Source organism: Wyeomyia smithii, chromosome 3 (assembly GCF_029784165.1).
Source record: "Wyeomyia smithii strain HCP4-BCI-WySm-NY-G18 chromosome 3, ASM2978416v1, whole genome shotgun sequence".
Lineage (NCBI taxonomy): Eukaryota > Metazoa > Arthropoda > Insecta > Diptera > Culicidae > Wyeomyia > Wyeomyia smithii.
Genome location: NC_073696.1, coordinates 135238469 through 135310557, shown reverse-complemented (window position 1 = coordinate 135310557; position 72089 = coordinate 135238469). Strand labels below are relative to the sequence as shown.

At 37.6% G+C, this 72089-nt stretch overlaps 1 protein-coding gene and 2 long non-coding RNA genes across 3 annotated transcripts; all 3 read right to left on the bottom strand.

Moving 5' to 3' along the window:
* Positions 1 to 22066: 22066 nt before the first annotated feature.
* On the bottom strand, positions 22067 to 23813 carry LOC129729584 (uncharacterized). The gene is made up of 3 exons (XR_008728701.1): positions 23767 to 23813; positions 23232 to 23606; positions 22067 to 23160 (listed from the first exon to the last, which is right to left on the bottom strand). It is a non-coding gene; the product is annotated as an uncharacterized LOC129729584 (long non-coding RNA).
* A 14627-nt stretch (positions 23814 to 38440) lies between these two features.
* LOC129728583 (uncharacterized protein K02A2.6-like) lies at positions 38441 to 42517 on the bottom strand. Its single transcript, XM_055687029.1, has 4 exons — positions 39865 to 42517; positions 39553 to 39811; positions 39201 to 39507; positions 38441 to 38947 (listed from the first exon to the last, which is right to left on the bottom strand). Exons 1-4 carry the CDS (start codon positions 42515 to 42517, stop codon positions 38441 to 38443), a joined length of 3726 nt encoding a protein of 1241 aa, XP_055543004.1.
* A 13732-nt stretch (positions 42518 to 56249) lies between these two features.
* Positions 56250 to 61375, bottom strand: LOC129729586 (uncharacterized). Its single transcript, XR_008728703.1, has 5 exons — positions 61071 to 61375; positions 60502 to 61015; positions 60116 to 60447; positions 59913 to 60058; positions 56250 to 57245 (listed from the first exon to the last, which is right to left on the bottom strand). It is a non-coding gene; the product is annotated as an uncharacterized LOC129729586 (long non-coding RNA).
* Positions 61376 to 72089: the final 10714 nt, after the last annotated feature.

Below are 72089 nucleotides of genomic sequence, written 5' to 3'. Positions count from 1 at the left end.
TTGCAAGACATGTTCGTGCAGTAAAAGACTTTTAATTTGGAAAATAATAATTTAAGGTCTTTTTTCTTCTTTCCAGGTTATTTTTTCAAGTTTCGAAATCACTTATTTTGAAATGTTAGTCCCCACTATCATTTTTTTTATCAGCTTGACCATTTTGAGCGCTGGATGCAAACAAGTTGAAGATGTTTGCAGATGACCAGAGAGATGCAACTTTGATGGACTAGCAAATCAAAATGCTGAAACAGTTGTGAATTCACTTCTGAAAAGTTTTGAATCTTTGTAACGCGTGATAAACGAAATACAGTTAAGTCGCAGTATTTTTCCTGAACGTAAAATAACATTATCTTTAATTTGAGAAAAAAACGCAAATCCATGTCACAAGTTTTGTTCCCTAAAGAATTTTTTACTTTTAGATTAAGTAGTTTTATGTTCACCCTTAACTTCCCATGACTTTTTCCGATAATTTGAACAACGGAAAAAAAATTTGTACGTGAAGTGCTGTTTTGTTTGTTGTTGCTCCCCTAATAAGTTGTTATGCGTTAAATAAAAACGGTGCTTATATCATATTTTAAGAAGACAGATAGACAAACATAATGAATGCACAAAATAGCTAACACGATTATTGACTGCTTAACCCGTAAAGACCCGGGACGGAGCTTATTTTTTGAAAATGCTCGTTCTCAGCACTGCAACGGCCGATTTGGGAAAACTTGGACTTTTATTCAAGGGGAATAGTTGCTCTAAGTTTTGGTGAAGGTGCCACCCCTCTGGACCCCTCCCCGTTTTTGTGAGACGCAAATATGTCTGTGTCTGTGAGCAAACACTGGTAATTTTCATAAGTATCAATTGCTCCATGTATCAAATCATGTCAGGTGGATGAAATATGGTATGTAAGAGTGAATTTTGAAGTTTTCAAATTATTTCAGTACAAAATCACAAAACTACGTATTTTCATAAAAAATCAAATAAGAAAATCGTTCTTCAAATTTTAAGCTCTACATTTTTGAAGTAAGGTCTCCTGAATCAATACGCGATGAAATATTCATTTTAGCATGCAAATATTTTGAGAAAAACGAGTTTAAATTCACCAAAGTACGTATTTTCATGGAAACCTGATTTTCTCAGTCTCCCACAGTTGGTTTCAACTTGGCTCTTCAATTTTCAAGCTCTATATTTCTAGAGTAACGCCTTCTGAACCCAAAGATGCTGAAAGATTTATTCTAGCATGCACAGATTTAGAGAAAAACGAGTTTGAATTCACAAAAGTACGAGTTCTTATGAATATTTTTACTTCTGATCTTCCTGATTTACCATCAGGATGTAAGAAATCTCTGTTTTGTGACGATACAAGCATTTCCGTAAAAGGAAAAAGCCTTCGTTTCATATGCAGTAGGCTGCAAAAAATCTAAATATATTTTCTTCATATTTGCAGAATAAACCATTTACTCATAAACCACGAGTTTCTTTTCTCAAACCCACTAATAATCATGTTGTTAAGATGAACGGTGTTATTTTAAATTGGTCTGATCAAGTTAAATACTTAGGGCTATTTTGAGATAAAAATCTTACCATCAAGGAGTACATTGAGAATATCCAAACAAAGTGCAATAAATATATAAAATGTTTGTATCCTCTTATCAACAGGCATTCTAGACTTTGTCTCAAGAATAAACTGTTAATTTACAAACAAATATTTAGACCGGCAATGTTATATGCAGTCCCCATCTGCACAAGTTGTTGTACTACCAGAAAGAAGATGCTTCAAAAGATTCAGAATAAACTTCTGAAAATGATATTATATTGAAGCGTCCTCGCTGGTTTAGCACGAATGAACTACTCAGTGGAAACATTAGAAAATATGTCAAACAATATTATCAATAAGTTCCGACAAAAACCGTTGCAATCCTCAGTTACAACGATTAGCTCACTTTATAGTCGATATGATAGAAGTAAGATCAGGTTAAGGTTTAATTTTAAATTCATTTATTGTTGCTTGACAAGTAGGTTTACAATTTTCCTACAATTACACTAAGGTCGCTTTTCACGCGGGTTGTTTTTACTCCAAAAATGCATTTGTTTTCTGAACATTGTTATTTTTCACCTCCCAATAAAACAGTTATTTAACATATTTTTTTGAATGCATAGTTTTCCATCACATATTAAAATGGCAACATCTCAGCCCCCCGATAAGATATCATAGATCTTTTTTCCGTTTGGCTTCAGCCTTTAATCCGATGTACGTATCCGCCATCTTCACAAAGGTCCGAGCCACAATGTCGATATCGTCGGCGAAACCAAACAGTTGAACCGACTTTTGGAAAATCGTGCCACTCGTGTTAATCCCCGCTCTTCTAATGACACCTTCCAGGGCAATGTTGAACAGTAGGCACGAGAGACCATCACCTTGCCTCAGCCCTCTTCGGGTTTCGAAGGGGCTCGAGAGTGCCCCCGAAACACGAACTACACACATCACTCGATCCATCGTCGCTTTGACCAACCGCGTCAGTTTGTCCGGAAAACCGTAGTCATGCATAATTTACCATAGCTTGTCCCGATCGATTGTGTCGTACGCCGATTTGAAATCGATGAACAAATGATGTGTAGGCACGTTATATTCGCGGCATTTCTGCATAACCTGCCGAACCGCGAATATCTGGTCCGTGGTGGCGCGGACACCCATAAATCCCGCCTGGTAATGCTCCACGAACTGCTTCGCAAATGGTGATAGTCGACGGCAAAGTATTTGGGAGAGTATCTTGTAGGCGGCGTTCAACAGAGTGATTGCCCGATAATTGCAGCACTCCAGTTTGTCGCCCTTTTTGTAGATGGGACACACAATACCCTCCATCCACTCCTCCGGTACTCGTTCCTCCTCCCAAACCTTGACAATGACCCAGTGCACGGCTCTAGCCAGTGTTTCTCCACCGTATTTCAATAGCTCGCTGGGAAGTTGGTCCACTCCAGCAGCTTTGTTGTTTTTCAGCCGACCAATCTCCTCCTCCACCTCCAGAAGATCGGGGGCTGGAATTCTGATGTCTTCTGCTCGTGCACCAAGATCAGTTGCCATACCGTCCTCGCGCTCTACTGCATCGCCGTTTAGATGCTCGTCGAAGTGCTGCCTCCACCTTTCGATCACCTCACACTCGTCAGTAAGGAGGTTGCCGTCCAAGCTCCTGCACATATCGGCTTGCGGCACGAAGCCTTTACGGGAGCTGTTCAGCTTCTCGTAGAACTTCCGAGTGTCGTTAGCTTGGTACAGCTCTTCCATCGCTACGCGATCTCGGTCCTCTTGCTGGCGCTTCTTCCTTCGGAGGACTGAGTTTTGGCTGTTCCGTGCTTGTCGGTATCGTTCCACGTTCGCTGTCGTGCGGTGTTGCAGCATTCTCGACCGTGCTGCATTCTTCTCCTCGACTAACCGTTTGCATTCGCCGTCAAACCAGTCATTTCTATGATTCGGGGCCCTTGTACCTAGTAGCGCTACAGCAGTGCTACCTATGGCGGATCGGATGCTCCTCCAGCCATCTTCAAGGGTAGCTGCGCCAAGCTGCTCTTCCGTGGGTAGCACTGCCTCCAGCTGCTGCGCGTATTCCTGTGCAGCCTCGGCGTCCCGCAGTTGCTCAATATTTGGTCGCGGCGTTCGACTTCGGCGGGTGTTATACACCGTCGATAGTTTTGAGCGCATGCACACAGCTACTAGGTAGTGGTCCGAATCTATATTCGCACTGCGGTAGGTGCGAACGTTGATGATGTCGGAGAAGAACCTGCCGTCGATTAGAACGTGGTCGATTTGGTTCTCTGTCTGTTGGTCGGGTGATCTCCAGGTGGATTTGTGGATATCTTTGCGGGGGAAGAAGGTACTTCGGACTACCATACCACGGGAGGCCGCAAAGTTTACGCACCGATGGCCGTTATCATTAGACACGGCATGCAGGCTATCTGGTCCGATTACCGGTCTGTACATTGCCTCCCGGCCTACCTTAGCATTCATGTCCCCAATAACGATTTTCACGTCCCGTCGCGGGCAGCTATCGTAGACCTGCTCCAGCTGCGCGTAGAACGCTTCCTTCTCGTCGTCGGGTCTTCCTTCTTGTGGGCAGTGCACGTTGATGATGCTGTAGTTGAAGAACCGGCCCTTTATCCTCAACTTGCACATCCTTGCGTTGATCGGCTGCCACCCCATTACGCGTTGGCGCATCTTACCCAGTACTATGAAGCCGGTTCCCAGCTCGCTGGTTGTGCCACAGCTCTGGTAGAAAGTAACCGCCCGGTGCCCGCTTCTCCATACCTTCTGTCCTGTCCAACAAAGTTCCTGCAGCGCTACGACTTCGAAGTTCCGTGGATGTAGCTCGTCATAGATTATCCTGTCGCATACTGGAAAGCAGAGCGATTTGCAGTTCCATGTCCCAAGTTTCCAATCGTAGTCCTTATTTCGTTGCCTAGGTCTATGCCGATTGTTCCGATCCGTATTATCTCTTACGTTGTTTGTAACATGTTGTTTTCCGGGGCGGCCTTCCCCAACCCCCTGTCTCGCCGGGGGACCATCGTGTCAGCTCTGTTTAGAGTCCCACGCTGCCACCAGGACGTTGATCAGCCGCTCCTAACATGGAGATCAGACGCTGTTTTGAGCCGCACCATCTTGGTGAACAGACGCTCAGGTTGGCGAAGCATTTCCTCTACCGCCGGAATATGGTTTACGCGCCAATGATCGCATCGCACCTTCTCACTTAGCTATTGTCGGGTGACAACATTGCCCAGGCAACACCAACCAGTTGTATCCATGTTCCAACCGGCAGTCTAGTGTAATCATATGACTCGCGGATGTGTGGGATAGGAAATGGTGAGGGCCGAAGCTATGTTTGACGCTCCTTCCAGGTTGTCAACTCACCATTTGTTGATAACTTAGTAGAAGGATTAAAAATTCAAAAAAATTTGCGAAAAAAGTTTGAACAAAAATTGTGATTTTCAGTGCCTTCTAGAAGAAAACTTAATGTTGCTCGTCATATGTAGGAGATAGAAACATGATGTCTTCAGCAAAGTTTCTTATTTTAAGATAACCTAAAACTTTGTCGAAAACACCTTGCGTCTATCTTATTCTGATTAAAAAGTAATTTTTTTATCTCACTCATAGGTGGATCAATCACCCATCTTTCTACATTAAAAGATGCATTTTTGAATATCCTGAAACTTCCCCGAATATACCTCATGACTATAATCAAAATTTGAATCACTATTCAATTAATCATACAAAAACGGCAAAAGTAAACACTGTGCAATGGAGTTATTGAGCCTTAGTGGCATTTTTGTGGATATGCATAGTTTTCCATCACATGTAAAAACGCCAATATCTCAGCCCTCCGATAAATTTTCGTCTTGAATTCTGCTTTGCAGTAAAAATTTCAGTACTTAATCAAAAATATTTTATATGTGTTTTGAAGGGTTTTATCTGAAAATTATGAGAAAAATTCATTTTTTTGTGATGTTCAATGGGCTCTGTGAGTCAAATAATTGAATGTGGTGCTGAATTAAACCCTGCAAAATATTCAAAAACAATCCCACAAAAATGAAAAAAAAAAAATTATGAAAAAATGAAGGAAGCGAACAGATTTGAAAAAAGTGAAAAAGTGTGGTTTTGTAGCTTGAAAAAGTCATTTTTTCATAAACCAAGTTCGGGCAACCTGAAAACAATTTTTTAGAAAATCGAAATTTTAGACAAAAATGCTATAAAATGCTATAACACTATCTTTCAATTTAAGGCTGAGCACCTTGACTCGAAATTTTAGACAAAAATGCTATAAAATGCTATAACATTATCTTTCAATTTAAGGCTGAGCACCTTGACTTTTTCAACATCGATTTTTTTTCGGGACAGCCTACTGCGGAAGCAGTTACTATCTTTTAATGAAATAAAATTTAAAAAAATATATGTAATAGTGTTGATATGTCACCGTTTTTGACAGAACACACAATATAAATTCTGAATAAAGATTAGTAAATAATTAATTCATCACAAAAGATCCCTGCTATATAAAAACAACAAAGAAGGTCCTGCATGTCTGCCGCTTCATATGTTAAAAAATTAGGGTGACCAACATTTTCGATGCAATCAAGTATCTAACTTTTTTATCTTTGTAGATAGAAGAAAAACTTGTTCTACAATGTTATAGCTCCAATAATTTTAAGTAACTTTGTAAAAAAAGTTTTTCTCTATCTTTGAAAACAACCTATTTATATTGAAAACACACATTTTCCGCTCTAACTTCTTTGTTTCAAATTTCACCTTGAAACTGTCTTTAAACGACTTTTAGAGCTTTTAAACGACTTTTAGAGCTTTTTAACAACTTTTTAAGAAACAATTTGCAATGCTGATATCGTAAATATCTCAATTCTACTCAATGTTATTAATGTTTTTCATAAAAAACGTGCGTTTTTTATTTGTTTGTCATTCTTTTTGGGGCAAACATAAAAAATATCTCTTGGTCTCATTTTGAAGGGCATATTTGACTCTATAAATGGAGGAATTTTTAAAAATTGGTTATTTTTTAAATTTGAGTAAATTCAATTTAAAAACATGACAAAAATTCCAATAATTTTATATATTACGCATATAGAACCACGCAGTTTTACGTTTCTGGTATTTTTTCTTATAACTAGAAATAATTACCTTTAATTTGATTCAAGAAGATTGAAAATCGATCAACTGCTTCATAAGTTATGATTTTTTTAAATTAAATACATCGAACACAGCCGTTTTTTATGGTCACCCTATTTCGAAGTTGGTCACGCAAAGTGCTTCAATTGTACTCAATATCGCAGGGATGAATCTATGTTGAAAATAATCAAACCCATATTTTTTCATTGGGTTGTTAGGCGGACTAGCCCGAAATAGGGTGACCACAAAAAACGGCTATAATCGATGTATTTTATTTAAAAAAAAATAACTTTTTAACCAGTTGATCTATTTTCGATATTTTTAAATCAAATTGAAGGTAATTACTTCTAGTTGTAAGAAAAAATACCAGAAAAATAAATCGGCGTGCTTTTATATGCGTAATATGAAATTTTTGTCATGTTTCTAAATTGAATTCACTCAAATTTAAAAAATAACATATTTTGAAAGAATCCTCCATTTATAGGGTCAAGTATGCCCATTCAAATGAGACCAAGGGATATTTTTTATGTTCGCCTCAAAAAGAATGACAAACAAATAAAAAACACATATTTTGATGAAAAACATTGATAACTTTGAGTAGAATTGAGATATTTACGATATCAGCATTGCAAATTGTTTGTCTTAAAAAGCTCTAAAAGTCGTTAAAGGCAGTTTTAAGGTAAAACTTGAAATAAAAAATGTAGAGCGCAAAATGTTTTTTTTTTTTTTCAATATAAATCGATTGTTTTCAAAGATAGAGAAATTTTTTTTTTACAAAGTTACTTAAAATTATTGGAGCTTTAACATTGTAGAACAAGTTTTCATCTATCTACAAAGATGAAAAAGTTACATACTTGATTGCATCGAAAATTTTGGTCACCCTAACTTTTGATAATTTTTCAATAAGCGCTTTATCATATGTAACAACTTTGTAAAATAAAGTTTTTCTCTAAAACATTACTATAGCTCTAGACCCAAAATTCCCCCTAAATTTGGTTTCTGGACCATTGTGCATTGGTCACTCTAAGGTTCTTCTTCCCGAAGTCTGAGATCAAATTTTGCACGAAGACTTTTTTTCGAGAAAACGAAACTTCTAAGCTCTAACTCAAAACTAAGTTTGATGGTTTTTATTGACGCTCTAATACAGATACATTTCAAGCTCAAGAGCAGGTTCACAGAGAGTAAAAGCAGAAGAAATCAAGAATGGACGGCGAAGAACTCCACCGAATTGGAGATAAAAAAGGGCGAAAATTGTGCAAGAGGTCTCTATGAAGGTACTTGCTAAAGCCGCAAACTAGGACAGGACGTGACAAGAGCAACCAAAAATCACCCAAAGTTCTTTTAAAGTGAAAGCCCTCTCTGATTGGTCGATTTTATTTAGCGCACTGTCAAGTTTTATTATTAGTCGGTATGGTTGGCCGTGCTGCAAAAACTTTCGATTTTTTTGGTTTATACTGTTTCTGCATACCAAGTGGATGAACTGTGTTTCGTTCAACAACTTTTCGAAACATTTTCATACACCGGATCTGTGAAAATTAGCATTCGAAATATTAATCATGTTTTTTAAACTACTTGCGATTGAAAGATTTAATTCAAGAAAAGCAAGAGGAATAAATTGAAATTATAACTAGTTCAAATAAATCCAAAATATATCTTCAAATCAATTCAAGATTCATTGAGTAACCATTATCAAGTAACTAATTATAATTGTAACCCAGAACTTGAAAAATCCTAGGTATTGAAATTTCCTTTATCAAATATTTTTGGCGACACTGGCAAGCGTCGTGCCGAAAACTTAAAATGTTTGATGAGGGCAATTTTGAACGAAAAGAAGAATAACTAGAAGCCACTTGTCACGTCCTGTCCTAGGTCGCAAACAGCTAAAAGCAAAGAAGTAAATATTTTCCATTGTGCAAGTCACCAGAGCCGGATTTAAGGGAGCGGGGGGGGGGGGGCTAGGGGCCCGGGCCCCAGGTCCCCACATTTTTGGGGCCCCCACGAATCCACGAATCGAGAAAAAGTTTCTATCAAAAATAAAATTCAATCAAAAGTTCGATTTACAGCAAGAAAATTTGAACAGACCATTTCAATCTGAAACTTTCCTTCAGAGTTATTTTTTCGCGAGTACCGATATCATAACTACCGTAAACTAGGGTGACTTTGATCAGCGGGGTGACTTTGATCACTCTACCCCTTTTTCAAATATGTGATAAAAAACTCTCGTAGAGCTTGAGGTTTGTCGTAATCTCCACTGATGGTATTCAGATATGTCTAAACTGCTACTATTCATTAATTTCCTGCTATTTAAAGAGTGTTTCCCATGCTATAATATGAATTGAAAATAAAGTTGATTTTGAGCGATTTTTATTGTATACAAACAATCGTTTCAGTCTCGCTTGTCGCTTCATCCAAGCAGCAGGTACAAAAGTCAGTCTTCATGAAAAAGTGCTTTGCGCCGCGCAGCCGTTCTGTTTTTCAGTTCTTCTACATTTACTACCGTCGCGAAAACAATAGTGGTGTTCTCTCTGCTTGATGGAAGAAATGTTGGGCGGGGGCCTAGCGTGGTTGGTAACATCTCCGCCAACCACGCACGACGCCTGGGTTCGAATCCCACCGCCGACATAGGTGTCGATGGTTGTGAGGTGGCGTTATCCACTCAACCAACCAAACTGGTCTAGATTCAATCCTAGCCGATACCGGGAGATTTTCTGAGGCGAAAAATCTCTGGGATCACGCCTTCCATCGCATGAGGAAGTAAAGCCGTTGGCGCCGGTCCGTTAATCAACGGGTCGTGTGTTAGGGTCCTGGGTGGAGTCGCCTCCCGGGTGTCGGTGATTGGCACAACAACAGTGGCGGAACTAGACCGACGGAAAATAAGCGAGAATAAAAAAAAATAAGATGGGAGAAATGGAAGGCAATACTATTGCAGCATAGCTGCGAAAGGCAAACTCTGAAGGTGGACCTTGTGTGGTGCGTGTTAACACTGCCGTGGTTGATTTGGCATCCTGTATTCCGCGTCCCTCGCTTCGTGAAGTTGAAAAAAATAATGAAAAGCGAGATGAAAATTAATGTCGATGAAGTCGATAGTATTCAAATGCATCATGTTCGTAATTGTGTGTTGATCACATTCAAGTTACTCGATATAGCTGAAAAATTTATAACCGAAAACAACATGAAACATCGTATTCGTAATGAGCAATCAAATTATTTGATTCCGGTGTATAGGGAAGACAATGCCATTGATGTACGCATCCATGACCTTCCAAGGGCGAGGTTAATAGAACGTATAATAGGCGAGTATGGAGAAGTTTTGTTTATTAGACACGACACATGGAAAAGTTTACAACGGCGTCCGTATCGTGCGTATGCGTTTATCAAAACCTATACCAAGCTTAGTCACTTTTGCCGGTCGAACCTACTCCGAACAAAGCTTGGTTGCCTACAAAAATCAACGTCTAACTTGCCAATGCACAGTGGGGAATCGCTGGCCATCCGCCAAAAAATTTTTTTTCGTTAGCTGTTTCATATTATTTTTCCTTTATTGCTTTATTGCTATTCAAGTGTCTAAATCCAAAATTTGGGCAATATCATGAAATCTGGATTTTTTATGACTTTTCGAAGCTTGGCGAACTGACGTTTTTTGTCTTTTTTTGAAAAAAAGTACATTACTTTGAAACGCTCTGTAGCTTCAATGATAGCTTGGATTTTTTTGACGTCAAAGGAAAAGTTGTTGTAAATATTGTGCAAAATAAACCCTTTACATTAGATATTGTAAAATTTTGTTATAGTAGGCCTGACACTAAAAAAAATTAAAAAACGTGATTTTTTGTAGAAAAGTAGCTAAAAAGTTTAGTTGCCGCAGTTTGCCACGGCTGTGACTACATTCAAAATTTAAGTAAAAACGTAAGCTTTCAATTGCATACTGTCCGCTGTAACGCAAAACTGCGCAAATTGTCACTTTTGTGAAAAAAGCGATAGCAGATTTTTTTAGTTTTTATTTTTGAAGTTTAAATTTTATCCCGGATTAATTTTAATCATAACTATGATACCCCATTAATGAAAATTTATGATATCGTACTCAAAACAAAGAACAGTCGTCGCCCTCCGCATCTTTTCGTATTCACAGGGTGGCCACTTAATCGGGAAAACGGGAAATGCGGAAAAAAAGTCGGGAATTGACTTACATCGGGAAAAATGCGGGAAAAAGTCGGGAATTTTTTTATTCAATCGGGATTTTTTTACCAAGATTTTTTCAAAGTATTGTGTATGATGCAATTACAAATGATGGAGAAGTTGGAAGTGCAGGACTGCAAGTTGGCCCCTTAAAAGTCACATTTTTCTTCAGCAGTCAATTTTTTAACCAAAAAGTCACTAAACTTACTTTTTTTTGACCCGCTGACCAGCTTATCAGTCCTGCTTTTCAAATGAAATAAATGTTGACACCAAATGTCTTAGAAAAGCATAAAACGTGTTATCTATAAAAATTGAATGGACTCTGTGGGACTTCTCAAGATGGTAAAGCGAATTGAAACCAGGGTCGAAAACCGGTCCGGAGTCTGGGAATGGAAGTTGCCAGTTTATCGAGAAAACGTTTTTAGTGAAACTGTTTCAATTTCTAAGAGCAATGCAAAATAAGATTCACTGTACAATCTTACTAACATTACTAGTTACTAGTAGTTATTTGAATAAACAAATTGAGGAATAAATAAGTGAAACACAGTTCTGATTCTCCAGTTTTCCAAATAGATTTTTATTTCAACTTGTCTTTTTGAAGAATATTTGGCGAACTCTAGCGAAACTACCTACCATTTCCGCTTAGAAACTGAATGCTGGTGTAAATTTGGGTTTGGGACGAACTTACTATGCGGAGCAGTTAATTGAAAAAAACATTACAAACTTGACACAAAATAGAGCAAACATTATTTTGGAATTTTTTGAATAACTAATTTTTGTACATATTTCAAATTCGTATTTTTTTCTGTAAATTATACAATTTGAATGTAAAAAACTATTTTCGATGTAAATACAATCAAAAATGTTCTTAGAAAACAGCATAATCGTTTGGGAGGTTTTTCAAGAAAACATTTTATTTATTTCATTTGTTGTTGCATACGACTTTTTACATGCTTTTTGTTTTGCGACTGATCTTAGGGTACGATGCTGGCCTAACTAGTCAGTCGTCGTAGGTTCGTGTCTCGGTTCGAGAGAGACTGTTAGTGTCTGCAGGATCGTAGCGCTAGCCCTGCAATCGCCCCGTGCACTAAACAGTAGGCTGCTCAATCTGTGACCAATAAACAAAAATACTTTAAATATTCTAAAAGCCAAAATAATTAGCTTGATTGGTGTGATGTTTCCGGCAAAGCTGTAGATGGTAGTTCTATTTAAAAAATTGATTGAATATCTCAAAAAGCTTATTTTCTGAATTCTAAGTTGCCAAATGTTACAACGTTGATTGTTTGAACACCGAAGAAGTTAAAATTTCTTAAGATTTTTTTTCGAAACCAGAACGATTTGTTTGATTGGTGCGATGTTTTCGGCAAAGTTGTTGGCAGTAGTTGAAAATTAAAAATATTCTAAATTAAACATTTTAAAGAGCTGATTTTTGAAAATTTTATTGTATTTTTTAAAAACTGCATAATGTAAACTGAACATTGATGATCATGGAGAAATAAAAACTAAAAATTCTTTAGAAAAAATCCTAATAAAAAGGATTTAGGAAAGTTTCAGGAAACATTTTTTTTTTTGAAAAGTTCAAAAGAAATTAAAAATAAATTTGTTTTCTTTTCACCGGTTTCTGCAAGACATGTTCGTGCAGTAAAGGAATTTTAATTTGAAAAATAATAATTTAAGATCTTTTTTCTGATTTCCAGGTTATTTTTTTAAGTTTCGAAATCACTTATTTTGAAATGTTGGTCTCCAATATCATTTTTTCTATCAGCTTGACCATTTTGAGCGCTGGATGCAAACAAGTTGAAGATGTTTGCAGATGACCATAGAGATGCAACTTTGATAGACTAACAAATCTAAATGCTAAAACAGTTGTGAATTCACTTCTGAATAGTTTTGAATCTATGTAACGCGTGATAAACGAAATACAGTAGAATCGCAGTGTTTTTCCTGAACGTAAAATATCATTATCTTTAATATAAGAAAAAAAAACGCTAATCCATGTCACAAGTTTTGTTCCCTAAATAATCAATTCAATCAAAATATTTTTTACTCTTAGGTTAAGTAGTTTTATGTTCACATTTAACTTCCCATGACTTTTTCAGATGATTTGAACAACGGAAAAAATTGTACGCAAAGTGCTGTTTTGTTTGTTGTTGTTGCCCTAATTGGTTGTTATGCGTTGAACGGTGCTTATATCATATTTCAAGTAGACAGATAGACAAACATAATGAATGCACAAAATAGCTAACACGATTATTGACTGCTTAATGGAAGATTTGCAAATTTGAGAAAATCGCAAAAATTATATTTAACCTGTCTACTATGAAAAGGCAAAAGTTGCATTTTATGTAACTAATCAACTGTTTGTGTAGAATGTCCCGAGCAAGTTCGGTAGAAATGATATGCCGTCGATAGAACATAACCTAGTTACCATTTCTGACAATCGGGAATTTCTTGGAATCATGCGGGAAAAAGTCGGGAAAAATGCGGGAACTCGAAGATGTAAAATGAGTGGCCACCCTGTATTCATTTAGAACGTTGTGTCATTCCAGTGTCTTGGTTTTCAAGTTCATAAATTCGTTGAATTTCATTATGGAGCCTTCAACTTCAGCGGCACCACCTAATTCAATGTCTAGTAAGTTGTCAATTCATGGTGTTATACATGTATTTAAATGTCCTCTTTCAACCATAGAAACCGGATTAGGAAGATAACATATATATATGAAACAATAAAACATCGAAAATCACTAGAAGAAATGAAAATTGCAGCGAAAGACATTTTTCCTGCTGATAAGTATAATGAACTTCAAATTTTCTGGAAACAATTCAACACAAGATTTAAGCGATCACAGCGGAAGATGATGACTTTTTCAATTTGCTATAAGTTTGTATTACTTATGATGTTTTAGTTTATTTAAAAACATGTATATATTTAGGCAAAATTTGTTTAGTTCGAGGGGTTGTCCTTAAATTACGTATTTTTTCAATGGGGAGGACGCCCGGTGGCACTACTTGTGGTCAAAGATCATATTATTTTATAAAAAAGGAAAAAAGTGCCAAACAAATATTAAAAATTGGATTTCGGCCCCAAACAAAAAATGGATGCCAAATTCGTGTTCAGCGCCCCAAAATTATGTAAATACCAAGTTTTTATCGCATTTATCGACACTTTTTTTGCTTGGCCAGCTTTTGTATGGAGTCGCCCCACTGTGCAATGATGTGACCTAGAGGCTCATCCTGGAAAACCCTACAATGAAGCAGTAAAACGCAATTCGTCATCCTCGAAACCCAGCGACGATAAAACAAATAAACAACCATCGACAAAGCCGTCATAATCATCGGAAGCAACAAAGACAACAACACAAAATCCAAATGCGAAACAGTCAACTGTCAAAACAGCAACGGAAAAAAACATCAGCACAAGACACACCAGCGCAAACTGGATATTCGTCAACAGACGAATATGACGTGGAATGTGACAACCCCCCAAATTGCTTCTCATATTTATAAACTCATTCTGGTCATTTTAGATTGTTCAAATTTGTTAAAGTAGCAAAGTTTATCTCCAAATTCATCAAAACAATAAAGTGATCGAAGTCACCCCGGAATGATGATTTATGAAAAATTTTTGGAGCATATTCAGAAACAGCAGAATTGTTGCTAAACTTTTAAAGTAGTGATTGGATCGTGCATGCCAGTACTCATTTTAAAAATATCAAATAATTTTGCATTCAGTATATTCTTAAAATATTTAAAATACATTCAAAAAAGTGATCAAAGTCACCCCAGTTTACGGTACATCCATAAGAGTTCACTTTGGATTCTCTTGGAATGACACACATTAACACACCATTTGAATCGAACCAGCGCGCATGGGAGGTAAAGCAGAAAATGAAAATAACCCACAAGTTTTTTTAATGCATTGCTGTTGCTTACTTATTCAAATCAGGGTTACCACATGTGCTTTGCAAAATGCAGATTTTCACAGTCCGTGTGCAGATTTTATTGACCTGCAGCTGTGAGTAGTTTTTCCCTAGTTTCTGTAGATAATTGTCATGGTCGCCTTATATTTGCGCAGTCTTTCTCAAATTGTATGCAAATTTTTGCCTGTGAATCGCAATTATTTCAATTAATGGTAGGTTTTTTTCAGATATGAAGAAAAAAATTCCGGTTTTCGAGCAGTTGCAGACATCTTTCAAAAACATCTGGCACCTCTGGTGCAAATCATTCGACAGTTAGATCTGACTGTAAACAGTTCTCTGCAAAAAAAAACTCGTAAGAAAAAAATCGTAGAAATTTTTTGTAACTTTTCAACATTTATTATAAATGTTTTTACCTCTTATGATAAAAAAAAGGTTTTGACGTGGGACTACGACTTTCTTCATTATACTAAGGTACATTCTGTGAAAACTGGATTGAACATGTAACGTTTTTGGTTGGCGGAATGGAATATTTTAGATGCTAATAGCGCTCAAACAACTGTTCCGATTTCAATAGTTAATATACCGTTGGAAAGGTAAAATATACAAGATTTGTATAACATGATAATTTTAGTTACCATTTTTTTATTACTCCGTGAAAATTGCGGAAAAGATTGGCATTTTTCATACGATTGGTATATTTCCCTAACGCAGACTTCAAAAACATAGACAAAATGATTTCACGCATTCAGTCATTGGCTAGCAATGCCAGCCAATTGGCATCGCTTTCATCACCCAACGTAAGCGACGAAGAAAGAAAGCAGAGATGGTTCCACGTGATTGGTTCTTCCTCCAATCACCCAAGTTCCCACACTGAGTGACGCTATAAAAGGACATTCCGTGTTGAGAGAAGATCATTAGGGACAAATGACCGCCACGGTTAAAATCCCTTAAAAAAAATAAAAAAGAGAAGATCATTCCCTGATCGACCGTCAAGGCGAGCAGCTCGGCTTCCCTTCGATCTGAGTTGGACCCCACCAGTGGTAATCTAATTCAGATATCGTTGTTGGAATACAGCCCCAAATTGGACGTGAACGGCACTGGGGACCATTCTAAACCATTGGAAGACTTGGAAGCCGTTTGGGTGCTGCCGATAGTGTAGGTATGGTGTGTCGTATATCAAGCGTGTCTGTCTGAGTAGCGTGTGGGTGTGTATGTGTGGGTGTGTATGTGTGAATGGCGTGTGCGTGTATGTGTGTATGTATGTGTAAATAACGTGTGTGTATGTGTAAGTAACGTGTGTGTGTATGTGTAAGTAACGTGTGTGTGTATGTGTAGGTATCGTGTGTGTATGTGTAAGTAACGTGTTTGTGTATGTGTAAGTAACGTGTGTGTATATGTAAGTAACGTGTGTGTATGTGTAAATAACGTGTGTGTATGTGTATGTGTATTAGGGTGGGGAAAAGTGATCGATTTTCCAGAACCAAGTTTTTTTGGTTCTTTTCAGGGCCCTAAACTTACCGGAAGTCTATTGGTTTTGTCTCTGCTTGGCGCATTGCATTTAAAATTTGTACGAAATTGCATTTACCATTCTAGAGAGCTCAATAATACTCGAATAATGCACGACATTATATTAAAGTTTAGTATTTTAGATGCCTAACAACTTTGCAGAAGACACTGAAGAGCTGGGATGTCCCCAAGAAGAGCTGTATCTGTTCAAAGTTGAGTATGTCGATTTCAATGCAGAAAATCTTATTTTCGCCAACATTACCAATGTACCGTCGCAAGTAGGATTCCCATCAGAAATAACCTGTCGTAACGAGTTTATACACTCAGCTGGATCAAACAAACAAATTCAGGTCAATTTTCTAGGCGAAGATAGAATCTACAACGTGTTTCAGAGGTTACTTCTGATGGAAATCTGACTAACGCCGATACACTGGCAGTGTTGTCAGAAAAAATGATTTGCAACATAAATTTCGACATACTCAACTTTAAACAGTTCTAGTATTTTTTTGGGACACCCTAGCTCTTTAGTGTCTTCGCCCAAGTTGTTAGGTAATAAAAAAACCTACCATTTGAAACCTATGGTTTTAGCCATTTTGAGATCTTTAGAATGGAAAATGCAAAAAAGTTGTTTTTTTCCATACAAATCTCCATATAAATTTGAAATCCAATGCGCCAAGCGGAGACAAAACCAATCGAATTCCGATAAATTTAGGATTGTTTGGGGTCCCAAATAGAAGAAAAAAAACTTGGTTCTGGCTTTCCGCTATCAAGTTTTGTTTTTTCCATATAACGATTCCCCACCCTGATGTGTATGTGTGTGTGTGTATGTGTGTGTATGTGTAAGTAACGTGTGTGTGTATATGTAAGTAACGTGTGTGTGTTTATGTAAGTAACGTGTGTGTATGTGTAAGTAACGTGTGTGTATGTGTATGTGTATGTGTGTGTATGTGTATGGGACTGACCAAAATTCATATTTTTCTAATCAATTTAACTACAAAAAGCTTTTTCTTGCGATTTTTTGAGAGCACCGAGTATGTGAAAAAGTTTTTGAGGTTTAAGCAAAAAGTGATGAGAAATTACATGGGACTGTCATGCATTTATGGGCAGTTCATGTGGGTATTGATATTTTTATGCTGTGGTTTATGACAGGTGTATGTGGTTTTTTGTGAAATGTTCATGGATTATTGTGTATGGTATTTGTACGTTTGGTGTGTGTTATATACTATGGCTATGGCAGAATTACATTTTTACACCCACCATAGTTCCACGGCAAGCCTACGTTTGTGCACTCAAGCACATACCCCTTAATTTTTGTTTTATTTTGGGGCCCTCAGTTAAAACTGGGCTCAAGCCCCCACAATCGTAAATCCGGCTCTGCATGTCACTATTTTTGCAAGGACAAATTAAACATGTGAAAATTGATGTTTGTCCCATATTTTTTAAAAATGAAATGTCGGGAAATTTTAATAAATTTTATCGGAAAAACCGGGAAATCAAAAATCGATTTTGAGTGGTAAAAATGATGATGATGATGATTTGTAGCATAGACTAAAGAAACATAGATATCCAAGTTGGAATTCGCTGCATATAATCTCAAGGCCAGTGTTATGAAAATGACTGCAAGACAATGACAGCAAATTTTCAACTGATCCGGCTCTCATTGTATTGCACAGCTCTCTCTGTTCCCCACACGTTCGGTAAACAGTCCAACAGCAACTGACGACAGCACACATGCAACTCCATACGGGCTGTTAGTTTTCATCTCCTAATGTCTGTTGGTTATTACAAGCTGTCGTAAATGACAGCCTATAATCTTCCGACATCCTTCAGCACGAATCCGAGCGGGATGTCAGGTGATTATGATACACGACAGTAAGGCCGATGAAAGAATAATGGGGAATAATATCAACAATGGAAACGGTTTGCTTTGTATTCAATATGCCACCGGCCTGTGAAAAAGGAGAAACGAAAAAATGCGAGTCGATGACAGCCGCAGCCGATAAGCAGACTGTCACACTGAGCAAACTAGGCTGTCATGTCCGAAAGAACAAAATACACACGCAAGAATGAGCTGTCGTACGCAACACAAGACAGTTTCTTTGCCTTGTGTAAGCTGTAGTTGTATGTGAGCTCTCATGAACAGCTCATGCGTGAGGCTGTTAGAGTAAAAAGAGAGAAAAGTCGTCAGTATAATGTCGCTCTCCAGTAATTCTCCTAAGCTTGCTCAAGGCAACAGTAAGAACTTGCCATCTGTAGGCCGTTGGGTGAACTAAAGCATATCCACAAGGAAAAATACCATGGTTCTTCTTATCATGTCAGTGGTGAGCTTGAACAGATTCGCACACCCAGTAAAATATATGTTACTTTCAATCGAATTTGTACGGCGGTTTTCAGTCGACTATTATATATGGTCTAAATGATTTGCAATTTCAATTTATTACAACAATATTGCGACTTTCACATCAGTTTAGACTACCCCGTAATACACGATTATCACAGTCGAATCTCGCACACGATTTCGCAGTTATGGGCGATAGGTATCGACACTACCGATATCGAAACGTTTTTTTTTCGATACTACCGATATCAAAACAGAAATATTTTATTATATTGACAAAGATACTTCATCATGACTGCTACCTTGATAGGTAAATGAGGAATCACTCCAGCAATGCTCAGTGCTTGATACCAATATATATATATATTAAATTGAAAGAAGTACCGTTATTCAAAAGTATCGAAACTCGGTATCACCCAATCAATCTTGTAACACTTGATTTTGTTTTGATTTTCAACCCCGCCTTCAACATAATTTTCAACTAAAGCATGCTCAAAATTACATATTAAATGTTGCGAATGAATAACAAAACAAAAACTGAACCAAACAAAACTACCACTGCACTACTAAGGTGTCAGTTCAAGAGAGCGAAATAAGAAATTAGGATATGAATGATTATCACGAAAGTCTAAATATTCATGCAAGGGGCAATACTAAAAAAATATAGTTGGCTCCGTAAAACATTAATTTGTATTGTGCCATGTCGAATAAATGTTGTGTGAACAAAAAAAAAAAACAATACTAAAAAGCGAATCTCGCGTAATTTTTAAATTAGCGTGAGTTACAAGTGTAAACATCTTAGAGATACTCTAATCAAATTGGAGAAGGTGACGAAGAGAAAATAAAAGCCTCGCATTCTTTTTATTTACTGAACTATAAAAAAGTGCAGAAAATGTTTAAGTTCACAGAAGAGATCAGTAATATTCATTTCTGGGCTCGTCTAGTGAATGTTTTTCAACTGTATTTCGGCAAAAAAGTAAACCAACATCAGCATTCTTTCATAAAATTACAGAATGGCCAGGTAATTTTCAAATTTACTGAACGTGACCGTAATAAAAATTACCGAACAATTAAAACGAAAATAACGAATAAACGAACCTCATACATTGACAATTTTATCATTTACTCTTTTAGTCATGTTGTAATAAATTATTATTATCTTGGCCATATAGATTTGTTTGTTAAAAACATCGCACAAATCTGACCAACCCTAAAAAAAATAGCAATTACCCTAATATTTTTCTGTGTGTGCGCATAAAATGTAGTTCACCCAACCGCCATCATAATCGGAGTGGCGCCACATTTCTGTTGCCCGTATTGTTGGTTGAGTTGGATATCTATGTTTCAATAATCTAAGTTTGTAGGCAGCATTTCAACCTATAGAGTTCTCCAAGCGAAAACACACAAACACTACGACACGGCCCGCTTTACCCTGTATATTGAAATTTGTGAGAGTGTGAATCAAACTCGGTAGTTTTTTATGCTCTCTTTCAGATGACAGTTCTCACAGGTGACAAAAAATTCTTACAGCTAACAAAAAATAAATCGTAAACATCGCACTAATACAAACGCACCTGGAGAACTCTATTGGCGATTCAATGCAAAACTAAAAACGACCGTGCGACTTCTGGATTTGACGTTTAGAACGAGAAAAATGATGATAAATTCAATATTTAACTAAGACTGATATACACAGGAGACTGTTTTTCATGCGATATTTGCGTAAAATAGATGTTCTTGACGTCAATAACAATACAGGTTAGAAACTTTCAGCAGCATCTAGTAGACTGATTGCTGTCAAGAAAATACATATGAAATTGCAAATATATGAAATCCGGTTCCATTTCTAATATGAGGTTGTTTTTACAGGAGTTGGTAGGTACAAAGCGTGTTGGAATTGCATTTTTTTAGTTCAAATCTACCGTTTAGTGGAAAAAATTACAAGGGTTGTATGCTAAGCCACAACTGCAAGGTTGACGTAGAACTACATAAGGTTTTTTTTTTACATTATTTACATTGTATTGAATATGTTAAAAACTTTGTGCAAAATAGGAGTTGAAGTGCTGCAGATTAAAATAATATTTTTATTTTTATTCTAGCGCAAAACGACAAATATTAAATCTTCAATAATTCGTTCGTACATACATCACTGAACAGAAACGGAACAAAGACTATACAACATGTTTCAACAGTCATAGTGCATGCAGATTAAAATAACATTTCGATTTTATTTCTAGCTCAAAACGAGAAAATATTAAATCTTTAATAATTCGTTGTCCTTATAAAGATTGTTGATTTTCAATTTCATATTGTATATAATGTTGATCGCATCTATGTGGTACCCCGAAAGAGGGTATTATTTAAAGCATTTCTCTGATAACACAGGCGAAAGCTATTTTCACACTAAAAAAATTGCCGACCCATGTATTTTTAAAGCCAGAATCCCAAAACGTTTGTGTGATGTCAAATTTTTTTTGTCTGTATTTTTATATATATATATATATATATATATATATATATATATATATATATATATATATATATATATATATATATATATATATATATATATATATATATATATATATATATATATATATATATATATATATATATATATATATATATATATATATATATATTATTTTTATTTTGTCTGTATTTTTTATATATATATTTTTTTTGTCTGTATTTTTGAGGTTTTCAGCCTGCGGCTGGTTCGCCTCATAGCTGTATATATCAGCCTTGGCAAAAATTTAAATCTATCATTATTTTTTAGTTCTGAAGTACAAATCCAGAAATCGCACGGTCGTTTTGAGTTTCCCGTAAATCGCCAGTTGGTAGATCAAAATAGATTCAATACATCAGCGCCAGCTATGTGACAAACGGAGCTTTTAGTTGCATATAACCTAAGAAGGTGTTCTATGGCTTTTATTTCGTCTCCACTCTGTCAGTCTGACTGCTGTGTTTTTTGGTTTTAAACAGCGATGCCAGACTGGAAGACATGTCTTCAAATGGAAGACATTTCCCCGCGGTGAAGACATCCTTGTTTGTGAAGACAAATGGTAGACATTGAAAAATATGTGCAGACACTACAATACATGGGATTATGACCCGCGTTTTGCAGAGGTGGAGATCTTTTTTGCTCGTCAGTTTTCGATTTGCCGGTATTTTTTTTTCAACATTCGGTTCGGTTTTAAGGAGCCATTTCGGGTTGGAAGACATATTTTTCGGATCGTGAAGACATTTGAAAAAATTACCTGGCATCCCTGGTTTTGAAGTTTTTGTGTGAGAAAAGGAAAAGAAATATTTTTACTTTGCATCTCTACCTTTGCATCAAATGTAACAATCAATTCTTAACGAGATTTCCTGAAAGCGCGAGTAAGTAAGCATTGAAATATTCTGCAACGCTTAACAGAACCAATTTTGGTGCGTGTAAAGAATTAATAACTAAAGATAAGTCGAAGTTAGCTTGTCACAGTAACGATTTTTTTTCTGTTTGACCGCTATTTGATATAGAATATATATAAAAAGGTTAGATTTTACGGTAGATCATTGCTATTTTTGTAAGTATCAAGGGGAAAAATATTTAAACGAGTTGCAGAAAATCGACGAACCCGCAGTATTACGAATCAGGTATTGGTTATTTTTACTACTATGTTACAATCAATGCGAGACGTTTGTTATTAAATGTTAAAACGACGTGATTGATTTATTTTACTTTATTCAAAACGGTGATGCCTTTAATTTATAAAAGATATCGATAGCCATATTGGGCTCCGATATATAATGTATTTTGCAATAAGACAGTGAGGTTATAATATCCGGTAAGTCTAGGGATTGATTGTTTATTATTTTCAATGTTTAATTTTGGGCCTCTGATTAAGTATAATCTTGATATATCCGGATTATCAATATCATAGGTCTGCCTAAACTTTAACAATAGTTTTGACTCTACAGGTACATGTCAGGTTTTTACACACAAACTTGTAACTAGAATAAGCATATAGTATATGCCTGATCTTATTTATCGGTGTCCTGATAAATAAAGTAACATCATTCGAACAAATATTTTAAACAAAGGTTACAACGTACACATGCAAAAAAAAAAACGAAAGTAATGCAGACTATATATTACAGTAAAAGTGTCCTAAGTATATAACTGTAATGAAAAATGAAGGAGTGCAAATTTAGAAGTGTCAAACAAGCAAATTGATGTTGCCAACAATGTTACTTGTGGCAAAACTGTTAGCTTTCTGTATTACAAAAAAGAAATAATTCGAGCTAATTAAAAGTATTTATCAAAAAGTTACACCGATATACAAGGTTGCTTGACAACATACGTTGATCATATAGGTCTGTGTATAATTATTCTTGTTTTGGATCTGTTATAGGTAAATCAGCACGAAAAAATGTAGGCTCGTAAACACGGTATCTCTATCTCGAGAAAAAACTATTTGATGACTTGCACATAAGACACTGTTATATCTAATTTTCATTACTTTCCTCTTTTGTCTTTGTACGTAGTTGCCATCGTTTAGAATATTCATAAATCGTCATACTTTTTGGGTCTTCTGAAAATGGAAATGCATTCGATTTTTGTATGTGTAGTTTTAATCAGACCGGTTAACGCGAATAAACCTACCTAATGATGCTGAAAAGTATTCTTCATTTCCTTGTTTATGCTATTTCCTGTTTATTTTGTTTATGTAACTGCTTGTGCTATTTACATCTGAATTTAATCTAAAATTGAAAGAGGTGGAAATATTGTACGCGAACCGGTTTCATTTTTCGCCTTCTTAAAGTTCACTAATATTTTTCAAGTTGTGGTTCGTACACATTTTCATAGCACTGACTGCAATGACTCAGTTTATATTAGTTTTGAACTATTTTCGTTATTCGTTATTCGCGACTACGAACCTTAAAGAGGTTTCAAAGACCGATTGCACCTACGCGAACTCTCATATACGATTGTCAAAATGTGCGTGATGACATAAGCAAAAATATATCCTTCTAAAAACTAAACAAATATCAGCACCTTCGTAATGTTGAATACTACAGACGGTTTTATATACAAATTTGCAGAAAGAAAACCAGTATATATAGCAACACTAATAATATTCTGTTAAAACAATTCTCTAAAATTAAAAAAAATTGAGATTGTTCCATTAAATACTTACAAAATTTTAATATTCAATGCATCGTGATATCCAACATTACGAACACATTTTTCGATGAAAACATAACCCAGGTGTGTTACACAAAATTTATAGGGTGAGATGGGGCAATATGGGTCAGTGCCTTTTTTGAGCGTGAAATAACTTTTTTTGTGATGACACTAATTTTGCATGATGCGTAACGTATTTTCGACTATGTATCACGTGTTCATAGTTCATATTTGCATATTGCTTGTTTTTAATAAATAAAATATTTTTTCGTTTCTTACGCGATTCACACTTTGAAAAAACGTATATAATTTGAAGTAAACCTTTATTGCAGCAGCAGTTATGCTCATTATGTACTAAATAAGATGCTTATACCATAAATAAATGTAAAATAATCATGAATAACACAATCGTGAACTAAATTAAAGATTGGGGCAGCATGGGTCACCAAAGACGAGGCAGTATAGTTCGCATCGACAGCTGATTTTTCATAGATACCGTTTCAGTTTTAAGGCTAGATTTTAAGCAAATGGTGTTGTCACTCCGAAAAAAACTTTCATTGCTCCAATAACCCGACAGTAGAGAAAATCTTCAAAATGCTGCGGAAAATAATCGTCGAGAGAAATTTAACCCCTTCGGCGGTATAACATGGACGAGATGACCTCATATTTTTGTTATCTATAAAGAGAAAGCATTTTTCTTGCTATCCATAAAAAGTTTATTGAGATTTGATCATAATGTCGTGCTGTTTGAGAGGGTGACCCATCTTACCCCTCCAAATGACCCATCTTGCCCCGCCTTTTTTACAGTGCAAAAAAAAAACAACCTTTTCTAAAAATTCTGTAAAAGCAAACCAAACCCGATTTTTGTTATGTTTTAGCGTTATTCTATAAAATATACATAACATCAATATAATCATCTGAAAAGTACACGCAGAGAAAATAACTATTGAGTTCCATAAGAACCCCTTATGATTTTGCACCACAAGGATTCCTTATAGGAGTCATAGGTTTGTCTTATAAAATGAAGGGGAAATTTTATTCTCGACTACTAACAATTTTCATAAGTCATACTTATAAAATTTATTGGTCGTATGTATGCATGATATAAGAACAGACATATCAAAATCATAGCTTTTCAATATGAATTCCATGAAGAGATTGATATGAATATTATTGGCTGGTTCTTATAAAGCTCATAATTGCTGCCATGAAATTTATAATACCAGGGTATGTTAACATGTTTTGTTAAAAAAAACTTTTTTACTCTAGATCTTATTTATTCTTTACTCACAAATGTCGCAAATATATAATATATAGGTTTTGAAATTCGGGAAACAAGTTCGCCTTTGATTCCTCTTGCCGAATGTCGTTAGCGTTGTCCTCTTTAATGATCACAAGATTTAATAGTCGCTAGAATAAATATAGATGACATGATGTAATGGTAGAATTTGTGGAGAGGTACTTACAGTTTTTGCTCCAATTTTCAACAAGTGACACCAGCTGTGCAAATTTAAGCTTAGCTTTATCCAATACCTTTAAGCACTTATCTGACGGTGCACAAGCAATAGGAACAAAAATTCTGGTCTGCCATTTTGCAGATTTAATAAGATATGACTATGGAATTTTCAGAATGTTGACGTTAATGAAAATCATAAGTTACGCGTATGGGATGCATAGGGGAAAGTAGGTAAAGACGGACACCCTAAGGTTTAATCTAGATAATTACTTAGGTATTGCTATTTAGATCGCAGTAGTCATACAAATTGAAACTTAAGGGCATTTGTTTTCATAATCATTTTTGGTATTAGTGAACTTCCTCCAAGTTTTATGTGTTTTGGGTCTTCAAATATAAGACTACAAATTGCTGTTTTTTTGACATGGTTGGGAAAGACGGACACTTGGGGTGGGTAAGATGGACACTACGAAGGTAAAGGTGGACACTCACAAAAAAGATGTAGTACGTTAAGTATTCGTTTGATTTATGTGTTAAGTGATGGCCATACATTACTCTACGTTATTAGAGTCCATCTATACACCACGTGAACAGTTTGAGAGGATGGGTTTCGATGAAGGCGAAAATTCTCCGCCTATATGGCCTGTTCTAACTGTTAAGTGATTAATATCTGCTGGTTTCTCTCGCGGGTGTACTTTGTGAACATCTGTAGTACACAACAGATGCTACATGTAAAAATTCTTGGAAAATTCGTGTGTCCATCTTTCCCTATCTTAGTGTGTCCGTCTTGCCCGACCTGGTTGTAAATTTTTCAAACGATCGTAGTTCTTCATCGGAACATCGAAAATCTGCTGGATTTTCACTAGAAAACCGAGGAAAGACTAATTAATCATTTTACTATTGTGAACAAATGAAAACACGTAAGTTTCACGAGTTTTTCACTATTTTCCGTGGAATAAAAATTACATCAAATTGCGCGTTCACGAAAATATTCTTTGTTTTACTTACAAAGTTGACAGTTTGTTTGCTGAAAACCGACAATGCAACTCAAAAGCATTAACACACTATAAAGAAGGTATTCGCATCACTCAACTATCATAATACATTCTAGTTTGTGAAATATTGAAAGTGTCCATCTTACCCGCAGTGTCCGTCTTTACCTACTTTCCCCTATATCGTTTATATGAAAATCCCAAAATATACTTATGAAATATATAAGCTTGATATGTAATGCATAAGTGTCTAATGAAATCAAAATTATGCATGTTCATAAGTTGTAACTTATGAAATTTTTAAGTGTTTTTCTCTCAGTGTAGACCGAAACTTACTTCAGTTACGAGATATTGAAAATCTGGCTTAGGTGACCCATCTTGCCCCACCTTACCCTACTGATTACTGATTGCATACCTATTCTGTTAGTTCTGTTACAAAACTACCACGCATAAGAATGTTTACTTTACACACTTGGAGCCTCGATTTGACGATTCACTTGAAGTTTTTGACCTCACTGTTTATGCCTCTCTATACTGCCGCTCCAAGTATAACTGTCCCATATACTGGGCAAACTAGAGATGTAACGGATATCCGCATCCGCAATTGCGGAACATCCACATGAAAATTGACATCCGCATCAACATCTGCATCCGTAATCACATATCCGCATCATACTATGCGGATATTGCAAAAAATATCGCTTCATAAAATATTGCAGGAAAATTTTCCTTGGTGTATTTACTGCTCGCCCAAATAACTTTTGCACTGGGGAGGGGCATGGTTATGTGAAAAAAAAAAAAAAAAAAAACAAAATATAACACCATTGTGCCATTGTCCGCACGTTTTTGCTGTTCGCACATTCTTTTATTTTTTACCCTTTTGCAGTGCTACTCAATTGAGAAAACCTGCTCTGTGTTATACACACTTTAAACTGGATCTTGAGCTCGGCAAAAAAACATCCGAGTTCACTCGGCACTTTTGGATTCAACCAAATCTCAGCAAAAAAAATGCCGGTTGCCGACAGTCGTCAGATCATTTTGCCGAGACTTCGTCCAAAAAACTTAGCTTGACGATTCTCGTCTCTACTTTTGCCGAATTTATCGTAAAACACTGTTGATGCCGAGGTCAGCAAAAACATTACTGGTATCTCGGCACAAATTTTACTCGTTGTCTTGTTTCGGTAATACAGCTGTCATTCTCATGAACGAGCTACCGCCATTTTTCTTAGTGCAAATTTATGCGTGTTACGGGTGAGCAAACAGGAAGCAGATACAAGTTTGGCTGAAATTTGTGTAAATTACAAGTGTTTACAATCTGGTAGTGCTTTCTGTCTTCTCCTTCAAACTTAGTAACCTACTGCATTCCTCATCGACTTATCATATTCTCCTGCAAGCTATCTCTCTAACCGCGTGTAACGTGCTATAGTCTATGATATGATCGAAGCTTTATTCGCTCGATTTTGACCCAGTTTTGACCTGCCGTGCTGCCCGAAGCGCACTGTAAAATTTGTCAGCTTCAACCCACCACCGCACGTGCTAAATTCGTAAACAATTATTTGGCATCTCTTTCTTACTTGCGTCTTAAATGGCGATGACGTTTCATTATTCGCTAATTCGCTAATAGTTTAAAATATTATCGAATAGTAATAGTTTATAATATTATCGAAAAAAAAAAAACAATATGGGACAAAATATGCGAGTACATTTTAAAAGTACTCGCAAATTTCGTTCCATCACATTCAACCAGCAACCGGCAGTATCACTGGCAACGTAGATTGTACTACAGAAAAACAACATTAGTATTGTTAATTGGATGACATACTTCTATATGCCTGAAATTATCCGATGTACACTAATCTGGTGCAAGATTATTTGTTCGAAGTTTGTACCACTACGCAGTGGGACTGTAATGCGGGTACTTTCAATATGGGACAAACACAACTTGGTATTTTTTCCATGTTTTTCCATACAAAAGTATCAATTTTAGATTTTTTTCCGGAAAATATGAAAACAATTAAGTCGTTTCCTGATGATAACTCAAAAGTGGCAAAAAACATGGGACAGTTATGCGGGTACCGGCAGATTAGTTGAGAGAATTCGTTATCGATATTGTTTTTGGCGTTTTGCATCTGTAGGATTAGTACAACGATGCGCCGTGCCCCAGTGCTGAGTCGAGAAAATTTCCAGCTCGAAAAGATCCTTGACCGAATGTCGGGAATCGTACCCGATTTCACAACCGTGTAAGAGAGCTAGCCGATCGACATCGCTAACCACACGGGGACCACTTCACGTTTTTTTCGATGCACACCCTGGATTTTCATCGTCACCAACCCAACGCCGACAAAGGTGAAGTGATCCACTCACAACCAACTCAAACTGGCCTAGATTCAATCCTAGCCAATGCCGAACGATTTTCTGAGGCGAAAAATATTTGGTATCATGCCTTCCATCGCATAAGGAAGTAAATCCGGTGGCGCCGGTCTGTTAATCATGGGGTCGTTGGTTAGGGTCTTGGGTGGAGTAGCCTTCCCGGGCGTCTGTGATAAGCAACAGTGGCGGAGCTAGATTGTCGAAAAATAAGCGAAAATAAAAAAGTCGTAACTTAAGCTTGAAATGGTTTTAAAAAAAAAATCCTGGAACAAATGTCAGAAAATGATTTCAATTAATTGACGTTCCAAAAGACCAGAAATAATATAATTTTAAATTTAATTAAAAAAATAAAAGCTAACCGAAAGCATTTTTAACACAAAATAATAACAATACAGTAAAATTGTTCGCATTGTTATTCTTATTTATTTTTTCGTTTTCATAACCTTTAAACAATTCAATCGTTAATCGTGAAAACCGAGGAAAACCGGGAATTTCTAATTGGAAATCCACTGGCCTCCCTGATATCAGTAATTTTAGCACGACTTATAATCCTAATCAGACCCGGATTTGAGGGGGGGCAAAGGGGGCAAATGCCCCGAGCCTCCCGCCGGTTCAAGGGGCCCCCCTAGACCTGGGGCGCCCTTTTTTTTTGCTCGTCAACTTCCAGAACGTTACCTCTAAATGTTTTAAGAAAACAGGGCCTCACAAACAAATTTGCCCCGGGCCCCCCAGCGCCTTAATCCGGCCCTGGTCCTAATCATATTACGAGTCTAGTAACTCGACTCCAATCGAGCGAAAATTCCCACAGGAATTGATTTGAACTTGGTTCGATTAAAAACTCATGTAGTCGACTTACTCGAACAACTCGACTCGACTACTATAATAGCAATTATGGTCAGTCTAGTAAAGTGACTTTCGATTCGCCATATGTAATAGTACCCGTCCGGTTCGAGTTTGAAAATTGTTAAGGGTGAGTTCAGGTTTGGTTTGAGTTTGGGTTTGGGTTCGAAAACCCGACTATACAGTCTATTAAATCTCGGGTTCGGGTTTCATAGAAATAAAATTTTTGGGTTCGGGCTTGATAAAAAGAAGTTTCGGGTTCGGATTTCAACCAAAAAAAAACATCAAACCCGACCATCTCTATGTAATAGGGCAAATAATTTGTATCTCCATTTGCATGTTATAAAAGTATTCAATCAGTTTTTATTTCTAGATTGCAATCAATACTCTGCTAATATTGGTGAAACATGTATAGCTGAAGAATCCGATGACGACGAAGAAGAATGGAACTACATCAAAGGCGATAAGAAAATTCAGGGTCATTTAGAAGATGCTGGAAAACTAAAAACGAACGACAAGAATCAAACCAATGAGCAAAAGTCAAACGATTTACTAGAGGTGTCAACAGCAAAAGCAAACGTTGAATTTGTGCAACAACTTGCCGATTCATCAAATTCTAGATGCATTTCTCTGAACTCAGAAAATAACCTTTGGATAGAGGAAAAAAACGAATCAAAACCAAACGAAGGCCTGAAAACACAATCCAAAAACTCGGAGGATTCATTAGAGCAGGTATCAAAATAATCTTAGTCATTTTTGGCAATTTCATCTCAAAAGTAAACATTTTATTGTGGTCTACAAAAAATAACGTATACCAATATGCTTGTATATATTGGGTATTTATAACTCTATTTTCTTATGCTGCCTGTGTAGCAGCAATCATTTTATTTGTCCCACATGAACAACCAAACTAGCCAAAATGAAAAATGCTAATGAGAGTCTTAGATAGCAGTTAGTATTGCGGACGTGACTATGACTGCAGCAGTAAATTACAAACACTAAGTTCACTTATAGGAATCAAACTATGTTCATAAAACCAGCTCCGCAGTCCTTCTGTCTGTGATTTTTGATTGGTAATTCAACTGACAATTTGTATTCTTTTATCGACCATGTTAGCTCTTATTCATGTAAAATTTTTCCATCGGCTTCCTTCACCTCAGAATACAGTATATCATCGAATTTCAGTTCGATACTTTTGCGTTTAGCAACTGATATCTGCTGGGTTAAGTCAAGAATGTCTGATTCGAAGTCCGATTGGCATTTTCGCAGTCCGATTTCAATTCCGGAGCGCGTAATGCTTTCGGGTCTTGAAAAAACAAGGCTAAAAACAAACCTTAGCGTGATTTAAAACACAAGCAGTAAATCGTCTGCTCGATCTTTCCGCTCCCGTTTTACGCACAACCAGTTTTGTCACATTTTCATCTGTACTGGGAGCTCTTTTATCTGTACTATTTCCGGATGAAATTGTACCTACCATAGTTTTTTAGTTTGATTTTTTTTTCAAAACAACTACAACGATGTTTGTTTTTTTTTTGTTTTAACCCTTTAACGGGCCGAGGCTAGAAAAATGTCATTAAATTTTATTGTTTATTTCTGATCACTTATCATAGCTCGTAACTATCAAACAGAAAAAACGAAAGTTGTTGGTGGCAATATAGTTACCACTGCCTTATAACGGGTTAAGAAAACTGTGACTAATAGTTTTTTTCCTAACCATTTAAAAAATCTGTGCTTATTCGTACTTTTTCATTGCTTGCAGCATGAGGCCTGGCATTAACATTGAGTGAAATCAGTGAGGCTTTAATAATTAAAATTTAAAAAATTTAGGCGAATTTTTGGCACTTGACAAATGAAAAGACCACGTGGTTAAAGTCGCATTCACATTCGCCGCCAAGTCACATTCGTAATGAGTTTCTCTTTCATCGATTAACCGGCAGAAATATTGCGGGAATTATATCGTTCATACGGAAACCTCAACTGGTACTTCTTCATTGTCGATTGCTAACAATTGGTCGGTGTGCAGCCAAACTGAACCAGGCGCCGAAAACATTCTTTCGAGTAATCGGCTTTCAAAGTTTCCCCACCCCATATTTTTACTGTAAGCTGCTACAGAGAGTTGTTGTTATAATATCAATCTGAACTGTTCGAATGATTTAGTTTTACCTTTCTCCTAGAAAGGTATAGCAATCACTGGCAAAACCGAAGGTATAAACGTGCTCCAAAGGGCCGAATGGCATATATCACTCGACTCAGTTCGACGAGCTGAGCATTTTCTGTATGTGTGTGTATGCAACTTTTCAATCTCACTCGATTTTCTCAGAGATGGCTGGGCCGATTTTCATAAATTTATTCTCAAATGCAAGGTTGCCCTATAAAACCCTATTAAATTTTATTGTAATCGGATTTTTGGTTTGTACGTATTTATCAAAATGTGAAAATCACGAAACTTCATTATCTCAGAAACTACACAACCGGTTTGAACAATACTGATATCAGATGAACGGTAGTTAAGGGTTAACTGATGAATTATAATGATTGAACACGGTTAGAAAGTTGTGAAAAAAGTCATAGGGTGAGGTGGGGCAAGATGGGTCACGGGACAAGATGGGTCAGTGCCGTTTTTCAGCCTGAAACAGTGTCGCGTTTTTAGTGCGAAAATAAAACCTTCTTCACACTCCTGCCGGAGCACGAGTAGCATGCTATGTTTTTCAAATCATATTCGCACACTTTGGTATAGCTCCTGATAGCTCACGGCTCCAGCCGGAGCGCGACTAGCAAAAGCAACCATCCGGTTACTCTTTTATATTCAACACTCCGACGTGATATTTATCACGCTGGAGTGCACCTATATGAGCGAACACCAGGAGTGAGTCGATTGCTATGATTAAATTTGGGCGCAAATGTAATGAACCACATGTTTAATACAATGCACCTATGTTATCATACGATAGTTTGCGCCAAATGCCGCGTATAAGGTATCTCTTTTGCAATGAAAGGTCGGTCTTTTGCTTAGAAAAAATCGAAAGTCCCCAGTTTTTTTTAACTACAGTTATGTTAATGACAAATCAAACAAAGTCTGATATGCATGTTAGAAACAGTTTGATGAAGTGAGAGGAATGAAAAACAAGTTTTGTTTTAAAATTTTACTAGACTACTTGAAAACGGTTTTTAGGGTAAGTGCCCAAAAACTCCGGCAGCGGTTTCTCCGTCAGGTTGTTTACAGCATTGTAATGCAAAACCTGCCAAAAAGCGACCGCTATCGATCTAGTGCGATTCCTTACCAGATAGAAAATCGTATCACCTCGGCAGCGGTGACAGTGTTCGCATTAGAATGCTATAGGAAACCTGACTGAGAAACCGCAGCCGGAATAGCTTCCTCCACACAGTACCAAAAAATGAAATTTATAACTAATACAAATGCATTGGACTAATACAAAAACAGTTTCTAGCACATAGAGTGAAAAACATATGCAATTTCACACCGTCAATAATGCACAATACGTAATCGTTTAAAACCATGTAAACTTGTACGTTAAGTGATATAAACTTAAAACTTTGAATAAAAATGCATGCATGCAAATTAACAAAAGATTCATTTACATTGCATGTGAATATTATGCCACACGTAATATTACATGGTTTTTAAAGCTCCATTTATGTGCATTTTAACAAATGTAATTTTTTTTACCGTGCATACCATACATGAATTTTTCAAACAAATAGAGTTGTGATTGTTTATATTAATAGCAAATTTCAGAAAATATTCTCCACGTTTTTGCATAGTGTACTATTTTTGATGTAAATACAATCAGAAATGTTCTTAGAAAACAGCATAATCGTTTGCGAGGTTTTTCAAGAAAACATTTTATTTATTTCATTTGTTGCTGCATACGACTTTTTACATGCTTTTCGTTTTGCAACTGATCTTAGGGTACGATACTGGCCTAACTACCCTGCAATCGCCTCGTGAACTAAACAGTTGAATGCTAAATCTGTGGCTAATAAACAAAAATACTTTAAATATTCTAAAAGGCAAAATAGTTAGCTTGATTGGTGTGATGTTTGCGGCAAAGCTGTAGATGGTAGTTCTATTTAAAAAATTGATAGAATATCTCGAAAAACTTATTTTTTAAATTCTAAGTTGCCAAATGTTACAACGTTGATTATTTAAACACGGAAGAAGTTAAAATTTAGGAAGATTTTTTTTTCGAAACCAGAACGATTTGTTTGATTTGTGCGATGTTTTCGGCAAAGTTCTTGGCAGTAGTTGAGTATTAAAAATATTCTAAATTAAACATTTCAAAGTGCTGATTTTCGAAAAATATTATATTTTTTAAAAACTGCATAATGTAAACTAAACATTGATGATCATGGAGAAATAAAAACTAAAAATTCTTAACAAAAAATCCTAATAAAAAGGATTTGGGAAAATTTCAGGAAACATTTATTTTCTTGAAAAATTTAAAAGTAATTTGTAAATTTGTTTCCTTTCAACGGTTCCTGCAAGACATGTTTGTGCAGTAAAAGACTTTCAATTTGAAAAATAATAATTTAGGATCTTTTTTCTGATTTCCAGGTTATTTTTTTAAGTTTCGAAATCACTTATTTTGAAATGTTAGTCCCCAATATCATTTTTTCATCAGCTTGATCATTTTGAGCGCTGGATGCAAACAAGTTGAAGATGTTGGCAGATGATCAGAGAGATGCAACTTTGATGGACTAGCAAATCAAGATGCTGAAAAAGTTGTGAAATCACTTCTGAAAAGTTGCTTATTAAACGGTGCTTATATCATATTTTAAGAAGACAGATAGACAAACATAATGAATGCACAAAATAGCTAACACGATTATTGACTGCTTAATGGAAGATTTGCAAATTTGAGAAAATCACAAAACTTATATTTAACCTGTCTACCCTGGAAAGGCAAAAGTTGCATTTTATGTAACTAATCAACTGTTTGTGTAGAATGTCCCGAGCAAGTTCGGTAGAAATGATATGCGCTATTACTTCCAATTTAAGGATAAAAAATTGACGTTCAACCGTCGATAGAACATAACCTAGTTACCGTTTTTGACAATCGGGAATTTTTGCAATCATGCGGGAAAAAGTCGGGAAAAATGCGGGAACTCGAAAATGTAAAATGAGTGGCCACCCTGGGATTTACTTGGATGATCGATTTCAATTTAATATTTGTTTATCTACATGTAGTTCATTGGAATGGACTGAATCATTGCTACAATGTGTGCGGCCACTTGTTGCGTCGGAAAAGAACACATACTGAAGTGGGAGGACATTCAAAATATTAGTCAGTTTAATTAAAATGCACATGTCGAACTTAATGATATAGTTGGAAATAATTCGTTATATTTTTTAAATAAAACTTCTGGATTGTGAAAATTAACTGAATTGACTTTTCCTAAACAAATGAGAGAAAAATGTTGCAATTGTAAAATTTTGCAAACATAAAAACAGCAACATTTTATGTTTTTCATCAATGGATCTTCCACAACGTCTGCCAGATAAACATAAAGCCAAAATATGACTTAAGCCATTTTGAAACGATTACCGAATGCATATTCAGTAAATTAAACAGTTATTACTTGTTTTTACCTAAATTATTTATTATAACCGAAGAAGATGTTCATCGTGAAAGTACGGCAAAATTTGAAGTTTTTCTGTTTCGCCACCCGCGAGTTTTCAACTATTTATTATAGTTCAACCTACAACAAGCAAGCAAGCTGCTACAGAAAATTTTAGACATGATATCGGTAAGAATATGCTAGATAGATTATTACTAGTCCTATCCACTGGGGCTAAGGACCCAATTAAAAAAAGCGCTTGGTTCGGTCTGATCGAACGCCGACCATATATCTATATATACTATCATACTGCCCATAATCGCATATTTGTAACATTTACAAAATTGGTTGTTCGAGCAAATCGCACTTTCATATTTTGACCCTTAATGCATTGTTCCTAATATATTCTTGCAAATAGACACTTTAACTATGCTTAGTATCATGAAGAAAGCACTACTTTACACTATGTATACATTGAATATTACTTTTGAAGTCAAATTGGTTGAAATTTTTGCAATGATACATTTATGCCGTCACTTTCAAGCTACTTTTGGAATATATCACAGGGAAAAAGAAGTTTTTCATGTATTCAACAAGCATGAGCTGAGCATCAGAAACAGATCACCGGTGGTTGGTTACCAAACCAGGATAACTTCCGAGTTCCAAAGGATGCAGAAGTGGATTTGGATGGAAACTTTTTTGACAAAAAAGTTGAAAATGTTAAGCAGTGTGACAATTATGCGGTTATTTACGCTATGTGACAAAACAACTTGATATTTTTTACGACTTTTTACAAACGAACATAAGCATATTTTTCAAAAAAATGTAAAATGTCGAATGTTACAATTATGCGATTACAGGCAGCATACATACTGCCGCTCATAGCAAGTCCGTCCCATTTGCGTTTTGGTGCAGACGAGAAAACAGCAATTGAAAATCGTAACGCTTTGGGTGAAATTTGGCACTCAAATGCTTTTTTAATCAAGACCATCAACAGAATTTAGTACTGTAATGACAATCTAACACTTTTACATCATAAAACTTGTATAAACACCGAAATTTGACTAAAATTTGTTGAAAATCATAAGCTGGGACTCACATGCGATTACTTTTACGGTACGTAGCCAGAATGATAGCAAGTCAGTCCCATAGCCGGCTACGACCGGTGATGAAAAACAAACTACTGCAAATCAATGGCGGTGCTATAGCTTGCGTTTGGAATGAATCCATCGCTGGTCAATTCATAAATGACCTTCTCTCGTGCCTTATTAAACAAGTTTTTTGTGAGTAGCATAACATAATGTACCAACTGCGCCGCTCAGAATAAAATTGGATTTTGTTTTTACATTTGATACTACTGATAAATTCGAAATCAGTGTAGGTAACTTATTCTAAATTTTCCTGAGAGCGGTCACACGTTCGTGACGGCGGACAGCTTCGACGTAGCAGTGTAAGCAAATATGAAAGAACAAATATAGCTTAGGAAAATGTTTGCTCCGTTAAAAAACAGTAAGTAGCGTACCGAAGTATTTGATATGACTGACAAATTCTTCAAAACGAAATTCACGACAATAATGTTACAATTCTGGCCCACGTCTTTACATAAAATACGGATAAAATACGAAAAGTAGTATTTACTCAAGAATGCTTTAACTAACAATACAGTGACACACCTGAAGCGTTCATTGTCAACAACCAACAGCTGAAAAAAGCTACTGGTGGAAACTTTGTCTTGAAGAAAACATTGTACTATCAGCTAGAGCCACACGATGTAGAACGTGTAAAATTCAATCAAACCTCCTATCGAATATCACTTGGTACATCCAATTCTAAACCTGAAGACCATAAGTTGTGGTAAATATCACATTTTTCATAATCATAATTGGCTGTGGGGTTAAATTGCGAAGATTTTTGCGATGGGACCGACTTGCGATCACTTTTGCTATGGGACAAACCGACTTGCTATTTTTTTCATAGTTCCTCAGAACGAAGTATTCAAAAATATTTGTTCTATCGAAAGTAGACATAAAAAGGAATTGATTCCATAAATAAACTCAAAATTGACAAAAAATGCAATTGGGACGGACTTGCCATGAGCGGCAGCATATCAATTGATAAAAAATCATTGATATTCTGTTGGTCATTCTCATAATATCATGCTGCCCAAGTGAACTTGATATTTCTGCTGGTTCAATCTCAACACAGCCATACCCGAATCAGCGCAAAAGAGAGCAAGAAATATATTAGAGTTAGGAGTGACGTTCATTAAGCAGGCAGTATATGAAGTAGAGAGAACGAAAAATTAAGCGAACTGGAAATATGATACAGATTTGGAAAAATATAATCTGTATCATATTTCCAGTTCGCTTAATTTTCGTTCTCTCTACTTCGGGAAAAAGCTGTTGTTAAAAATAGAAATTCAGTTCGAAAAAAAAATTAGGAGTGACGCTAAAAAAATCATTGTAACATAGCTCATTTGTATTGAACCTTGCATCGTATTTGGCCGATTCTGGTGTTGCATCATTCTGGCGTAATGTCAGTAGTATGATATTGACTTTTCGCAGCTCTGAGTATAGTATTTCAACGTAAAAATCATCTTTGCATGTTAGTTAGTAAGCCTTCAAATGCTCTAAGACTGACTTATTTTGACTCGTATTTAGGGTTTGCAATCCCGGGAACGATTTCCCGGGAGATAGCTTTTCCCGGATCCCGGGAACAAATATATTGATTCCCGGGATTCCCGAGTTTCGCGAAAAGTTTTTTTTGAACCGTGGTACCCCGGGAATGATACTCGAAAGGCTCTTTACATTGGAGTAAATAAACGGTCCCGATTACAACTAATTAAAAGCTATTTCATTCACGACACGTTAAAACGGTACAACAAACTGTAATGGCCAGACAACATTCTACATTTATGCGCATTTACAGCATCGCACATGACAGCTATGCTGCCGTGGCGAGCCCTGCGACTATGCGCTGCGTCAGTTGAACGAGAAAATATGCGCAGCGCAACAGGGTTGTCCACAACATCTCCCCTCTTAATAGAGGTGGTACGGGTCGAACCTTAGCGGCGGTCTTCGAAACCTTGAAGAGCGCCTAGGGAGATCTGCCACCGGCTCCACTTCGATAGCAGACTCAAACTCACTTGATGTTGTTGATGACGATGAGCCAGATGGGACAACGGCCGAGAACTCGTGGCGTGGCGTAGACGTAGCACGAATCGGACCAGAACCTTGCACGGTTCCTTCTGAACTATACAATGGTACTGATGGAGGTGAAGGCGATCGGTGCGACGGCATGGGGGTAACCGGCGTCAGGGTCGGCGTACCTGGCGATAGTCTTGGAAGATCCCAAGCATCCAACAGTATGTCGAGCGGTAGTGAATGCTGATTCGAGGCAGCTTGCTCAGCGGATTGCTTTGATGTGGTGGTAGCAGCAGAGCGACTCCGAAGTTAGTTGACATGAGAGCGTAGCATTCGTCGATCTTCGACCCACACGTTGTACATCACGTTTCCTATCTTCTCGATGACGACACCGGGGGCCCATTTCCAACCATTCTGACCATAGAGTTTGGCATATACGGGGTCCTTTTTGCCGAAGGTCCTTGGTTCCTTGCGGTCGTCGTTCGTTGGCACCGGAGCACGTATCGGCGGTGGACGCAGAAGCTCGAGGCACGTCCGGATTTTGCGACCAAACATGACCTCGGATGGTGACTTCTGATCAGACAGGGCCCGGTTGGGCGAGCTTTGGTAGGTTAGCAGGAAGATGTCCAGTGCTTCTTGGATGGATCCTCTCCCCTCTCTGATTTTCTTGACGGCCCGTTTGAAGGTGCCTACATATCGCTCCGCTTGGCCATTCGATTGCGGATGAAACGGGGCTGTCGTGACGTGCTCGATGCCGTTGGAAGCGCAGAAATAGGCGAATAATTGCGCTGGTGAACTGAGTACCGTTGTCGCTGACTAGAGTTTCCGGCATACCTAGCCGAGCGAATAAACCACGCAGGATGTTACAGGTCACAGCAGTGGTGATGCGGGTCGTTTGAATGATCTCAGGCCACTTGGAAAACGAATCGATAGCGAGTAGGTGATAGTCGCCTTCGACTGGACCGGTAAAGTCGATGTGGACGCGTTGCCACGGAGCGGTCGGTTTGGGCCACGGTACCGGTGGAGAGTGAGGAGGTGATCGAGCTACGGACGCACACTACTGGCATGCCTCAACGAAGCTGGTAATGTCGGTATCCATACAGGGCCAGTAGACATAGCTTCGAGCGATGGCCTTCATACGCTGTATGCCGGGATGGCCACGATGAAGCTGTTCAAGGCACCGCTTCCGATGAAGCGACGGGATAACAAGTCGTTCGGCAAATAAGATGCACCCATCCACCACAGAGAGCGATTCTTGGCGAGATTGGAACTGACGAAGCTCAGACCCCTCGAGCTGCGACTGGGGCCAGCCTTTCTGGACGTAGCGGTGAACTTGGCGGAGCAGTGGATCTGCCTGGGTGCTTTGCGCAACGATTCTGAAATTGAGAGGCAACACTTTAACCGTATTAGATACTACCGACCTAAGATCTTCTTCCACAACGAGGCTCGCGATGACGTAGTCCTCTTCAGACTTGACGTGTTGATTGATAAGGCGGGAGAGCACGTCCGCGTTACCGAACTTCTCGGTGGAAACGTACTCAATCTCGAAGTCGTAGAGCAACAAGGTGAGGGCAAAGCGTTGCAGACGATTAGCGGTGTATACAGGAATCCCCTTCTTGGAACCGAAAATGCGTAGCAGTGGGCTATTCGGAAGTGCCTTCCGAATAGCATCTTGTGAAACTTCGTGACGGCGAAGATGATGGCCAAACCTTCACGATCGGGCTGGCTATAACCTTGTTCTGCCTTCGTGAGTGCCCGAGATGCGTGTTGAACGACCTTGATGGTGCCATCAGGGAACCTGTGGCTAATGGTAGCCCCGAGACCAACGGAAGTAGCGTCAGCAGCCACGATGATCTCCCGCCTTGGATCGTAGTGCGTGAGGAGAAGATCCGACGAGAGAATCCGTTTAAATTGATCGAACGAGCTTTGGCACTCCGAACTCCAGTGAAACTTCACATCCGGCTTAAGAAGGTTGTCGAGCGGGTAGCGTAGCATGCGCATGTTGGGGACGAACTTGCCATAATAGTTTATGGCTCCCAGAAAAGAGCGCACACCGGATACATCGGTTGGAGGAGGCAGCCTTGAAATCGCCTCGATTTTGGCCGGATCCGGGCGTAGCCCACGACAATCCACGATGTGCCCCAAGTATCGGATTTGCTGCTTGCGAAACGTACACTTCTCGACTCGGAGTGTGAATCCGAATTCTTTTATACGCTGTAGAACCTTCCGTAGGTTGTGTTCGTGCTCCTCCTCCGTTTCGCCGCCGACGATGACGTCATCGAGGTAGCCAGAAGTGCCCTTCAGTCCGGCTAGCATTGCGTCGATGAGCTGTTGGAACGCACCAGGCGCAATCTTCACCCCTGGAGGTAGGCGGTTGTAGAGGTAGAGGCCACGATGTGTGTTGATTGTCAGCAAACTACGGTACTGCTCGTCGACTTCCACCTGCAAAAAAGCATCGGACAAATCTATCTGGCTAAAGATCCTACAGTTTGCCAGCTTGGCGAAGATGTCGTACGGAAGTGGAAGTGGATACTGCTGCGGTTGGAGAGCTGCATTCAGACCCGTTGAGTAGTCTCCGCAAATCCTGATGGAGCCATTGGCTTTGCGGACAACAACGATCGGGGCGGCCCAATCGGAATAATCCGGAGTGATGACGTCCAACTTCTCCAACCGGTCAAGCTCTTGGTCTACGGCTTCATGCATCGCATATGCTACTGGACGCTTCGGGCAGAAGACGGGTCGAACGTGTTCTTTGAGCTCCAACTTCACTTTCGTTTTGGTGCACAAGCCGAGATTCTCGCGAGAAACTTCCGGAAATGACGATTTGAGTGCACTCGTCGACGTAGGCGAATCTGTCACAAGGCAGCAGAAGGTATCAATCGGGACCGACCAGAGATTGAAGCGATCTACCAAATCGGAACCGAGTAACTGAAGTTGATTTTGGGTGACACGAATGAGCGCTTGCAGCGTGGTGTCTCCGATAGTGACGTCGTACTGAAATTCTCCGTCGATCGCAAGAATGCTACCAGATGCCGTTTTCACTTTCACTGTTGCCGACGATAACGCAGGACTACCGATTTTCCGCCAAATCTCCCTGTTGATGACGGTGATGTCAGAGGCGGTGTCAAGTTGCAGGCGGATATCCGTTCCGAAAAGTCCAACGGTAACGAATTTGCGTCGCTGCTCCACACTACACACGTCGACGGCCACCACCTTCGTAGACACTGGTTGTCTCTTGCGTCTGCTTCCAGCTTTTCGGAACTTGGCACTTTGACAGTATCCTTCACGGTGTCCGGTTTGGCTACAGTCAACGCATTTATGATTTTTGTAGCTGCAATCCCTAACGTAGTGGAATCCACCACAGAACCAACAAGGTGAATTTGGTTTTTTGCCAGTGTCACTGGAAGGACGCTTCGGTGACTGTCGATCACGCTTATCATGCCGCCTTCCACCAAACTTGCGAATCGCTTGCACTTGGTTATACGTTGTCGGAGATTCGATCATCGCACTGTCGTGTTTGAGGTTGTCGAGGCGCTGACATTTTTCCGAAAGCTGCTCCAATGTCACGTCGTTTCGCTCTTCAATTTTCGTGAGAAGGCGCGTGCGAATCTCGACGCCGTTCTCCGATTTCAAACCATAGACGTAGACCAAGCACTTGAATTGCTCTTCGGAGAGCTTGCCAAGCTCAAACTCCACGCAAGCTTTATTTACTCGGCAAGCGAAAGCCACATGGTCTTCTACAGGATTCTTCGCAATCTGCAGGCATCGGTAACGACGGCTAATTACCGATTCTTTAGCTCCGAACAGGCTCTTGAGCTTAGCCACCGTTTCGGCAAACGTGAAATTTTTCGGCAACTTTGGTAAAATGTAACTCACATACCTCTCATGTTCAGATGCACACAATTTCCGCAGTAAAAGGCGGACTTTTGCTTCGTCGTCCAGCTTAGCAGCATCCTTCTCGAAGAGATCATCGTATCTCGAGTACCACGCAGCAAACGTCACGTTGGAGTCGGCTTCGAAACGGAATTCCTTGATATTGCTGGTCAGAGAGTCAAGGATGAGTTCCGTGTTGGGTGGTACTTGCACTTTGATGGACGAAGCGAAGGATTGAAAAAGACGTTCTTGCCTTTCATCGTTCCTCTGCTGTTGCTGAGTGAATTGCTGCTGCTGCTGGGCAAATTGGACCAACATGTCATGATGCTGCTGCATCATGGTCAACATTTGCACGAACATGTCGTTATTGACCTGGGCTTGCGGTTGGTGGGGCGGGTTGGACGCAAATTGCTGCTGCTGGGCCGTAGAAACTGGAATGAATGGCGGCTGCTGCTGCTGGTGCACGTGATTTCCCGCGGCGCCGGCACCATTTTGTCCATTGTTACTCGCCATCGCGCTTTCACTCCACTTTCTTTTCTTCCGCGCGGGAGGAAAAATATTGGCTGTTTTCTTTCGACGAAAAACAACCCTCACTCGCGATTACTCGTCGCCACTTTTGAACCGTGGTGCCCCGGGAATGATACTCGAAAGGCTCTTTACATCGGAGTAAATAAACGGTCCCGATTACAACTAATTAAAAGCTATTTTATCCACGACACGTTAAAACGGTACAACAAACTGTAATGGCCGGACAACATTCTACATTTATGCGCATTTACAGCATCGCACATGACAGCTATGGCGAGCCCTGCGACTTTGCGCTGCGTCGGTTGAACGAGAAAATATGCGCAGCGCAACAGGGTTGTCCACAACAGTTTTGTATGATTCACTATAGTTTCTTATGCAATATTGCAATAAAATTAAATACGTCAAACTGGTGCAACCTGAAATAAATCATTTTATAAAACTTAAAGTCAGTATAGTTTTTCAACGTAAAAATCATCTTTGCATGTTAATTAGTAAGCCTTCAAATGCTCTAAGACTGACTTATTTTGACTCGCATTGAACAGATTATTTAGTATTCTATCGTTTCCTTCCGGTTTGTCTCGGTCACAGAAAACCACCGAACGGCGAAATAACGAAATAACGTAGTTAGTTAACCAAAATTCTTCCGCGAAATCTCACGTAATCAGTAATGATATGAACTCCAAAAGGGTTTGAAATGTTGTTCTGTCAATGAAAACTAGATTTAAAACGCTGTTTATTTAAAAAAATCACAATAGCATAGCAAATATATTTAAATATTTTTTTTCTTTTTTTTTTTTCTGGCAACCATGCTTGAGAAAAGACGTAGCGAATAGTTGTCCTCGAATATAACAAATATAGTGTATTGAAACTATCTCGACGGATACCGTGTAGTACTTACTAGCAAGATTCAACAGTCGGTTTGCCCGGGACGCGTTTTCAAAAGTGCTTGTTAAAAATTTTGCGCATATTTCGCAGTTATTCCGTTAGCCATAGCTGGTTTATTATTGTGCTATCGCTGAATCATCGCCTATTGTGCGGCCGTGCTTCAAGTCAGCTCTCTATCTCTACCCACAATAATGTCTGTTGATGAGCGCAATGCAAAACGTCTTAGGAGCAATACTGTGTCGGCCAATAGTACGAACAATCCGACTGGAGTAACATTGGACGATGTAATTAATTTGCTGGCCCGACGGTTCGATGAAACCAACGTCAAAATTGATGTGATGAAGACGGAACTAAATGACAAACTCGATAAGATGAAAGAAGACCTTCAAATGCAGATCGACTCCGTTAAACAAGATGTGCAAGAATTTAAAGCTGCTTGTACTGCTGAACTGGACACCTTTAGTGATAAAATTGAAAATATTGACGCTCGTGTTGCGTTGGCTGCCGAAAGTGTCTGTCGCCTTGAAAACCGATCGGAGCTTATCGCAGTTGGCATACCCTTTCTAGCCAGTGAGGATCTACAAGCACAACTTAAGTCTATGGCCAAAGCGATCGGGTTCGATGAAAATAAATTGTCTCATGTGAACTGCAAGCGGCTTCGTTCTAAGCCTCTGTCGGATGGTGATGCTTGCTTCATAGTTATGCAATTTTTGATGCCTAGTTTACGGGACGAGTTCTACGCTAAATACCACTTAAAACGAGATTTGTGCTTAAGACATATTGGAATAAACTCCGATAGACGAATTTACATAAACGAGAACCTCACAAGCCATGCAAGATTAATCAAACGGACTGCCCTGAGGATGCGTAAGGAGAAGAAGTTGGCGTTGGTGTCTACAAAGCTGGGTGTTGTTTACTTGAAGAAATCTGTGAATGGACCATCGCTTGCAGTAACATCCGTCGAACAGTTAGCTCAGATCTGACTATACACTTTTTTGTTATGTGTAATTAATGATTAATAAACAAGTAGTATTTTGTACGAAGACTATATAGTGTCAAAAAATAATTATAATGTGTGATATATTGATAACTAGAATAAAGCTGCCTTTTAAACTACGTTGCCTTCGCACAAAATGCAATGACTGATAGTGTTTCATCCACACTTCCACGCTGCTTAATACCGAAGATTTTTATGCAAACTGTTTTAACTATCGACAAATTCAACGTGTGCCATGCGAATGTACAAAGCTTGTGTGCACGCAACTGTAGTAAATTAGAAGAAATAAGGTGTATGCTGAATGACTCAAAAGTGACTGTGGCTTGTTTTACTGAGTCCTGGTTAAGTGATTCAGTTACGGATAAAGCAATAGCGATACCAGGCTACCGTGTAGTGAGAAACGATCGACTTTATAAGAGAGGAGGCGGCATTGTTATGTATGTGAAAGATAGTGTACGTTATAGGGTTTTGTATTCATCCCGCGTAACGGAAAACTCAAGTTTAATAACGGAGTGCTTAGCTCTTGAAATTAGCGTTGGAAGCGATTCGATTCTTCTAATTGCTGTGTACAATCCACCGAACACTGATTTATCTGAGTTTGTGCAGATTGAGCTTTCGGACTTGTTGCTAGCGTATGAAAACATTATACTAGTGGGAGACGTCAACACCGACATGCTACGAAAAAGTGATAAACGAGATACCTTAGAACACGTTTTTGAAACTGCATCTCTGAGTATTGTTGGAACCGAACCGACGCATTTTCATAACGGTGGCAGTTCGTTGCTTGACATAATAGCAACAAACAGACTGGACAAAATGATTCGTTTCAATCAAATTTCTGTACCTGGTCTCTCCAAACACGACATGATCTTTTGCTCTTTCGATATTAATGTTGACACCCAACTGCGAGAAAACACATACCGCGATTACATTAATTTCGATGGAATGGCGTTACAATCTGCGATGGCAAATATACCGTGGGAGCAATACTATCAAATGGACGACGTCAACCAGATAACGGAGTTCTTTAGTACACATGTGGTTTCAGTTCACGATGCCTGTATACCTCTACGTACCGCTAAAAACCGGAAAATGTATAATCCATGGTTTAATGATAGTATTCGCAAAGCCATTCTCGAAAGAGACTTGGCATATAGTGACTGGAAACGAGCTTCACCGGAGCGCAAAGCTTTGTCATCACAAGTCTACAAGGTGTTACGGAACCGCGTTAGCAAACTCATACGAAATGCTAAACTAGCTTATCATGAAAATTATTTTTGTTCCACTGACACAACTAAATCGCTATGGAGAAAATTGAAATTCATTGGGGTGGGACACAATAAGCAAAACGACGAATGTTCTTTCGACCCTGACACGGTGAATATGAAATTTGCTTCCCATTTCACATCAAGTAACGCATCAGAACACCGACACCTTGAAAGTTTTCCTGATCATGCAGACAATTTCAAATTCAAGCCAGTTCAAATGTATGAAGTCGTGAATGCAATTTTTAATATTAAATCCAATGCAACCGGGACGGATAAGCTTTCTGTCAAATATCTAAAAGTTATTTTGCCACTAGTTATCGACCAGCTTGTGTTTTTGTTCAATAAAACGATTGCTCACTTGGAATTCCCTTCTACATGGAAAGAGAACAAAATTATCCCCTTGCGAAAAAACGGCATGTCAATTCATTAGAGAACCTTCGACCAATAAGTCTTTTGTGTTCCATTTCGAAAGCGTTAGAAAAAATATTGAAAAGGCAGATAGTATCCCACCTTACTCGGTACAGTCTACTGTCAGATCACCAAGCTGGTTTCCGGGAAGGTCAAGGTGTAAAAACAGCACTACTTAGAGTTCATGATGATATTGCAGTGGCGGTAGACAATAAAAACAAAGCCGTTTTAGCCCTACTAGACTTTTCGAAAGCTTTCGATACGATCTCCCACGTTCGGCTATGCAATAAGCTCAGTGCTCGGTTTCACTTTAATCGCTCTGCCGTTGCTTTCATCCGTTCATATTTAACTGGCAGATCACAAACCGTGTACTGCGGGGCAACAAGGTCGCTAAGTTTACCAGTAACTTCCGGTGTGCCCCAGGGCTCTGTCCTTGGACCTGTCCTGTTCTCACTTTATATAGACGACCTGCCAAATGTGTTGCAGTATTGCAGAGTGCAAATGTTTGCTGATGATGTGCAACTTATTTGTATACATCCAGGAATGACGACTTCGGATCTAATAGCTCGTCTAAACGAGGATATGATTGCTGTTTCACGTTGGGCGACGGAAAACTGCCTACACATTAACCACTCCAAAACGAAAGCCATCTTATTTGGAAAGAATCGCACCGATAATTCGTCAACACCGGTACTGTTACTCGAAGGAAACCGCATTGAGTTTACAAGTGTTGCGAACAACCTTGGCATACCTTTTCAAGCACATTTAGGCTGGGATAAGGCAGTTGCCGCTCAGTCTGGTAAAATATATTCGTGTCTCAGGACGCTTAGAACTACTGCATCAGAACTACCAATCCATACCAAATTGCAACTTTTTAAGTCACTCGTCTATCCTCACATTTTGTTCGGTGATGTGATATATATGGGAATGAGCAGAGCACTACTGACGAAACTTGAAGTGGCCCTAAATAGCTGTATACGTTATGTCTATAATATAAATCGTTTTACGTCAGTGCGGCATTTACAGAAAAATTTGATTGGATGCCCTTTTCAACAATTTTATGATATGCGAGCATGTTTGTTTCTGCACAAAATTGTAACGAAGCGTTCCTCGAACTACCTATTTGAAAAGCTTGTTCCATCTCGTAGTAGCAGAACCATTAATCTCGTAGTTCCTTCGCACAGAACAACATCCTACGGAAACTCTTTTTATGTGAGGAGTGTGGTTCTCTGGAATAATTTACCTACGCAATTAAAACGAACAACTTCGGAGGCAATGTTTAAAAAAGGCTGCTTATTATATTTTAATAACTAATGTTTATATTTTGATAATAATTTTAAGGAAAAAACTGTACTGTAGCGTAATGACAGAATAATACTATTGAACAACTCTGTGCCACCGTAATTTGACAAGCAAAAAGACGTATGTCTTGCGTCAATTAGTGAATTTTAATAAATAAATAAATAAATAAATAAATAAATGAAAAAAAAAAAAAAAAAAAACAAAAATAGCGAATATGTTTGCCACCGCTCAAGTAAACAGTGTATATTTACTGTAGTGCAAAAAACATTTTGCTAAAAAAGTCCATACCGAATTGGACACCAGTTTTCAATTATTTGTAGTAAAAGCTGTAATCGGTGATTTGAAAGTACTCTAGAAATCGAACATCAGCGGTGATTCAGCAGACTTGAGCATAGTTTTACAGAAGGAAATAAAGTTTTTGAGCTCAACGGAAAATTGTCAGTGGATCTGAAGCGATTGTTTGACGACATGAAGCCCTTTAATTTTCCTTTTCTGCAAAAATATGCTACAAAAATCGATCACGAATTTCTGATGTTAACTTGAATATGTTTTGTATTTAATTTGTTTTTCATGCGAGAAATGAAATTTGAACAATTTGACGTAGAACTACGTTTTTCCTTAGCCTATCACATAGGGATGTAAATAGGGAAACTATTAACGAAAAGGGGACAAAAATTGTCCCTTTTCAAATGCTTATAAATCGGTTTGTTTTCAACCGATTTCCTGCATTCTTGCAGCAATTGATTGGAAAATTATACACGCATCCACCCAAATGTAGAAAAGTGTTGATTGATTATGCGAGCTATTGTACTATTGAAAAATGTCAAGCCTTGTTGAAACGAAAATTACGTTCTTAGATTGGTCGCTTGCTGCCTTTCCCTAAAAAGGTCGACAGAATAGTATAACTAGTTAGCCGCATCGTAGCGAATTGCGGAAGTAGCAGCAGCGGGTTGCGCCAGTAAACAAATCACATCACGTATCTAAGCAGCAGCGAGGTAGCACCAAACGTCTCGATTTGCCAGTTAAGGGCTTCGGCCATCTGCCCGCAACAAAGTTTTGCTTTATCTTGGCAACAGCACATTCTGTGCTGAATCCAAGAAAACACAATCTCTCGCGGTCGTCTTATTCACTGAATGCGAAAACAGCTTTTACAGAGTTTGAACAGTAAAATGCCTTTATCAAGGCAAATAATCAAGTAATTGAAGGTTGAAAATTTTTGGCAATAACTTAACATTCTGTGCTGGATCCTAGCAATCAAATTCTGTCGCGGTCACAAATTTATTTTATAAATTTATTTTATCCTCCCCACTAACTGTTGGGGCAGCACAAAGGCTGCGATCAGCATAACCGATTTTGAGCAACAAACTGCCCTGTTCTGTTAGAACGCCTCAACAAAGGTGATTAATTCGACTTTACAGGAATAAATTGAAGCCGATTTAATCAATCAGCATGAACAGAATTTCGTCGTCTCCGAGCTGCTCAGTTGCAACATGATGCAACACGCAACAGCGAGCAAACGAAATCGCTTGATGTTACAAACCGAAACACGATACGTGTTAAAATCGGTGTTTATTCGCTGGATACAAAAATCAAATGCGAATTGTGGAATAATACGTCTAAAGAATATTAGAGAATTAGAAAACTGAACAGAAAGGCGTGGCCTATTTCGTAGCAACCTTCGGCTATAAAAGAGTGTTTCTGGCAAAATCAGTTACATTTTTTAGTCGGAAGGTGAACTGGACGGACCGTCCGTAACGTTGACAGTAGAAGGAGCGGATTGCAGCAGTGGCAGCGGGTTGCTTTGATTTACGATTAAACAAATTACTTGCCCGGTGGTTGGTCACATGTCTCAGTAGCAGCGCAGTTCTTATCAGCGTGTGTCGTCAGAGTGCCGTTATTCCCCCTTTGTTGGGGCAGCACAAAGGTTGCCATCAGCATATCCGATTTCGAACAGCAAAATGCCTTTTGAAGGCACATTGAATAGCAATTGAAAGTTAATAATTTTTTGACAACAAAAGCAAGTAATCTGTGCTGGATCCTAACAATCAAATTCTGTCGCGGTCGTCTAATTTACTGAATATGGAAACAGCTTTCACAGTGCGTGTTGTCAGAGCGCCTTTATTCCCCTACAGATTTCGAACAGCAAACTGTGCCTTTTTTAAGGCAAAAAAACAAGTGATTGAAGATTAATCGTATTTTCGAAAGATCTCGAGCGCCAGATTTCAACAGCAATTTCTTTCTGTTCGTTCATTGATATCGTATTTTTTTATATACGAATTAGAAGCTTATAGCACTGCAATTGCAATAAAAAAAATCTAATATGAAGCGTCACTGCATGTTTATTATTTTTACTCGCTGTTATTCTCATTCATGTTAAGCTAGCAACATTTAATACAGTAGTAAAAAACCTTTTCTAACCTTATGGCTGTTCAGATCGACTTGAACTGTCCTACAGTACGGTTGCATTTTACCAACAGCTCGAGGCTAAGTCTTAGACTACCGAGAGATATTAAAATTTTGTTTTTCGCTTCCAACAGGCAATCTTTTTAAAAGACTACCTGTTGAAAGGCAAAGTAATGAATTTGTTTTTTAAGTTAACGAGTGTTTAGTGAATTAATTTGGTTTGAGATATTTCTACTTAAATTCTATAGTGAAGTGAAAGTGTAGTGAAGTTGTCCAGTTATGCCTGGAAAAAATAAAAAAGCTCGCTTTGATGCGGCATCAAGGAAACGCGAGGCATCTCCTCCAAGTGACACTGAAATTTCGACTAACAGGTATGATATTCTTTCTTCTGTTGGGGTTCTAGAATTCCAAACTTCTCATACTGAGCATAAAGCCGTTATGAAGAAGGTTAAAGTTCCACCTATTGTGGTATTTGTAGCAAACTTTAAAGCATTTCGATCAGAACTTTCATCATTTCTATCGAATGTGAAAGTTAGTTTTCAAATTGGTCGCCAAGGCGAAATTCGTATTTTGGCCGAATCTTTTGATGGCCATAAACATCTTTTACAGTATTTGACTGAAAAGATGTATAAATTTTACTCTTTTGATGCCAAAAACGAGAGACCGTTTAAGGCTGTGTTGAAAGGTCTCTCAAATGATCAAAGTATTGATGAAATCAAAGATTGTTTGTCAGAATCACTTGGTTTTGCCCCCAACCAAGTAATTTTGATGAAACGAAAGGCAAATGCCAAAATTTTTCAAAATGGAATACACCAGGAAAATTACTTAGTACATTTTGATCATACCAAAGTACATAATTTAAAATGTAAGGAAAAAGCACGTGTTTTATTCAACGTGCGAATAAAGTGGGAAAATTTCAAGAGACATGGAGGAATCCATAATCTTACGCAATGTCGGAGTTGTCAAGCCTATGGTCATGGAACTCGAAACTGCCATATGGCTGCAAAATGTATGATTTGTGGTGACACTAGTCACACGAAAGATATCTGCCCCGTGAAAGAGATCACTAATAGTTTCAAATGTGTAAATTGTGGTGGAAATCACAAATCTAATTTCTTTAATTGTCCTGTAAGGTCAAAAATTATTGCTTCTAGACAACGTAGGAATCCTAAACAACCTGTTGTCAATGTGGGTAATCAAAAGACTTTCAGTACTGTTCAGGCATCACCAGCACTTTCATTAGCAGGTGTGTCTGTAGGTAATAATTTAAATTCAGATAACAAATTTCAGAAAAATAATCCTGTTCAGGTAACACCAGGCTGTTCATATGCCAGTGTCCTTTCAGGTAATATTTCAAATTCAAACAGTAACAAACCATTCGTGTTTGGTGCTGAAAAGTCAGCCAGTATTGATTTAGGTAATCCAACTCCCGAAAAGATTGAATACCTACAACAATCCATGCTGCAGCTAATGTCCGTTTTGTTGAACTGTAACTCGATGTACGAGGCTGTTCAAGAAGGTATAAAATTTACAACTAATATTGTTATGAAATTGAAATTCAGCAATGATTTTAAATAATGCTGTAAATTTTCTAAATTGGAATGCTCACTCTTTAAAAGCGAAAGAGGATGAATTTTTCAATTTTTTAACAGTCCACGATGTGCATATTGCAGTTGTGACTGAAACGCTTTTAAAGCCAAATATTAAACTAAAAAAGAACCCAAATTATATGGTTCATAGGTTTGATAGAATTGATGTTGTCGGTGGTGGAGTTGCAATAGTTATCCACCGTCGAATAAAACATCGTGTTTTACCCCATCTTGAAACCAAAGTTATCGAGAGTTTGGGAATTGAAATTGAAACAAGTATTGGCATTTTATTTATAGCCGCAGTGTATTTGCCTTTTCAATGCACTGGTGAGCGAAAAAATTATTTCAAGGGAGATTTGCAAAAACTCACAAGAAATAAATCTAAATTTTTAATCATCGGTGATTTTAATGCGAAACATCGATCTTGGAATAATGCTCAAAGCAATTCCAATGGAAAAATATTGTTTAATGATTGCTCGGCTGGATTTTATTCAGTTTTATTTCCAAATGGTCCTACATGTTATTCTTCTATTAGGAATCCATCTACAATTGATTTGGTACTAACAAATCAAAGCCATTCATGCAGTGATTTATTAACTCATGCTGACTTTGATTCTGATCATCTTCCCATAACATTTTCTATTTCCCATGAAACTATTTTAAATCCCACTAGATCTGTGTTAAATTAACACAAGACTAATTGGGATAGATATCGTTCTACGATCGAGGAAAATTTGAATGATGATATTATTTTACAAAATAGTGCTGACATTGACAGAGCATTAGAAAATTTTAGCAGCTTAATACTCAATGCCCGGAATTTATCAGTTCCTAAGGCAAGAGTGAAATTTAATGCACCAATTATTGACAGTGAACTTCAACTTCTTATACGTTTGAAGAACATACGGAGACGTCAATACCAAAGATCTCGTGATCCTGCTTTGAAAATTATTTTTCAAGAATTACAAAAGGAAATTAAACATAGATTCACTCTCTTGCGAAATGAGAATTTCATGAGAGAAGTTGAACAACTAAAACCTTAATCAAAACCTTTCTGGAAGCTTTCGAAGGTTCTTAAGAAACCCTCGAAGCCCATTCCAGTCCTTAAAGATGGTGATTGCATTTTTCTAACGAATGAACAAAAATCTCAAAAACTTGCTCAGCAGTTTGAGAGTGTTCATAACTCCAATTTGAACGTAGTAAGATCTATTGAAAATGAAGTAAACCAAAAGTATGTTCAGATCACCACCCAAGAATTTTTTTTCCGAAGAGGTATTGGAGACAAACTTGAATGAGGTGCGAACCATTCTCAAAAAATTCAAAAACATGAAAGCACCAGGAGATGATGGGATTTTCTATATCCTCATCAAAAGACTTCCCGAAAACTCTCTAAATTTCTTGTTAAAAATTTTTAACAGATGCTTTGCAAATCTTACGAAATGGAGAAATGCCAAAGTCACTCCAATTTTAAAACCCGAAAAGAATCCAGCTGATGCATCAAGTTATCGACCAATTAGTTTACTTTCCTCTATTAGCAAACTTTTTGAAAGAATAATTCTTAATAGAATGTTAACACATATTAATGAGAACTCAATTTTTGCAAATGAGCAGTTCGGTTTTCGCCATGGGCATTCCACTACTCATCAGTTACTTGGAGTAACAAATATGATTCGAACTAATAAATCTGAAGGCTATTCGACTTGAGCTGCTCTTTTAGATATAGAAAAGGCATTCGACAGTGTTTGGCATAAAGGTTTAATAGCTAAAATGTCAAATTTCAGTTTTCCGCTTCACCTCACAAAAATGATACAAAGTTATTTAACTGACCGCACTCTCCAGGTTAACTATCTAAATGGTAAATCTAATAGATTGCCTGTTAGAGCTGGTGTGCCTCAGGGGAGTATCTTGGGCCCAATCTTATTCAACATTTTTACTTCTGATCTTCCTGATTTACCACCTGGTTGTGAGAAATCTCTGTTTTGTGACGATACAAGCATTTCCGCAAAAGGAAAAAGCCTTCGTGTTATATGCAGTCGGCTTCAAAAAAGTTTAGATATATTTTCTTCATACTTACAAAAATGGAAGATTTCCCCTAATGCTTCAAAAACATAGTTAATTATTTTTCCTCATAAGCCAAGAGTTTCATTTCTCAAACCCACCCATAACCACGTTATTAAGATGAACGGTGTGGTCTTAAATTGGTCTGATCAAGTTAAATACTTAGGGCTAATTTATGATAAGAATCTTACCTTCAAGGAGCACATTGAAAATATCCAGTCAAAGTGCAATAATTATATCAAATGTTTATATCCTCTTATCAACAGGAATTCTAGACTTTGTCTCAAGGATAAACTGTTAATTTACGAACAAATATTTAGACCAGCAATGTTATATGCAGTTCCCATCTCGACAAGTTGTTGTGCAACCAGGAAGAAGACACTTCAAAGGATTCAGAATAAACTTTTGAAAATGATTTTGAAGCGTCCTCCCTGGTTTAGCACGAACGAGCTACATAGGCTCACTAATGTAGAAACATTAGAAAATATGTCAAGCCAAATTATCAACAAATTCCGACAAAAATCGTTGCAATCCTCAATTGCAACGATTAGCTCACTTTATAGTCAGTAAGATAGTTTTAAGTTTATTTTAAGTTTATTTTAAGTTTCGTTTTATTCCTTTTATTCCTTTTTTTTCTTGACAAGTAGGTTTAATAATTTTCCTACAATTACATTATCTTAACTGCGAAAGCTAATAACATTTAATAGTACTAGAAAGCGTACAAATATATATAATAGTGTTGAAATGTCACCATTTGTGGCAGAACACACAATACTAATTCTGAATAGATATTTTAGTACATAAATAAATCATTACAAACCCCCCCCCTATAAAAAAAAAACCTTATGGCTATTGTAGTTCAAAGTAAAGTGCTCGCTTAGCATGTGAAAAGTACGGGGATATTGCTCTGTTGAAATGGGTCGATAGATGTGGAATTTTCTTAACCATGCGAAGGTTCCAGATCACATAGCCATATATTTTGTACTCCAGTACGGCACAAAACGGGCAAAGTATTGTACTATTCTCGTATAGTAGACTTCCAGAGTTTATTCAATGAAAAGTTTCTCGAGAAAGCAATAGTAGATTTTAAGACTCGTTAATGAAACAATCCAAACCATACATTTGTTAGGGAGGGACCCTACTCTGAAAGTTTGAAAAATAAAAAAAAATCCGTAATTTTTTTTCGGATGTTTAGAGTAGAGTGATGTGTTTGAGTATTTTGCCTATTGATTAAGGTATATTTGGAGATATAATTTGCATGTGTTGGATACAAATATAGTGAGTATTACGCTGCTGGCAGCGTTACTCTCAAAACCATGTTTTTCAACTGGTGGTACGTTTTTCTCAGCATCTAGTGTGCCGATTTGGCAGAAATTTTTTTACAGCTGCTTGTAAAATTCTATCCAAATCAGTTTGTAGATGCTAAGAAAAATCTTACCATCAGTTGAAAAAACATGGTTTCGAGAAAACCACTGCCAATAGCGTAATACTCACTATATTTGCACCCTGCACCCATGGTACACAAAATACATCTTCAAATATACCTTAATCAATGGTCGAAATGCCCGAACACTTCACCTTTCTCTAAACATCCAATTTCCCAATTATCACGAAAATTAATTATTTTTCAACTTTCCAGAGTAGGGTCCTTCCTTAATACTGTGCGTAGTTCTACGTCGGTTATGCGGTCGTGTCTGGGATACAACCTCCTACTTTTTTGTTACCTTTTACTGATCAACTTCATTAAAAATCTCATTTTGCTAAAAAATTTGTCTGTTCCCGGTTCCCGGGAATTCCCGGGAAATGCGATTTTTTATTCCCGTTTCCCGGGAAATCGATTCCCGGGAATATTGCAAACCCTATTCGTGTACCCCTAGGGGTACGCGTACCCCAGGTTGAGAACCGCTGCTCTACAAGATCCTTTTTCAATAACTCTTTCGGTCTCCTACATAAACGACAGAAAAAGGTAGCGTTGAATCCAGCAGACAATGAAAGCATGGAATGGACACCCAAGTTGTCACCTTGTAATAGGCACAGCACAAACTTCACCAGCTTTGCTTCTCCTTTGATGTTCAACAAAATACCTTTATCCTCTATCTCGGCGAACCTCGCCACCAGCGCTGCAATCAATTCATTAAAACCAACATTTTTCATGTCAATCTTTTTGAGCATTCCAGCAACAAAAATATTACTCAACTTCGACCCAAATTCTACTGGTATTGTTGGAAAATTGTAATAAATTCCGCACACTGCGTGTCGATTATTGTGCGAACTCTGTGAGTCATTAACCTCAAACTCGTCAGCATAGAGCCAAACTGGAATTACAATATCATTAGGATACTTCTGTCGGATTCCGCGCTACGTTGTACCATTAACAAAATTCAAAATTGAGTGTGACTTTTCTAACAAAGTTTGATTTTTCATTGTAATTTTGAATACATCATTACATTCGAAAAACGCTTTAATTTGGCTTTCGATTGGCATAAGTATTAGATAATTTATGGTCAAATCAGAAACGATCTCTAGATCATGAAATTCTGAAACCCTCTGACAACCATTTTCTATTGTTACGACGGACGGTAGTTCCAAGCCAGTATTTGCACTCACATAATTAAATAACTTGTAATCATAATTAATATGCTTGAATAAAGATTTCATTTTATTTAAAGTTTCTTTGAACATAAATCCGTTTTCTGTGCCTGGAAGATTGTCCAAATGCCTGGCCAATTCTGCAATCAAATTTGACACCTTGCATTGCACATTATAGACATCTTTTCTCGAAAAATTATTGTTCGCATGTAGTTCTAACGTGAAGCTAAGAGCTGATTTGTCTATTAAATCAGAACTAATGAAAGACGAGCTTTCGGTCCTAATCAGTTCTAAGTTTTTTACTCCCACTGGGTTCTACTTTTACTGGGCTCACTTGTTCTCTACTGATGAAGTTATACTATATTATCTGTTTTACTATACGCAGACTTCGCAGCCGACTTTTAAATGTACAGGACAATTGCGGAGCTAGCGCTACGATCCTACTGACACTTACAGTCTCTCCCGAGCCGGGATTCGAACATACGACGACTGGCTTGTTAGGCCAGCATCGTACCTCGAGACCAGCTGGGAGATATTGATAGCGTGTTTCACACTAATGAAGTTATGCTGAGATTCAATATGCTGAGGTATTTCGACTGACATATTACTGAGACTTACAAGATTTAAGTGATTAGTTATGTGCTTCTTAAATGGGTACAACTTCGAAAACATTTGTCCGCAAGAACTTATCGTCCAGCGGTAACGATAATTTGTAGGTATTCCATGTTGCTCTTTCAGGTGCGTGAAATATTTGTTGGCAACGGTAAATACACTGTCGCAGTTGATTAGCATGCAGACAATCATGTTGCTGGTATTTTGAATTCATCCAAATAGTTACGAAGTTTATTAACAGCGGCGTATGTTTCGCGTTGTGGTATCCCGTATATGATATGGTTAAGAAAATGCCAAATCAATTTAGAGATTCTGGAATACGGTAGGGCAAAGACAGCAGTGAATTTTATTAGCAAATCGATTGCTCTAACTGCCGAATCAAGATCGTACCGTATGTCCTCGTGCTGCACGAAATACCGCCCACTTATTTCTTTCGTTATAACTCGCGTACACGCTGGCTACCTTTTTTGAAATTTCGGTCTCGTCTTTGACGAAACTGATCGAGTCGTCCTGAGCAACGCAGATAGATGGTTTAAATCTAACGCCTGCGGATATTGATGGCAGCACAGTATTTAGCAGTAAAAGCAAAACACCTTTTTTATCTGGAATTAAAAAAATATCGATATTATTATTTGAAGCAATCTCAATTTTTTTTAATTTGTGAATTTTTGATAATTTTTTCGTCTATTTATATCAAATATTTATAGGAGTTCTAGAGATATTTAGTTTTATTTATAAAAAATGCTCAAGAAAATTCCGGAAATTAAGAAAAATATAGTAAACTCTAATAAAATATAGTAAGCTCTATATTATTCAAAATTTCCTACAAAAAGGCCTGAAGTTTGAAGCAACTCTGGGCCTGAATTAGAGTGAATAACAGCAGCAAAATGGGTCCAGAAATCATACGATGTTACTATTTGAAAAAAAGTGTGCTCAATTTGATTAATTTCGTTTCATTTTGAGAAACTCGAGATTTCGCGAAATTTCGCACAGCTTTGCACGCATCAAATTCACACGGTACGAACTGACAGGTGTCACGGATCCTGCTGATTTTGATGTTGCTTTTACGTGCGTTATGTGAGCGGTTCCGAACTTTCTGTCAAAATTTCATTCATAAATTGAGTTCAGAAACGACTCGTAAAATGGTCTATTGCGATCACCAATGGTGGGCATCACAGATTTACTTTTTATCCTTACTTTTTGTAACAAAAATAGGAATGCTTCGCGCTTTTCTAACAATCCACTGATCCTATATTTAACAAACTTTCACGTAAAACGTAATACTTTCGCTTAAATGACATTAGGGACAAACATGTCCGATTGTAACTGTACGACTGACTTCGCCCATCGTGGTGAAATGGTCTCGAATGCCGCCGGTAGTTCTGTCCGCCCAACTATTTATATAGTGACTATACTCGATACGTAAATCCGCCAGACTATCGATTCAGTGACTATATCTTTTTTATGACAAACAGCATATCCATTGGGGGCCATCCATATACCAGCTTTGGGGGTGGGGTTGGCTAATGTCCACGGTCCATACAATATTTTTAGAATTTATATGGGCAGTTGTCCACGGAGGGGGAGGGGGGGGGTCAAAATCGTTAAAAATCTGTCCACGTGGTATGTGGATGGCCCCTTGCATATCGTAAAAATCAACAAAAGGTTAGGAGAAATCTTAGTATCTTTCAGTTTCTGCGAAAACTTATCAACTCAAAATTGTTGAATATTTACAGTGATACTGACAACAATATTCTGTTGCCGATAGTCCAATTGCTTGCGGCAGTTCTGAGTGAAAAAAACAAGATTTGACGCACTAATTAACTACGAAACAAAAAAGATTATTAGATTTCTAATTAAAGACGTTATTTAGCAGCTCGTTGGTATGAAAAGTGCTATATCGTTACACCAAGAACTCCTTTAATTCATAATTGTATTTATTCAAAAAAGTGTCATTGTCTAAAAAACATGAAATATTTTCATCATGTTAACAAGGCTTTTATGTGTACTGATCTTGGTTTGGTTCCAGATTGTAGTTCCAATATTTGTGAGTTCATGTTTCATCATAGTCTTTCGACTAATGAAGTTTTTCAATTATTGAACCGCCATTAGAATGCGGACTAGCTAATACTCAAGCTTTATCAGTTTTATCAGGATTAAAATATTTCGTTTCGCTTTGCCTTCAGCAGGCTTCTTCCGTTCTCTTGTTTATTGCCCAAATTTTCTTTTCTACCTGCCAAACCCCTTGGCGAACTAGACTTTCTCTCACACAGAGTGAGTAATTATCCGCATTTAGGCGTAGAGTATGCCAGTCGCAGAGTTCCTTTTAACTCTTTATCATCACGTGTTAAGCAGGTATTAGACGAAGCAAACATTTGCTATTTTTAGTACAAGTTTTATTTGCACAAAATAAAATCCGTACCAAAAATAGCAAATATTTGCTTCGTCTAATACTTGCTTTAGGGATAAACATTTATTTGCTCTCTCAGTTTAAGAGGGAGTAGTTTTCGTTAGCTTCTCCTTTACTAGAAGAGAAGTTGGCCTCTCTTTCTCTTTAAGATGGAGATGAGTAAAACAAAGCCTGGCCTTCAGTGATCACTGGCTGTATTGTAAAGAAGCTTCAAGTCCTGTTAACGATATCTGATATATCAGCTAGTTAAATCGTGATTGACTCTTTGAACTGTCATAAGTAGTATAATTGGACGATTCTTCAGCTTGATTTTGTTTCATCATATTAATACTGCAGATTTTCCGACATGCTTCACAATCTAAACTGGGTCTGAATAGAAGCGATTTTGTTTCGAGAGATTATAATCAAATTATTTTGTGAATAAATTTCTTTTTGAGCGTCTTAGTAGAATGGAATTGATTATTGTGAATAGGCTATGTTTCCATTTAATTCTACTACAAAAAAACGAATACCCTTCAATCGAATACCGTCCGCAGATACGTATTTCGGCTGCTACATGCAACCATCATCAGTGCTTATGTGGACTGATTATGGATGCATGTAGCAGCCGAAATACGTATCTGCGGACGGTATTCGATTAAAGGGTATTCGATGTTTTGTAGTAGAATTAAATGGAAACATAACCTATTCTATTTTGTGAATCCTAAATCGCTTATGTTAAATTTGAGAGGATGATCATTTCTAAGATTGTACGATGTCACACATACATTCATTAAATCAGACAGTGTATGCAACCCTTAACATAACAGATATTTGCACAAACTAGCTTAGTTTCATTACAGTTATAATTGTAACATACCTTCGTCACAGTTATCAAGAAGCTCGATCAAGTCAGTCGCAGAAGGATCCAAAGATTTTATACTGAAAAACGGTTTCAGTTTGCCACTTATTGTTTTCAGGATGTCTCAAAGCATTGGGAAAAAGTGCAACAAAGTCCAGATCAATCTGAAAGTGTTGTTAAATATCAAATAAATGCTGACAGACTTTGTTAGACAGACTTACCAATTGATATCCAAACGTGTTACGGTAATGTGCATTGGATATTCTTTCAACAACCTAGCAGATGTTTCGCATTTTTCAAAAAATGTCGGATGTGGAAGCGTTCTGACCAGAATTCTAAAACCGTTGTCCATGGTGACTGGTTTTATGCTAACCACTTCAATGCGTGATCACTGCATGTTTCTGTGAGGCTTTCAGGATTATACTGAATCTTTTTCACGTGTTGTTCTTCTTTTATGTAGCTTTTTCTCTTACTTTGTCGTAAGTTTCCTACCTTATTCGCAATTTTCCCACCCGGGGTCCTACGATCCTCCTCTCGGTATATAATATTTTTCCTAGAAATATTACACTTGTAATTTCTGAGGATTACAACCATAAGTTTAGCCTACCTGTTTTTCTTTCACAAAAAGTGTTGTTACTGTAAGGCTGTATTTATTCAAATCCTCAGTGGTCAGTTTATTTCTGAGACCTATGTGATTATTCCTGAGAGCTGCAGTTGCTTTGCCTCTGACAATTCGCCTAAACTTGCTCGCTGCAAAATTTCCTTTCCAATCTCACTTGCTTCTAGCAAATTTTTTAAAATAATGGGGTTGAATGGCTGGTAAAGAAGTTTTTGCTGTGTTTCTGATGTTCCCGTAATGCAAACTTGGTTCTCTTCTTGCTGATTGTTTTTTGGTGATACTGTGGATTGATCTTCAAATAATGGTGTGCAGCAGGCCAAATCAGTGTCTGCTCGATCCTCTTCCAAATTTAAATATTTCACAATTGGAGCTTCGGAGATATTACGGTCTTTTTTATACCTGACACTGGTATTTCGCAACATTCTAACTCCTCCCGTTTAGTACTTGAAATCGGACTTCCATTCATGGTGTCTCCAGTCAAAATTTGTTGTATTGCAATTTTCTGAAAATGACCAAAATAACAAATGTGAACAATGCATAAATCAATGTTCACTTACGTTTCGTTTTCGCCACACATTGATTTTTTCATACAGGTTATCGTAGCTCCAACTTTTTCCAAATCTTCGACGTTGTGTAAATCTTCGACGTCGAATGTAAGCAACTCGTAAAGCCCGAGATTACAATCTATGGATAAAAAAGCTATTTAATTTATTTGTTTTATTCATGTATTTCGCACCGTTCATTAGAATTCTGATTAAATCCTGTGGTAATTGTAAGTCGTCTACCAATTGTTGCGACATCTAGAAACAGATTCAACAACTTACGACTAATAATTGCTTGAGTAAAATTGAGTATATCGGCTTTCCAGTCATCTGCTTATCAAAACGAAAATTTATTTTCTATTTCCGACGTTTCGATTTAATATATACTCTTTTTTTAATAAATTCTTTGAAATTCTAAATCTTGAAATTCCAAATTTTCACACAGGAAGCTCACGTACTTTTTATGTGTATTTTTTCTACGAGTTATTTTCATACGAGTTATATTTCATATTGATTGAAGGCAACTGTCAATAAAGTACAATTTAACTTCCCTTACGCATAAAAATCACTTTAACCACGTAACACGACCAAATTCTCAAATAATATGATTGTATCGGATAAATTATGTAGCATTTAAGTGAAAAATATTTTGAGTGCGCAAGTAGATACCCAGGAAAAAAACGACAATGCGATTTACGACGCAAGAATAGACCATTTTACGAACTGACAGGTGTCACGGATCCTGCTGATATTGATGCTGCTTTTACGTGCGTTATGTCAGCGGTTCCGAGCTTTTTGTCAAAATTTTATTCGTGAATTGAGTGCAGAAACGTCTCGTAAAATGGTCTATTGCGACTTTCACACTAGTTTGGACTACCCCAGAAATACACGATTATCACTGTCGAATCTCGCACACGATTCCGCAGTTATGAGCGATGGGTATCGATACTAGCGATATCGAAACGTTTGACAGAAATATTTTATTATATAGACAAAGGGACCGTGGAATGGGGTGGAATTGATCAGTGGGGTGAAATTGATCACCTGAAAATACGTGATAAAAAATACTAATCAAAAGATATTGCTCTTACAACACTAGGGGCAATGTTAACGTGTCCTTAAACGCAACTTTTGCACGATTCACATACCTGTCAAAGTTAACCCTTGCATGCCCAGTGCAGTTTTTCATATTTTCGGAAAATTTTTCTAACTCAGTCAAAGCTCAATCAAATTTGATCAAACAAGTTTCCAAAAAACAAAAAAAAGTATTGAATTTACTTAAAGTAATCATAGTTGAGGGTTAATTACGTTAAATTTGGAGAAGTGAGTAAAGTTTGATAAAAGCTCAAAAATGTAATTTTCATCAATGATCATTCCATACCATTAAAGAAATACTGATGAATTCGCAGGTAACCACAAAGATTTTAATTTCAGAGTTAGCTTTTAAGCTTTTGCAACAAACCGAATTGAAATCGGTCTAACGACGATCAAATAAGAGCAAATTTAGCAACAAGCAGCTCGTGAACCGAAATAAACAAATTTTAACCTGAAATATTGTAACTTTTGTTTCCAAACTAGCTGTAAATGATATTTTTCAGTACAGAAATCAACAATTATCTTCAGCATATCGAATAAAAAGCACATTGTCAAAAGAATGTATGGATTTCAATGGTGATCAATTTCACCCCAATTTACCTCATAGTACCTTAATTTATCGAATTTATTTCATGAAGTAGATATATATATATATATATATATATATATATATATATATATATATATATATATATATATATATATATATATATATATATATATATATATATATATATATATATATATATATATATATATATATATATATATATATATATATATATATATATATATATATATATATATATATATATATATATATATATATATATATATATATATATATATATATATATATATATATATTAGGGTGGGTCGATTTAAAAATCGCTTAGGCACATATGATTTTCGGATTTTAGGGATCAAAATAAGATACTTTTCTCAAGAAACCATACCTCTAAAATGAATTCTGATGTCCCTTGAACTAACGTGTAGGTACCCAAAAGGTCAAATTTCAAAAAATCCTGTTTTGACCCATTTAGAGTGACCCAATCGAGTCCAAATGTATGACCGACCCCCACTAACTTTGGAGGGCTGACCCATGCTAGTGTTACCCCCCTGGGACCCCCCTAGGGGGTCTCCCATACAAAAATATAAAAAAATATCAAAAAATCACCATTTTTGGCACTTTATATGACAAAAATCAGTGAAATGGCTATTATTTTTCCGCACAAATGAAGTTTCTAGGAAAAAAATGTTTTTTTTTGTTTTTGGATTTTTGTTATATATATATATATATATATATATATATATATATATATATATATATATATATATATATATATATATATATATATATATATATATATATATATATATATATATATATATATATATATATATATATATATATATATATATATATATATATATATATATATATATATATATATATATATATTAATATATATATATATATTAAATTCATAAAGTACACTTGAAACCCCAAGGTCCGATATCGATTCAATGACAATCGAAAAAGTATCGATACTCAGTATCACCCAATCAATCATGTAACACTTATAGCGAATTTCTTTATTCCACTGTGTGCGTGCAAAACTGCCGAGGAATAATGAAACGTCATCGCCATTCAAGACGCAAGTGAGACAAATCGCGCCAAATGACCGATGGTCGAATATCGACCATTTTTGATTTGAATGAAACTTTGCACACGTATTTGGCTTAGCAAACTAAGTATTTTTCCCAGATGGAGAGATTTTTTACACCCATGTGTCATATTCTAAAAGGGCGTATGTCTTTTGGCATAGGTTTTATTCAAAGCATTGTAGTCCGGAAACCGTTGGTTGTATAGGAAAACTGTCTGAGAATGAGTTGTAGAGAATTAAAAATGAATCATAAAATTATACACTGTACCAAAAAAAATTTTTTGACAAAAAAATTTAAAAATAAACATTAAATTTCAATTTATAAAAAAGGATTGGATTTTTTTTTATTTTTTTTTTAAATAAACTTGACGTTAAAACGCAACTTTTAAAGAAAAGTCCAGGATGGAGAAATGAAAAATATTTTTATATGGTAGATTAATTTTTTTATCAAACATTAGAACATTATTTCAAACATTTTTCAAAATATTTATATTCTGATGATTTTAAAAGATGCAGAGAGTCATTTTGAATCAAAAAGCTCTTGATAGGTATCATTCTAGAGGCATCGGTTTTCGAGTTATTTATAATTTAGGCTCGAAAAATTATTGAAATTTAGGAAAATACACGTTGTTCTTAATTTGTCCGTGGTTCTCCAGCAAATACTATACGTTCATTAGAATGCTTAATGCTTGAGTGTGTGAAGAAAAATTCAACTCTTTTTTTTAAATTGAAATTTAATGTTTATTTTTAATATTTTCTTGGTCAACAAATTTTTTTTGTACAGTTAATTTTTTTATGATGCATATTTAATTCCCTACAACTCATTCTCAGACAGTTTTTCTATACAACTAACGGTTTCTCGACTACAGGGCTTCGCATAAAACCTATGCCAAAAGACATACGCCCTTTTAGAATGTAACTCATGGGTGTAACAAATCTCTCCACCTGTGAAAAATGCTCAGTTTGCTAAGCCAAATATGTGTGCAAAGTTTCATTCAAATCAAAAATGGTCGATTGAATTTTCGCGTTTTTCCAGGTCATTTGAAATGATTTTGTTCAAGTAAGAAAGAGGTGCCAGATAATTGTTTACGAACTTAGCACGTGCGGTGGTGGGTTGAAGCTGACAAATTTTACAGTGCGCTTCGGGCAGCACGGCAGGTCAAAATCGAGCGAATAAAGAAGGGTTTTGACAGCAGTTAGTGCGCTTCCAGGTCAAAACGAGGTGAGCTGGTGGAATAAAGAAATTCGCTATTAGTTTTGTTCGAAAATATATACTAAATGTTGCAAATGAAAAACAAAACAAACAATGAACCTGACAAAACGACCACTGCGCTACTGAGGTGTCAGTTTGAGAGAGTGAAATAAGAAATTGGACAATGAATGATTATCACAGAAGTCTAAATAGTGTCTAAATTTCTTTGTTCCCAGGGCCTTCCTAGTTTTGACCTGGAGCCAACCCAAGTACTGTCAAATCGTTTCTTTATTCGTCTGGTTTCCAAAGCGAACCGTCACTTTTGTCAGTTTTAGCACATATTTACGGGTCTACTACGAAAGGCTGAAATCACGAAAGGCTAAAAACTACAAAAGGCTGAAAAAGACGAAAGGCTGAATCACGAAAGGCTGAAAATTCAAAAAGTTTCTTATTTTTGATTTCATCATTTGTATGAACTATTTTTGTTGACTATCAGACTGTCGCAAACGTCTTTATATTTTCATGCGATGATTACCGCCGAAAATCTTCCGGTCTATGAGATATTTCAATAGCCCAATATCTGCATTTAAATATAATTTTATATTAAAAACTACATATAATGCAACACACTCGTGGCCTTTGGCCAACTCGATTGTCCGGGGTGAATGCTGTCCTTATTCGCTACCGCTCGTTCGGACGTAAACTAGGGGATCACCCCTATGTTTGGAATAGACCTAGGAAATCCAACAGTTGTTTTAGTGCACGTGGCCGCCGCTTCCGACGGCGGGTCGGCCTTGGTGGCCGCCACAGTCCCTTGCCCTCGATTATGCGGCAGAGCCACATCAGGTATAACACCTATGGGTACGAGAATACGAATACCCATGGGCGCAACTAAGGATAATTTCTAGGGGGGGCTAGTTTTCGTGTATGTCGCTTAAAAAAGAGAAAAAAGAGTTTGAATATGCTTATTTAATAACGCTTAAAATAGTATCGTAAAAGCAGAAAAAAATCACTTCGGGTAAGAATCTCCGAAGATGTACTGAATATCTTGAACACATCGTCAACGCCAAGCTCTTTCAGCAACAATGATTCGATATTGAGGAGAGCTAGATTTGGTAAACGGCTGGGCAGTGCTTTTTAACAGTTCACCCGTACTAGTTAGAAGAAAATAGACCCCAGTGTGGTTCAAGGCATATTGCCCTATTCCTACCTCCACGTGGTACCAACTGGGATACGAGCAACCAAGGAAAAACCGGTAAACCGGTGGAGTAGTTGTTCTCCTAGAGAGCAGCTTGTCTGCGCGTCTACCCCACAGGCTAGGGGCGGCTCAAACAGCGACTGATCCGGACCGGATGGTTGAACTATGAAATGCGGTGTCTCGCCAGCTACATCCATGGCGGCAGCTCCGTCGCGAGACTAGGTATCGCAGCCCTAGTGAGGCAGCATACTAAAATAAACATACTACGGAGAATCAAGAATTCAAAACGAACCGGAACAATCGGCAATGACCCAGCCGACGAAATAAGGACGACGATTAGAAGCTCAGTACATGTAACAGTAGATCGCTTAACGACCCGGATGTCGACCGAATTCTGCTGGATCAGCTAGAACCCTGCCACTTCGACATCGTCGCGCTCCAGGAGCTTTGCCTGAAAGGAGAGAAGGTACGGTGGATTTGACGCCGCAAGGCACAGTACCACCAAAGCGGCAGGCAATCAGCGACAGGTTGTGTTTGTTGAGAATTAAGAGCCGGTTCCACAACTACACTATTCCCGATGTGCACTGCCCTCACGAAGGAAGACCTGATGCAGGGAAAGAAGCGTTCTACGCACAGTTGGAGAAACTCTACGATAGCTGCTCGCGTAGAGATATCAAGATCGTCGTTGGGGACATGAACGGAAGGATAGCCTTATATAAGCCGGTTATCGGCCCGCACAGCCAAAGTCACTTCTTCCTCGACCAACGTACAGCAAAACAAATTGACCACGTTCTCAACGACGGCCCGTTCTTCTCAGACATTATAAACGTACGCACCAATCACGGTGATGATCGGACATGACCACTTCGATACAAAAAACTACAAAATCCTGATAACCGGTAGTCCTCTATGGAAGTCCTTTTGATATTTTCGAACAGAAGGTGCCTATCGGCGAACAGAAGGTGACTATCTACGGAGGAGCACAAGCGGACGACGGATAATGGCTACAGCGCATGAACCATGAGTTACAATCGCTGCTTGGAGAGAACCCCATTGCACACCTGGCGAAAGACAATAGGTTGCGGTGGGCCGGTCACATCTTAAGAATGCCGGACCACAACCATGTGAAATCACTTCTTCTCAGCAACCCTACCGGCACAAGAAATTAAGGGGCGCAGCGTGCATGATGGCTCGACCAGATCGAAAGAGACTTGCGAGTGATGAGACGTCTGGGGAACTGGTGAAGCACAGCCCAAAACCGAGTAAACTGGCGACTTCTTGATACAGCACGAGTTACTACAGCTCTCGTCTGACTGGTAAAGTGAGTAAGAGAGCAAGGGTTGAGAATCGATCCTGGGTGCAGAACTAGTTCTTAGCCAATGAATGACGACATCTCAATTTGTGTTGATTTTGATGCTCTGATAAGTAGTATGGAATGTAAATATATTGAATACAATCATTCTCTGGGAAATTCTAGGGGGGGCTAAACACGTTCTAGGGGGGGGCTTCAGCCCCCCCTAGCCCCCCCGTAGTTGCGCCCATGCGAATACCTATGGGTATGGGCATACGAAGTGGTAGATTGTCTAGGGGTGGTGAGGCTTGGAGACTAGGCGTCGATTACAAGACTTTCAGCCTTTTATGATTCAGCCTTTCGTAGATTCAGCCTTTTGTGCATTCAGCCTTCCGTATATGATACATACTTTTCAGCCGTTTTAGTTTTAGCCTTTTGTGTTTCAGCCTTTTGTGTTTCAGCCTTTTGAGATTCAGCCTTACGTTACTAACCCCATATTTACTTGCACCGTTAATGGCAATATCGTTTCTTTATTCTTGGGTATGTTGGTGAAGAAATTTGCTATAAGATTGGTATGTGTAGATAGTAGCAAAATGTCATACTTTGTGAATTACTACGAATTATTTCCAATCTTTTATACATTCACACATACAAAAAAAAAACCCTACTACGTATACAGATCCATTTCATGGAATTACACTAAGATCGATTTTTACGCGGGATTGTTTACGCGGATTCCGGAATTTACCCGTTTTTTACGTGGATTCCGGAATTAACGCGTTTTTTTTACGCGGTTGTTTTTACGCGGATTCCGGAATTAACGTGTTTTTTTACGCGTCACGTATCCCCCGCGTAAAAAGCGACTTTAGTGTACTTAACTGTACTGTAGATCACAACATTTCAACGTATTGAGAATATTTGCCAAATTAACTTTGTTTTCGAGTTACTCAAATTAAATTTATATTAGCTTCCAGTTCCCTCGCATTTTAGAAACCATCCACATTCCACGTGAACAGTTTAGTTTGGGGAAGGGGGGGGGGGGGATTTTGTGTTATGTCCATGGTCCATAAAATTTTTTCAGAATTTATATGGGGCAGCTGTCCACGGAGGGGAAGGGGGGGGGTTCAAAATCGTTAAAAATCTGTCCACGTGGAAAGTGGATGGTCCCTTAATAGTTTAACATGAAATAATCTTTTTCGTTATTTTCGTATTGTGACATTTCAGGAATCAACTGAGTCTACCGATAACAAAGAAGTGATACATAAAGTAACTGCAAAAGATTTTCATTGTGAGGAACAAACTTATAAAGACGAACACCAAAGTTCGTTGTTGGATGTCGTTAAAGAGCCTTTTGGAGAGGTTTCGGATAATACGAAAGAAAAGGATATTAATGCAACTGAAGAAGAAGACGCTTATATTGAAAAATTCGATTTAGAAACTAATAACGACGATCAAATCGTACGACCAGACAATCTTGAAATGGCTTCAAAACTCAATCCCGAAGCGAAAGAATTTGTTCCGATTTCTTCGCCAACTCGATCCGACCCTGCTAGTCCAGTTGCTAACGTACCTCTAATGCTGCAAAATCCTTATTTGATACTTTCAAATGATGTGGTCATTGCACAGAGTCCCAAGAAAGACATTAATATTATGGATAATATTGATGTGCCTGCGGAGGACGATTTTCAACAGGAGATGAATGATCGACCACATGAATTTGAAAATTCTACTGAATACAATAACGGTATAACTGAAACGTTTCGCTCACAATCACCTAATAGTGAACCTTCTTATCAAGAGATAAACCTAAAAGAGGCAATGCAGTGCGATGAAAAGCTAGACGATGAATATAGCGATGACAAACAATCATTAACTGAGGAAGTTGTTTTAGAGACACCCATTGAAAACAAACTTTTGACTGCATTCTCGAAGGAACCAGATGCTATGAATACTTCATTTTATGAAGGCCGAGATGAACCGATGCTCACAAGCAGCTCAGATGAATTAAACAAAGTGCATGTACTTCCAGATGAAGATTCTTTGGATCAGTGTAGTGTAATTGAAACAAAAACCTGTTTATTAGAAAATGAAACAAGCACAAATGAGCAAAAAATATTGTCAAACGAAAATGGAACTAGTGAATTTGAATTAATTGATGTTTCAGCTATTGAAAAACAAATTGAATCCAAGGATATATTTGCCGTTGCCTCGCAGGTAGTTAGTGATGTTGCCGCTCTAGTCGATCATATACAAATTGATACGCCGGCTGACAAGTTTATATCCAATTTGAAAACAGATTCTGTAGATTTTCCCAGCGAAACAATGTCAGATAAAAACTCAGAGAACTTACCGGCGAGAAGTAGAAATGAAGATGATGATAGCAACATTTTAATGAACGTAGATGTTAAGCAAGTCGCAAAGCATGAGAATATTTTTGATGCTGGTGTTAATTTTGAATACGTCCATCCAAACCCAGTTGAAAAAGATACAACCTCGCCAACATCTAAAACTGGCGAATCTGTAACACCTGAAGATAAAATATTGCATATTAATAGTGACAGTGTAAACATTGATAAAACTATGCTACTAGAAAAAACACCAATGTCACAGGGTATCGAATCACCTGCCACACAAGATGAGATTTCCATCAAAACCAGGGAAACACAATATGTAGATTCGCAAGTAGAAACTTGCAGAAAAACTTTTGAAGAAAAAGCAGACCTCAAAACCACAGAGCTTACAAATAATATGGCAGATCCAATAACTAGTACATTTTCAGCTGCTGGAATACAAACTCCTGAGATAGACTCAAATTCTGAACAACTGGTATTAGTTATGAACGGAAATTCGAACGAAACGACTGTTTCTTCTAGAACAGATACATCGAAAGCTACAACAAAAACTGCGACTGCGAAACCAAGTACGAAAGTTTCCAACACAGCAAACGTTGATACAAAAAAATCAACAACTTCTAGTAAGCTTATTTCGAAACCAAATAAGTTGACATCTACAACGAAACCTACAACGCCTGCAATAAGGAAAACAACTGGAAGTAGCGCACATCCACATCCATCCAAACAACCTGTTACCGTGACAAAAACATCTTCTGCATCAACGACACGTTCTAGTGTGACAAACAAAATGGTCACTGAAAAGAAGACAACAATAGGTCTCACGAAAAAACCTGCAACAGTAACTTCGAATAATGGCGATTTGAAATCAACAGATTCGACCAGAAAAGTCCCAACTGCTATTCTCAGAACGGTGCCGGCGAAAAGCACATCGACCACCACTAGGCCACCTAGTACCGCTATCAAAACAGCGGTTCCACCGAAACCAGCGTTATCTACAATTAGGTAAGGAAAGTTGTGTAAATGCAAAATACAACTGTTTGCAACTAAAAATTCCTAGTAACAATAGGTTCGTTTCTATCCTAGGCCAATATCATCCCCGCCAGGTAATAATACAAGAATGGCTCCCACATTACCAACTGTTAAATCTCGGTCTATACCGAGTAGGACGACAGGAAAACCCGCATCAACATTTACGGCCACGTCCACTGCAGTAACAAAGAAGACTAGCATGACTGGAAAAGGAGCTACTAGTGTTCAGGTACCTACGTTTAAACCATACTTTTTTCTGTTTTATAATTTATTTTTGTTCATTTCTATATGCAGAGTTATGCTCCTAAAAACACGGTTTCCACTAAAGCTACTACCCCCGCACCTAAAACCAATTCTGCAGTTACCCGAACATCAACTACTGCAAAAACAAGTGTCATTTCAACAGGAGGGCAACGTAAATTGAACGCATCACCAAACAAAAAGCCGATTTCGTCACCAACGCCGAAGACCAAGTGTTCTAGCGCTAACAAAACAACATCTTCATCGAAAATTATTACCGAAAACTGCCTGCAATCAGATCATCCAGAAAAAGACACCAAAAACATGCTAGATTCTGATAAACAACTCAAGAACGATTGCAATCAGCTTATTACCAAGAATGGAATTGATTCCCAAATGATTGTTATCGATTCCGCAGCCGACTAAATTTTTGTTCCTTTCTAAATTTAAGTACCAGTTTTATTTTACTTTGTGACTATACTTGCATGTGACCGCTATCTATTATTTATAAAACATTGAAAACTTTCGAATGCATAATGCAATGTTTAAACGATGACGTTCTAGAACATAGTTCTAATAAAGCACCGAAATTTCACTCCTTACCTTGTGTAACCTAGGCTATAAACTACCTATAATTGATTTTGCATATAAATATTTGACAACAGTTTTCGTTTATGCCAGTCGTTTTTTTTTTTCAGTGACCCATTAAACGTTTCATCCAATGTGGTACGGAGATCATTCATAGGGCCCTATTACAGAAGTCTAGTAAATTCGACTCGACCATGTATTTCTAATCAGACGCGTTGCTCGTTGAAGCTTTTGTAATACGGCCAAAAGCACCAGACTCGACTCGACCATGTATTTCAAACGAGACGAATTATTCGTCGAACCTTCTCTTACACGGCCCTATTGCATGAGTCGCTATTCAAAACTAAATACGCCTGCATTAACTTGTAGGTTAGCGTTTA

Excerpts from the sequence above, each read along its gene's own strand:
- LOC129728583 (XM_055687029.1), bottom strand. The coding sequence starts at position 42,517 with ATGGCGAGTAACAATGGACAAAATGGTGCCGGCGCCGCGGGAAATCAC. Across the intron at positions 39,812-39,864 it reads ACTCACGAAGGCAGAACAAG|TTTCACAAGATGCTATTCGG; the intron begins GTTATAGCCAGC and ends GCCGTCACGAAG. Across the intron at positions 39,508-39,552 it reads GTTGTGGAAGAAGATCTTAG|AATCGTTGCGCAAAGCACCC; the intron begins GTCGGTAGTATC and ends TCTCAATTTCAG.